Raw genomic sequence first — 72,089 nt, forward strand, 5'->3', positions numbered from 1 at the left:
AGCTGGTTGGAGGGTCCCACCCATAATGCTCCAAGCGTTCTCAGTTAGGGAGAGACCCGGCGACCATGCTGACCAAGGTAGCGATTGGCAAGGACGAAGACAGGCGGTAGAAACGTGTGCGGGCGAGCACTACTTCTGCTGAAATGTAAGACCAGGATGGCTTTCCATGAAGGGCAATAAAACGAGGCATAGAATATCGTCGAAGTACCACTGTGCTGTAATTGCGCCGCGGTTGAAGACCGAAGGAGTCCTGGTATGATATGAAATGGCACCTCAGACCATCACACCCGGTTCTATGACCGTACGGCGGTCGACAGTCGGATTGGTATCCGAAGGTTCACTGGGACGTCTGCAGACACGTGTTCGCTGGCCATCGGGGCTCATTTCGAATCGGGACTGATCACTAAAGATAATTCTAGACTGTTCAATTCAGGTGCACACTAACTTAAAAAAAATAAGGAACAGAATCTGTCTCGTAGAAGTTTACGTTCAAAAACAATAGCTGAATTAGCTCGAAGGCTCCCAGCGCCTCCGTGAAGATTACCAATGAATCAACGTTCCAGTTAGTAGTACTGTACCAAGGTCCTCAGTGAATGGCTGGATATTTTTTAAAAATCTGCCTTAGCTTAAGTCAAGGTGGGTAACCAATCGCTCGTCGCATTCGCCCCAAAATCCTCAACTAAAATAAAGGAAACTTTCACTTAAATGCAAGCAAGAATTGCCGACCGCTGTGGCCGAGCGGTTCTAGGCGCTTCAGTCTGGAACCGAGCTGCTGCTACGGTCGCAAGTTCGAATCCTGCTTCGGGCATGGATGTGTGTGATCTCCTTAGGTTAGTTAGGTTTAAGTAGTTCTAAGTCCAAGGGACTGATGGCCTCAGATTTTAAGTCCCATAGTACTCAGAGCCATTTGAGCCATTTTGAACCAAGCAAGAATTTGCGTAAACAGAGTTCACTACACTCACGGATAGAAGTTTATGAGAAAATTTTTATTTATTTCTTGTTTCTCTCACGGTGACAAGTTTATGAATGGCCTATACTGAATGTTATTACGCCAATACGCGTTTTTTTTTTTAAGTCAGTGTCTCGCAGACTCTAGAATCTCGCAACAGTTCTGCGACTCTCAATTTAAGCTACTGCTCAGTTGCGAAGTGGCAAAATTACAAGTCCCAAAAACCATTCGCTAAGTTTGTCAATGAAATTTCAAAATCTGCAGTCGTTCCTTGGCGAAATATCTTGAGAGTTCACAGTTCGAAAATATTTTTAAGTATTTGCTGGTGACACAAGCGTAAATTTTATGGGGCCTTGTTTAGACACTTAAAAAATCAATACTTTCGCGAAGCGACTATTTTGCTGCGCGTGCAAAATTCATTAGGACGGCTGCCTCCAAATACTGCAAGGACCAGACCGTTCACCTTCTAGCGCCGGCAAAATCAGACTGTCCGCACCAAGATGGCTGCTGGGTATTTATATCTTGACTTTGTAACATGAGTCAAAACATAACTTCCCTTCTTCCGGAGCATATAAAAACTAAACCGCTATACGCTTGTATTGCACGTCTACTTGCATGCAAATTTTCTCAGCTTTACGTTGTTGGTTTCTAATTCTGTCATGAAAAAAGTTGTTTGTTGTTACAGTGTCGTTACTAGACACAAAAAAACAATAACTATGTTCATACTTCCCTAAATATGTTTATTTTACAATACTGCCACGACTTTCAACATATTAGTTAATCTTATGGCTAAAATTCACAATTTTCCGACCGGAATACGCATCCCCGCCTTTACTTCAAAACTGGTAAGGTTTACAACAAATCTGTTTTGATTCTCTGATAGATATCTACGAGACCTATTCTTAGGCACTTCGATTTTAAAAAATCGACGGCGATGACGCCAAGTTTCTAATTAAGTTTATACTGTTCACATAGTATTTAACATCAAATAACTTAGAAACTCTACATGGCACTGAGGGGCCGTCTAAACCACCACACTCGTCATAATTTTCTCCTTCTACACTCCTGGAAATTGAAATAAGAACACCGTGAATTCATTGTCCCAGGAAGGGGAAACTTTATTGACACATTCCTGGGGTCAGATACATCACATGATCACACTGACAGAACCACGGGCACATAGACACAGGCAACAGAGCATGCACAATGTCGGCACTAGTACAGTGTATATCCACCATTCGCAGCAATGCAGGCTGCTATTCTCCCATGGAGACGATCGTAGAGATGCTGGATGTAGTCCTGTGGAACGGCTTGCCATGCCATTTCCACCTGGCGCCTCAGTTGGACCAGCGTTCGTGCTGGACGTGCAGACCGCGTGAGACGACGCTTCATCCAGTCCCAAACATGCTCAATGGAGGACAGATCCGGAGATCTTGCTGGCCAGGGTAGTTGACTTACACCTTCTAGAGCACGTTGGGTGGCACGGGATACATGCGGACGTGCATTGTCCTGTTGGAACAGCAAGTTCCCTTGCCGGTCTAGGAATGGTAGAACGATGGGTTCGATGACGGTTTGGATGTACCGTGCACTATTCAGTGTCCCCTCGACGATCACCAGTGGTGTACGGCCAGTGTAGGAGATCGCTCCCCACGCCATGATGCCGGGTGTTGTTTTTTTTTCACTCAAAAACAAGTTCAGAGATGTTCAATATGGCCCCCTCCAGACACTCGAGCAATATCAACCCGATACTCCAACTCGTTCCACACTCTCTGTAGCATATCAGGCGTAACAGTTTGGATAGCTGCTGTTATTTCTCGTTTCAAATCATCAATGGTGGCTGGGAGAGGTGGCCGAAACACCATATCTTTAACATACCCCCATAAGAAAAAATCGCAGGGGGTAAGATCAGGGCTTCTTGGAGGCCAGTGATGAAGTGCTCTGTCACGGGCTGCCTGGCGGCCGATCCATCGCCTCGGGTAGTTGACGTTAAGGTAGTTACGGACAGATAAGGTTTCATAACTAACCTTTTTCGTAGGACTCTCCATACAGTTGATTGTGGAATTTGCAGCTCTCTGCTAGCTCTGCGAGTCGATTTTCCTGGGCTGCGAACAAATGCTTGCTGGATGCGTGCTACATTTTCATCACTCGTTCTCGGCCGTCCAGAACTTTTCCCTTTGCACAAACACCCATTCTCTGTAAACTGTTTATACCAACGTTTAATACACCACCTATCAGGAGGTTTAACACCATACTTCGTTCGAAATGCACGCTGAACAACTGTCGTCGATTCACTTCTGCCGTACTCAATAACACAAAAAGCTTTCTGTTGAGCGGTCGCCATCTTAGCATCAACTGACGCTGACGCCTAGTCAACAGCGCCTCAAGCGAACAAATGTACAACTAAATGAAACTTTATAGCTCCCTTAATTCGCTGACAGATAGTGCTTAGCTCTGCCTTTTGTCGTTGCAGAGTTTTAAATTCCTAAAGTTGTGGTATTCTTTTTGAATCACCCTGTATAATGATGACAACGCCTTCCTTGCCCTCTATCCTGCCCTTCAACGGTCCCAGCTCTTCCTGCAAACCCACCTAAACCAATTTACCACTTTGTGCAACCAGTGGCTCCTTCGAATCAATCATTCCAAAACCCAGGTAATCATTGTAGGACGTACCACCACCTCCTTCCGGCTCTATGATTTCTGTATCACCATCTATGACTGCCCGAACCAACTTACCCCCACCCAGAAATACCTTGACCTCACTCTTGAGCGTCACCTCACCAGAACTCCCCATCTCCCTAATATTCAACACAAAGCTCACTACGGAATTCGGCTCCTGAAACTCCTGTCTGGTTGGAAATGGGGATTGCACCTTTCCACCATCCCTTGTACCTACAAATCCTTGATCCATCCCATCTTTTGTTATGCCAACGCTGCCTGGACCTCCATACCTCCTAAACTCTACTAAATTCTATAAGGCCCTCCAAATCCTTGAACCCTCTGTCTCACTTTCTGTATCCATTTCCCATCCCCCACGAGGATCCTCTATGATCTCATCCCCTTCACACCTCTCCTCCTTTTCCTTGAACACATCTGTATCCTCTACAGCACCTGCTGCCTCGATCCCCCTCACGCACTAGTGTCTCCTTTCCTCTCCACTACTCACTTGCTGCCACACCTTTACTGATCCCACCTTCTTTCCATCTCCACACCTTACACCTCCTCTCACAAAGTAACGTCCAACGTCTCCCTGTTGTGGATGACGTGCTTCGCTCTGATATTTATCCTTCCTTCCAACTCTGAACCTCCTCTTCTTCTACCCTCCTCTCTTGTGCTCCCCTTCCTTCCCCTTCCCTATCTGCTGTTTCCTCCCTCCTCCTCCCGTGCTTCTCACTTCTTGTTTCCTAGTCCTTGTGCTCCCTGCCCAAACCCTGCCCCTTGGTGTGCTACCGACTCCACCCTTTCCTGCCTCCTCCCCCCTCCTCCATCAAACCCACATTCTTTCTTCTCTCCCTCCTCTCCAACCGCCCCACCACCCCCCTTCCCCAACCCTTGGCAAGCCCTGAAAATTTAAATCCAGTTACTTTGTCGTGCTTTGCTGCTCGCTAACATAAGTGCTGCGTGTGTTCAGTGTCGTCGTCCCATACTATGAACGCCGTTTTTAATTGTGCTAATTCGTGATGCCAGTGTTTATGTCCTACATCTTCATCGAGTGCCATTTTAACTGTATATGGATTTTATGTAAACGTGCCTCGACAAATTACCCATTTCTTGTATATTTTATCTCTAGTTGTTTCCCCTTCACGTGCATAAATTTCATCCTTTATCACCATATTTTAAATGTGTACTGTTCTCCTGTGGTATTTTATGTAGTCTCTTGGCAGAAGAGCGGCGAACTGTACCGCTGCCAGCAGGACACGGTAGGACATGGGGAGGGAGTGGGGCAGGGGAGTGAAATTACAATAAAGGAAAAAACATTACTGTATCGAATCCTTAGCATGTAGGTTGGCAAAAGGTAACTCGTTTCGAGATATGAGAGTGCCACGAGTATGATTCATCTGTGGCTGCAATCATTAGAAGATATCTACATAGCATCCAACGCACGTAAATGGTTGAATGGAAAGACTTCATTCCAAATCACAGACAGCATAACTACTGGAAAGTGTAACACTATAGATCTGAAAAGCTGGTGTATTGGTCACAGGATCTGTACATTTATTACGAGCTCAATCTAGTGTAGCACTTGGTTTTGGTTGTTTGTCACATAGCATACCATCTACTACATCTGATCATTCTCCATCAACCACCATCCTCCCTCGAATATAGCTCAGTGGAAATATCACTTAACTTCTGAAAAGGCCTCGAGACAGAATATGTTACAAATACTGCTTGTTAACGTGAAAAATATCTAGCGGCGGAATGAGGGAGTTGCAAATATTGGCTTAATACCACGTTACTTAGCCGAATCACTCCATAAATTCGATGAGAAGGGTGATTTTATTACGAGCTTACACCGCCGGCGACATGCACCCGTCCTTTCGGTCTGTTAATACACACCCCAGCGATCACCATCTGCAGCGTGGTCCACTGATAGTAACCGGGCCAAATATCTCACGAAACAAGCATCGAACGAAAAAACTACAAAGAATTAAACTCGTCTATCTTGAAGGGGGAAACCAGATGGCGCTATGGTTGGCCCGCTGGATGGCGCTGTCATAGGTCAAACGGATATTAACTGCGTTAGTAAAAATAGGGACCCCAATTTTTATTACACATTCGTGTAGTACGTAAAGAAATATGAATGTTTTAGTTGGACCACTTTTTTCGCTTTGTGATAGATGACGCTGTAATAGTCACAAACGTATAAGTACGTGGTATCTAACTTTCCGCCAGTGCGGACGGTACTTGCTTCGTGATACATCACCCGTGTTAAAATGGACCGTTTACCAATTGCGGAAAAGGTCGATGTGGTGTTGATGTATGGCTATTGTGATCAAAATGACCAACGGGCGTGTGCTATGTATGCTGCTCGGTATCCTGGACGACATCATCCAAGTGTCCGGACCGTTCGCTGGATAGTTACGTTATTTAAGGAAACAGGAAGTGCTCAGCCACATGTGAAACGTCAACCACGACCTGCAACAAATGATGATGCCGAAGTAGGTGTTTTAGCTGCTGTCGCGGCTAATCCACACATCAGTAGCAGACAAATAGCGCGAGAATCGGGAATCTCAAAAACGTCGGATGAGAATGCTACATCAACATCGATTGGACCCGTACCATATTTCTATGCACCAGGAATTACATGGCGATGACTTTAAACGTCGTGTACAGTTCTGCCACTGGGCACAAGAGAAATTACGAGACGATGACAGATATTTTGCACGCGTTCTATTCAGCGACGAAGCGTCGTTCACCAACACCGAGTCCAGCAGATCAAATTTTCAGAAATGCCCTACAGGATTCCAAGGGATAGAATGGACTGAGCGTATGGCTACAGCAGGTACAGCAAGAGGGTGCACATTTTGCAGCTAATGAAAGAAACTTTAACGTAGAAAGTTAGAATGCAATGTTTGCAACGTAGCTTTGTACGGACAATGTCTTGGACCCTTCCACCACCAGAACTAAGCAATGGAACAAATCTGATTTACGCGTGTATATTTTATGTGTATTTTTATTCATGCAAACAAAAGAAAACAACCAGTAAGACTTTGGTTTCTTTTCTTTACCGCTATTTTAGAAAAATACCCCATTTTCAGAATGTGGTTCAAGTATTGACTACGAAAATAGGTGTTACGAAAAATGGATTGTGGTGGATATTTAATAATTGTTGCCACAAGATTTTTCACTTATAAGTATTTTTTATCTATCTAGGTGTGAGAAGTACTGTAACAAATTACATTTCAACGCTCTCATTTAAAAAGAAAGTTTTGCCCTATGAATGTTCAACAAGTGAGTAGCTGTAGACTCACTGGAAGATGTCTCCGTAGCGCTGGTGAGTCTCTCTGAGGCTGTGCACGGGTATTCGTTTAGCCGGCCGGAGTAGCCGAGCGGTTAAAAGCGCTACAGTCTGGAACCGCACGACCGCTACGGTCGCAGGTTCGAATCCTGCCTCGGGCATGGGTGTGTGTGATGTCCTTAGGTTAGTTAGGTTTAAGTAGTTCGAAGTTCTAGGGGACTTATGACCTCAGCAGTTGAGTCCCATAGTGCTCAGAGCCATTTTTTGCTGTGCACGAGTGCGGGGAGCCTGAAGGGGAGCTTCGCGTTGCCCAGCAGTGGCACGGTCGGAGGACCGGGGGCCGAGGTGCGCAGCCTGCTGACCCAGAGCCACGCGAGAACCGACGCCAGCGCCGCGGCCAGCGAGGTGGCCACGGCGCGAACGACGGTGCAGAGACACGCAGCCGTACTGCGGAACTGGTTGCCCAGCGCGCCTTTATTAACGTCGCACTTTGTGGGTTAGTCTGACCTTAGCACCGACACGGGATCTTCCCAGCACACGTGTGCGTGCATCCTTAATCTACATCTACATCTGTGTGAGTACTCTGCAAATTCCCAGTTAAGTGCCTGGCAGAGATTTCGTAGGACGACCTTCCAATCTCGGAGAGCGCGCGGGAAAGAGGGACACTTAAACCCTTCCGGGCGAGCTTTGAGTCTCTCCTTCATCAGGGCAATTTCCAACGCCTCCCCCTCCCGGATGACGAACTTCGCCGTGACATCTACCCTTCCTTCCAACTATAACCTGGCCTTGTTCCCCCCCCCCTCCCCAGGGCCCCCTTTTCCTCTTTCCTCCTTCTCCCAGAGCGGATTTTCCTCCGTCCCCCCTCCCCTGAGACCCTGCACCCCATACTTGCCTCTCTCCTTCCCACATCCCTCCCTACCTGGCCCTCTTCCGCGCGCCCCCCGCTCACCTCCCCCATCTCTTCCCCTCCCTCTCTTCTTCAGGTCTCCCTCATCTCCTAGCGCCTGGCAGATCCTCTGTATTCATCATCGTCAGTGTGCCACATCAGTGTTGTGTTTAGTGCTGTTTCTCGTGTGCGTCAAGAGGTGTGATTTTAATTGTGTCCTCCCTTGAGGTTCGCCGTCAGTGTTACGTTATGTGCTATGGCAGCCGTCGCTCCCTTTATGCTCCAGTCATACTGTGCCTTGTGTTCTTTTAACCGTCGCAGTGTGTGGCTTTTTGTGTGTGCTACTTTTAAACAGTTTTTTATCTCCATTTTACAGTCACCCCATTTTTTTGTCTATTGCCTTCCATGCTGTTCCCCCTTTTTTATATCTATGTTCACCTTATTCTCTCCTTTGCTGTTTTTAAATGTCTTCTATTGTTTTGTTCTGTCTTTCAGCTGAAGAGCAGCGCCTATGCTGCTGCCAGCCCGCCCCGATGGGGAATTGAAATACAATAAAGGAGGAAAAAAAAGCTTTGAGTCCTCTCTTTTTTTATTACGACGATAATTTCTCCTCTCTCACTATGATTTTTTTTTAAGAGTTGGAGCCCCTCGACGCCCACACCTGCGTGATGGCTAACTCAGAAGGTCTATTGCCATCTCTGCCTAAGGGTTAGTTTTCAGTAAAGCGAGGTCTCGCAGAATGTGGGTACTGCGATGTTTGCGAACGTCTGGTTGAGGTTAACCATTAACACGCGCTCATCTGGGGACAGATTGGGCCGAGAGTTCAACGAAGGGTAGCGATTTTAAGGGCGGAGGGAAAAAAAGCCAAGGCAAGAGACAAGGAAAAAAAAAACCTCTGCGGTAGTTGGGTCGGGTTGTAAGAGCAGCAGCGGTTTTCTTGCTGCCCGCGACAGGTCATGCAAGGGTAGGCTTCGTCAGTAGTGAGTATCCTTTGACGTTGAGCGGTGCTGCTAGTCGGCGGCTGCTGCTCGGTGCCGACGTTGGTTCCTCGGTCAGCGTCAGCATACCTGTAACTGTTAGGTTCATCATCGTTTTGTGTCCGATAGCTCATATATCGGATTCACAGTGTAGGGCAGTGTTGGCGGTTCGTTTGTCAGTTAGTGTGCGAGCTCGTCGTTTTCCCTGTTGTAGCCTGTTGGTCGGCTTTAATAGCATCTAGTACATCCAGTCAACGTTGCTGGTATGCAGGGGGTTGCCGATGTTGTCGCTTGTGGGTGCATGTTACCTTGCTATAGGTGTTTATGAGGCCGAAATGCACGTGTTTTAGCTCACACAGTCTGGCGTGAAGACGGAAGAACTATACTGACGTGAGGTCTGGAACATGACAAGGAATGAGAATTCAGAAAGCGGACGTAATTAGTTTCATACTTAACTTTAATCCATTAATGACGAACGTCGCTCTTGACGGTACATGATTCACAATATTATCTGTTCAGAATACATTCTTGAAGTAATTATAGTAACTGAATATGGCGCCTTGCTAGGTCGTAGCAAATGACGTAGCTGAAGGCTATGCTAAACTGTCGTCTCTGCAAATGAGAGCGTATGTAGACAGTGAACCATCGCTAGCAAAGTCGGCTGTACAACTGGGGCGAGTGCTAGGAAGTCTCTCTAGACTAGACTTGCCGTGTGGTGGCACTCGGTCTGCAATCACTGATAGTGGCGACACGCGGGTCCGACGTATACTAACGGACCGCGGCCGATTTAAAGGCTACCACCTAGCAAGTGTGGTGTCTGGCGGTGACACCACAGTTGTGATCATAGTTCCCCAGAGAAAGGATGAAAGGATTGTTCGAGTGTCTCGAGTTCCTGTATAGTCGTGTGGCGTGTTTTATAAATACTTATTTGAGGGTTTCAAGGCGGTGTTCATTGTGAAGATCCATGGTGCGTGTGTAGCGTGGAGCGTTGCTAATGATACGTAGTTCTGTATGGTTCGCAGGTGGCGCAGGTGTGTAGGAGCTACGTGTCCCCAGACGGGAGCCGCGTATGTCGTCAGATATATGTTTATTCTCACTATGGCGAGAAAGTTGTAAATTGAAATTTTATGCGGAGATCCTGAGGCAATGAAAAATGCCTTCGTCTTGAACAATGCCACCACAATTCGCGTATCATATCCGGGGCACTCTCTCCCCTATTTCGAGATGTACTAAACGAGCTGCACTTCTTCCAACTTTTACGATATCCTACGTCAATCCTGTCTGATGCGAATCATACACCACACAGCAATACTCCAGAAGAGGGTGGAGAAAAGTAGTGTAACCAGTCTCTTTAGTACACCTTACATTTTCTAAGTGTTCTGTCGTAAATTGCAGCCTTTTGTTTGCTTTGCCCCTAACATTATCTAAGGATGTTTCACAATTCGTGTTGCACACTTCTAGAGGTTGTAGGGGGCACTTAGTAGATCAAGTTTTACACAGGAATCCATGCTGGAAACGTCATCCAAAGACGCTACAGAGCGTAGAAGTTATAGCCGCCGGCGCCTGTAAATATATGTATACAGGGTGAGTCACGTAACATTACCGCTGGATATATTTCGTAAACCACATCAAATACTGACGAATCGATTCCACAGACTGAACGTGAGGAGAGGGGCTAGTGTAATTGGTTAATACAAACCATAAAAAAAGGCATGGGTGTATGTTTTTTAACACACACCTACGTTTTTTTAAATGGAACCCCGTTAGTTTTGTTAGCACATCTGAACATATAAACAAATACGTGATCAGTGCCATTCGTTGCATTGTAAAATGTTAATTACATCCGGAGATATTGTAACCTAAAGTTGACGCTTGAGTATCACTCCTCCGCTGTTCGATCGTGTGTATCGGAGAGCACCGAATTACATAGGGACCCAAAGGGAACGGTGATGGACCTTAGGTACAGAAGAGACTGGAACAGCACATTACGTCCACATGCTAACACCTTTTTATTGGTCTTTTTCACTGACGCACATGTACATTACCATGAGGGGTGAGATACACGTACACACGTGGTTTCCGTTTTCAATTACGGAGTGTGTCGCGACATGTCAGGCCAATAGATGTTCAATGTGGTGGCCATCATTTGCTGCACACAATTGCAATCTCTGGCGTAATGAATGTCGTACACGGCGCAGTACATCTGGTGTAATGTCGCCGCAGGCTGTCACAATACGTTGTTTCATATCCTCTGGGGTTGTAGCCACATCACGGTACACATTCTCCTTTAACGTACCCCACAGAAAGAAGTCCAGAGATGTACGACCAGGAGAACGGGCTGGCCAATTTATGCGTCCTCGACGTCCTATGAAACGCCCGTCGAACGTGTACCTCACCCCTCATGGTAATGTACATGTGCGTCAGTGAAAAAGACCGATAAAAAGGCGTTAGCATGTGGATGTAATGTGCTGTTCCAGTCTCTTCTGTACCTAAGGTCCATCACCGTTCCCTTTGGATCCCTACGTAATTCGGTGCTCTCCGATACACACGATCGAACAGCGGAGAAGTGGTACTCAAGCGTCAAATTTAGGTTACAATATCTCCGGATGTAAGTAACATTTTACAATGCAACAAACGGCACTGATTACGTATTTGTTTATATGTTCAGATGTGCTAACAAAACTAACGGGGTTCCATTTAAAAAAACGTAGGTATGTGTTAAAAAACATACTTCCGTGCATTTTTTTACGGTTTGTATTAACCAATTACACTAGCCCCTCTCCTCACGTTCGGTCTGTGGAATCGATTCGTCAGTATTTGATGTGGTTTACGAAATACATCCAGCGGTAATGTTAGGTGACTCACCCTGTACACATACACATGGATAGTGCTAATATTAATATTTCTGTAATTTTTAGTTCTACACATGCAGCTACATTTAGAGGTACAACATTTTTTTTTACCAGTTCTGAAACAGAAACTCGTCCATGGCATAGAAGGGGTTGTCCAAAAGAAATGATTTTAAGCTAGATTTAAAACTTGATGTACTACCTGCCAGACACTTTATGTTGTTGTTGAGCAAATGATCAAAGATTTTTGTTGCTGAATAATGTACTCTTTTTTGAGCAACTGACAGCTTCAATAACGGACAGGAAAGGTCATTTTTCCTTCTAGTCAGTAATCGATTCAATTGGACCAGAGGATCCAGTCCAGTCCAAGTAAACACAACCCACACCGTTGTGGAGCCACCACCAGCTTGCAACTTGTTGACGACTTGGGTCCATGGCGTCGTGGTGGCTGCGCCTCATGCGAATCAGGTTACCGTTTTCCAGTCGTCTAGGAGCAAACCGATACTACAGGGTGTTTCAAAAATGACCGGTATATTTGAAACGGCAATAAAAACTAAACGAGCAGCGATAGAAATACACCGTTTGTTACAATATGCTTGGGACAACAGTACATTTTCAGGCGGACAAACTTTCAAAATTACAGTAGTTACAATTTTCAACAACAGATGGCGCTGCAAGTGATGTGGAAGATATAGAAGACAACGCAGTCTGTGGGTGCGCCATTCTGTACGTCGTCTTTCTGCTGTAAGCGTGTGCTGTTCACAACGTGCAAGTGTGCTGTGGACAACATGGTTTATTCCTTAGAACAGAGGATTTTTCTGGTGTTGGAATTCCACCGCATAGAACACAGTGTTGTTGCAACAAGACGAAGTTTTCAACGGAGGTTTAATTTAACCAAAGGACCGAAAAGCGATACAATAAAGGATCTGTTTGAAAAATTTCAACGGCCTGGGAACGTGACGGATGAACGTGATGGAAAGGTAGGGCGACCGCGTACGGCAACCACAGAGGGCAACGCGCAGCTAGTGCAGCAGGTGATCCGACAGCGGCCTCGGGTTTCCATTCGCCGTGTTGCAGCTGCGGTCCAAATGACGCCAACGTCCACGTATCGTCTTGTGCGCCAGAGTTTACACCTCTATCCGTACAAAATTCAAACGCGGCAATCCCTCAGCGCCGCTATCATTGCTACACAAGAGACATTCGCTAACGATATAGTGCACAGGATTGATGACGGCGATATGCATGTGGGCAGCATTTGGTTTACTGACGAAGCTTATTTTTACCTGGACGGCTTCGACAATAAACAGAACTGGCGCATATGGGGAACCGAAAAGCCCCATGTTGCAGTCCCATCGTCCCTGCATCCTCAAAAAGTACTGGTCTTGGCCGCCATTTCTTCCAAAGGAATCATTGGCCCATTTTTCAGATCCGAAACGATTACTGCATCTCGCTATCTGGACATTCTTCGTGAATTTGTGGCGGTACAAACTGCCTTAGACGACACTGCGAACACCTCGTGGTTTATGCAAGATGGTGCCCGGCCACATCGCACGGCCGACGTCTTTAATTTCCTGAATGAATATTTCGATGATCGTGTGATTGCTTTGGGCTATCCGAAACATACAGGAGGCGGCGTGGATTGGCCTCCCTATTCGCCAGACATGAACCCCTGTGACTTCTTTCTGTGGGGACACTTGAAAGACCGGGTGTACCGCCAGAATCCAGAAACAATTGAACAGCTGAAGCAGTACATCTCATCTGCATGTGAAGCCATTCCGCCAGACACGTTGTCAAAGGTTTCGGGTAATTTCATTCAGAGACTACGCCATATTATTGCTACGCATGGTGGATATGTGGAAAATATCGTACTATAGAGTTTCCCAGACCGCAGCGCCATCTGTTGTTGAAAATTGTAACTACTGTAATTTCGAAAGTTTGTCTGCCTGCAAATGTACTGTTGTCCCAAGCATATTGCAACAAACGGTGTATTTCTATCGCTGCTCGTTTTGTTTGTATTGCCGTTTCAAATATACCGGTCATTTTTGAAACACCCTGTATCACGAGCCCAGGAAAGGTGCAGCACGCGATGTCGTGTTGCTAGTAAAGACACTCCCGTCGGTCGTCTGCACTATCCTAACGGATACGTTCCTCATGCTCCCCACACGATTTCTGGGGCTATTTCACGCAGTGTTGATTGTCTGGTAGCAGCGACAACTCTGCGGAAACGCCGCTGATATAGGTCGAAAAGTGATGGCCGTCAGTCACTGCATTGCCCATGGTGAGAGGTCACGTCTCAGATTTGGTGCTCTCGGCACACTCTTGACACTGTGGATCTCGGAATACTGCACTGCCCGACGATTTCCGAAATGGAACGTCCGGTACGACTAGTTCGAACTACCACTCTGCCTTCCGTCATGCGATCACAATCACGTCGGACACCTTTTCACATGAGTCAGCTGAGTGCAAATAATAGTTCCGTCAATGCACCGCCCTTTTATACTTTGTGTAAGCGATACTGCTGTCAGCTGTATATATCCACATCCCCATTCGATGACTTTTGTCACCTCAGTGTATACCTTGTCGAAGATTTCCTACCTGTTTGTCCTATATATTTCGATCCACACGTTGCTCACTGTATTTTGTAAACATCTGCCTATTCAGATTTACTTTTAGAGTTACCTGCTTGACGCAGAGGAATCTGGCACCGCCATTTGAAAAGGGAGTCGAGGGTTTTCACGTCCGAATAGTTTTTTTGGTGTACGAGGTGCATTCAAGTTCCAAGGCCTCCGATTTTTTTTCTCCGGACTAGAAAGAGATAGAAACATGCACATTGTTTCAAAATGAGGCCGTGTTCATTGTCAATACGCCCCAGAGATTGCAGCACCGTACGGCAGATGGAATTTTACCGCCAGCGACGAGAATGAGGACTGTTTTAAATACTTAAAATGGCGACGTTTTCCTTACTTGAACAGCGTTCAATCATTCGTTTTCTGAATTTGTGGGGTGTCAAACCACTTGAAATTCGTCGACAGTTGAAGGAGACATGTGGTGATAGAGTTATGGATGTGTCGAAAGTGCGTTCGTGGGTGTGACAGTTTAATGAAGGTAGAACATCGTGTGACAACAAACCGAAACAACCTTGGGCTCGCACAAGCCGGTCTGACGACATGATCGAGAAAGTGGAGAGAATTGTTTTGGGGGATCGCCGAATGTCTGTTGAACAGATCGCCTCCAGAGTTGGCATTTCTGTCGGTTCTGTGCACATAATCCTGCATGATGACCTGAAAATGCGAAAAGTGTCATCCAGGTGGGTGCCACGAATGCTGACGGATGACCACATGGCTGCCCGTGTGGCATGTTGCCAAGCAATGTTGACGCGCAACGACAGTATGAATGGGACTTTCTTTTCATCGGTTGTGACAACGGATGAGACGTGGATGCCATTTTTCAATCCAGAAGCAAAGCGCCAGTCAGCTCATTGGAAGCACACAGATTCACCGCCACCAAAAAAATTTCGGGTAACCGCCAGTGCTGAAAAAATGATGGTGTCCATGTTCTGGGACAGCGAGGGCGTAATCCTTACCCATTGCGTTCCAAAGGGCACTACAGTAACAGGTGAATCCTACGAAAATGTTTTGAAGAACAAATTTTTTCCTGTACTGCAGCAAAAACATCCGGGAAGGGCTGCGCGTGTGCTGTTTCACCAAGACAACGCACCCGCACATCGAGCTAACGTTACGCAACAGTTTCTTCGTGATAACAACTTTGAAGTGATTCCTCATGCTCCGTACTCACCTGACCTGGCTCCTAGTGACTTTTGGCTTTTTCCAACAATGAAAGACACTCTCCGTGGCCGCACATTCACCAGCCGTGCTGCTATTGCCTCAGCGATTTTCCAGTGGTCATAACAGACTCCTAAAGAAGCCTTCGCCGCTGCAATGGAATCATGGCGTCAGCGTTGTGAAAAATGTGTACGTCTGCAGGGCGATTACGTCGAGAAGTAACGCCAGTTTCATCGATTTCGGGTGAGTAGTTAATTAGAAAACAAATCGGAGGCCTTAGAACTTGAATGCACCTAGTATATTTTACCATGAATGCTTTTGAAGTGCATTTTATGAAGGATTAACTTAGACAGCCAGAAGATGGGAGCTGACTCCCGAAACTCTTTGCTGCCGATTACGTTCCTCATAATAGTGGTTGTATGATAAAATATTTATTACATTAACAAACGCTACCTCCTGTCCTTAAGCTGGAGAGTTTCAGTGATAGTTGGCGAATGACACAACAAGCCACAAATGCTTTCAAAACATTTTATTTTACTTCCATAATCGGTTTCGCGCTACATGTCCATCCCCGACGACTAGTATTTTAGTTATATGCTGCTGATGGAAACATCTATGTAACTCAAAATATTAGCCATCTGAAAATTGGCATGGTAGCCCGGAACCGGTTATGGCATTGAAATATAGCTAAGTTGCAGCATTCACCAACTATACAATAATTGTTTTAAATGTTCAGTAACGATTAAAACAATTCAGTTTACTAAGTGAAAGAGTAGTAGGTCGTTAAGTAGTGTTTATTGTTTGGCTGTGGATGCAGTTGGTTCTGTTGAGAAGTCCAAGATGGCATGTCGGTCAGTATGGAATACCTGGCATTCCACAAAACACACTCCGTCTGTGCAGGTGCTGAGAACGAAGATTAGACCTGGGACTTATTCAAATAGATGTAAAACAAATACCCTCTATTGCATAGAAACAGTTGTTTCATAGCTTTGATTTGAAGTTAATAAACGTAACAGATTTGTAATTATTATTTTTTTCTGTTACTAATGAGTAATTATTTAAAGATTTCAAACTAAGAGCAATCTCAGAATTGTATTTTGTACACATCAAATTGCGTTTTTTTTCTCTAAATGTACATCGTAATCTGCATTCTTACAATCACATGTAATAATTGGTTCCTTTTACCGACGGCGAGACTCAGACGATACAGTCCCTGAACAGTTCAAAGAAAATGTGACTGTCATTTGAGATACGTACCCTACTCACAGAGTTATGGTTGATGGTGACTTCAACGTATCCTCGATATGTTCGCCAAAATACATGTTTAAAGTCGATGGTAGACATAAAACGTCGTCCGAAGTCGTATTGAATGCTTTTTAGAAAATTATTTTGAACAACTGGTTAAGGAGCCTACTCGAAGTGTAAATGGTTGCGAAAACATACTTGACCTCTTAGCAATAAATAATGCAGACCAAATAAGGAGCATCATGACAGGCACATGTATTGGTGACCACAAGGTTGTTGTAGCTACACTAAATACTGTAACATAAAAACCTATCAAAAATAAATGCAAAATACATCTAGTTATAGAAGAAGATAAAAATTCGTTTGACGCCTTCCTAAGGGATAATATCCACTCCTTTCAATCTGACTATTTAAACCTAGAACAGACGTGGTTTACATTCAAAGAAATAATATCGACGGCAGTTGAGAGATGTATGTATCAGATAAATTAATAAGAAATGGTACTGATCATTTCACGAGTGTACCGTGAAGATCAGGAATTCGGTAAAACATCAAATCTCCGATATCGCTGCGGCTGGAAAAAGATCTTGCAAGGATGGGACCACGTACAACTGTAGAGAATCCTTCAACGTGACAGAAGTGCAACCCTCCGCAAACTGCTGCAGATTTCAATTCTGGGCCATCAACAAGTGTCAGCGTGCAAACCATTCAACGAAAGACCATCGATATGGGCTTCCGGAGCCGAAGGGCTACTTATGTACCCTTGATGTCTACACGACACAATGCTTTACGCCTCGCCTGGGCCCACCAACACCGACATTGGACTGCTGATGACTGGAAACATGTTGCGTGGTCGGACGAGTCTCGTTTCAAATTGTACCGAGCGGATTGACGTGTACGGGCATGGAGACAACCCCCTGAATACACGTACCTTGCACGTCAGCGGGGGACTGTACAAGCTGGTGAAGGTTCTGTGATGGTGTGGGGCGCGTGCAGTTGGAGTGACGTGGGGCCCCTGATACGTCTAGTTACAACTCTGACGGGTGGCACGTACGTAAGAATCTTGTCTGATCACGTGCATCCATTCATGTCCATTGCGCGTTCCGACGGACGTGGGCAATTCCAGCAGGACAATGCGATACCCTACACGTTCAGAGTGGCTCCAGGGACACTCTTCTGAGTTCAAACGCTTCCGCAAGCCATCACACTCCCCAAACATAAACATTATTGAGCGTATCTGGGATGCTTTACAAGTGCCGTTCAGAAGAGATCTCCACCCCTCGTAGTCTTACGGATTTACGAACAGCCCTGCTGTATTCATGGTGTCAGTTCCCTCCAGCACTACTTCAGACATCAGTCAAGTCCTTGCGTCATCGTGTTGTGGCACTTCTGCGTGCTCGCTGGGGACCTACACGAATTAGGCATGTGTACCAGTTTCTTTTGCTCTTCAGTGTATGTTCGCGTAGAAATATTTCGCAGTGTAGGAGGCGCTGGAACATCCATATACATTTTAAGACGTAGCATAGAAACAAGTCACCAAAGAGATCACTCAAAAATGGATCTACTAATAATAATAAGTGTATGTAATGCACTGAAGCGTAATTTGTTTCCAGTGTACAAAGTTTACGAAATTAGCTCATTCCTGTTACCATGATGTGACTGTGCAATTGTTTTATTCATTGAATAAAAGCTGTAACATGAAGTGAGTAACAGTCGGCTACCAATTTACAGCGCTTGATTCAATCCCCAGAGGATCCTACGATTCTTTTTCTGCAACTACCGCTTATTTCACCTTTGACAATGATTTACGCTTGCAAAAAATGCTAAGTCTTTTGGAGTCCATGTCCAGTTGAATGTCCCCTTATAAATGCCTGGATAAGGCACTTTAGAATAAGTCGAGGTTACACCACGTCCAATAGAGTGAAGGACCGTTGTGCTCCAACAAGCAGACGGCCTAAGGATGTCGCCATCTTGCCACTAGATTTGCAGTCACCTGTGACGACTAGAAAAGCCATCATTATGTCACAGAATAGCTGTGATATCAGATCTCACAGGGTGTACAATAGGCGTACGATGAATCATATGGCTAATTTTGAATGAGATGAGGCGAACATTCCGTCTTACAAGGGGGGGCTGCGACGTTGGGATCACGAAATTACTTCGAACTTTGTAGATCTTTAGTAGGCCATTAAAACAACATAATGTGCAAGTGGAAAGGTGCAGTACTCTGACAACACCAATAACATTGCAAGAGGAGTTTTACTTGTCTATTATGTAACTGCTGTATCTGTGCAAAGGTATCGGGCGTAAGAACTACTTGCGGTCGCTTGGTTACCCGCCACGGTAGCTCAGCGTGTTCGGTCGGAGGACTGACTATCCTCCGTGACAAAAAAGCTGAGTAAAGGCCTCAATGATGATCTCCAACGGGGTCACGTTAAGTACACCCGAATCTAATGCAACGAACAAAATGAACTAAAAAAAAAAGTGGTTAGCGTCTGCACAATGCCAGAGGGTCGTGGTCGAGGCGACGGTTCGAATCCCGCTAACACTTATTTTTTAATCTTTACTTTTTTCAGCACTGGTCTAATTATTTAACTTATATCGCATTTTTAAAGGTAATACAGGGTGATTAAAAAAGAATACCACAACTTTAAAAATGTGTATTTAATGAAAGAAACATAATATAACCTTCTGTTATACATCATTACAAAGAGTATTTAAAAAAGTTTTTTTTCACTCAAAAACAAGTTCACAGATGTTCAATATGGCCCCCTCCAGACACTCGAGCAATATCAACCCGATACTCCAACTCGTTCCACACTCTCTGTAGCATATCAGGCGTAACAGTTTGGATAGCTGCTGTTATTTCTCGTTTCAAATCATCAATGGTGGCTGGGAGAGATGGCCGAAACACCATATCCTTAACATACCCACATAAGAAAAAATCGCAGGGGGTAAGATCAGGGCTTCTTGGAGGCCAGTGATGAAGTGCTCTGTCACGGGCTGCCTGGCGGCCGATCCATCGCCTCGGGTAGTTGACGTTCAGGTAGTTACGGACAGATAAGTGCCAATGTGGTGGCGCTCCATCCTGCTGAAATATGAATTGTTGTGCTTCTTGTTTGAGCTGAGGGAACAGCCAATTCTCTAACATCTCCAGATACTGTAGTCCAGTTACAGTCGCACCTTCGAAGAAAAAGGGACCAAAAACTTTATTGGCTGAAATGGCACAGAAAACGTTCACCTTAGGCGAGTCACGTTCATACTGAGTTGTTTCCCGCGGATTCTCGAAGATTCACTTCTGCCGTACTCAATAACACAAAAAGCTTTCTGTTGAGCGGTCGCCATCTTAGCATCAACTGACGCTGACGCCTAGTCAACAGCGCCTCAAGCGAACAAATGTACAACTAAATGAAACTTTATAGCTCCCTCAATTCGCCGACAGATAGTGCTTAGCTCTGCCTTTCGTCGTTGCCTTTAAATTCCTAAAGTTGTGGTATTCTTTTTGAATCACCCTGTATAATCTTTCAACGTGAAGTGGATCCACAAATTTCACGTAAAACACGTAACCGTCTGAATCAAAATAACCGGTGTGGACCTGATCAGAGTTCACATGAATTGTGTAGACAAACCAATCGTGGATTTCTAGAGACATGGTCTGCCCGTGTCGCGTTGTTCTATCGAAACTGAAGCTCACAGTACCTTTTCATGGAACACACGTAGAAACCATGGCAGCCATAGCGGAGCGGCCGGCGCCGCTGCAAGTAGACGAGCACAGACAGACAGTAAGGCTGAGCGGAGGCGCTGCAACTCACTCGGCTGACAGAACAACACTAACGAGGAGAACCTTACACAAGCGACGCAGCGGCAAGTGAAATAAACAAGAACCTTCCCGCTCGGCGCTCGAAGCGGAACTGTTGGCTGTCTGTGAACGACTGACAACAAAAAAGCTGAGTAAAATGTTCAAATGTGTATGAATTTTTAAGGGACCAAAGTGCTTAGGTCATCGGTCCCTAGACTTACACACTACTTAAACTAACTTATGCTAGGAACAACACACACACATACCCATGCCCGAGGGAGGACTCGAACCTCCGGCGGGAGGGGCCGCGCAGTCCATGACATGACGCCTCAAACCGCGCGTCCAAAACTGAGTAAAGGACTCAACGATGAACTTCAGTGGGTGGCACGTAACGTCCATCCAGATCAAATGCAACGAACGAAATGAACTAAAAAGAATGTGGTTTGCGTTCGCACAATGCCAGAGGGTTGTGGCCGCGCGGGGTAGCCGAGCGGTCTAGGGCGCCTTGCCACGGTCCGGGCAGCTGCCCCCGTCGGCCGAGTCCTCCCTCGGCCATGGGTGTGTGTGTTGTCCATAGCATAAATTAGTTTAGGTTAGATTAAGGGGCTCCGGAACGCCCCATACTTGCAATGTTAAAATAACGCTTATAAATTACATCTTTCCTCACAAACTATTTGAGTTAGGAAGTTGAACTTTTTACAGATTATTTATTGGAATATGGGCTACAACTTAACACAGGGATTTTACAAAATTTTAGTTCAGTTATTAAAGATGATTTTTTTTCAATTCTAATGAAAATTCACAACATTTTTTTGCAATTTTTTATTTATATATTCCATAATATACAGTTTTTTGGAAAAAGGCTGTGTTAAATTATGCAGAAGGTACTGTGTAACATTTACTGAAAGTTTGAAACAAATATGTTTGGAAGATCCTTAGAAAACATGTAACTAGTATGAGAAAATAAAAGTTTTGGGAATCGAGAAACAAAGATTGGATTAACTTTTTAGTGCATTCCAGGTCCATAGGATGGATTATCTTCATCCTCTGCAAACTCCTCCTCCAGCTTCCTCTTGTTGCTCCTCCTGTTTACTCTTGCTTGTATTTCTAGACTCTTTACAGCCCTGTCTGCAGCCCGAAGGCGTTCCTTGTCTAAAGCAAGCATCGCTCGTACCATGTTAGAACCTATCTTCATTCCCATATTTCTAAATACCTTGCACCTTACAATGTTGCCATCATTGAAAGTCGCAACAGCATCATGCACACCAAAGTGAAGTGTTTCTATTCCAACAAATACATTCTTGGGGATTCTCGACCATATAACACTATTTACACTTTCATTGGGGTTTTGAGTTTTTCCGTGAATACACTTTTTCAACAGTTCAGTTATTATTATTATTATTATTATTATTATTATTATTATTATTAATTATTATTAATAATAATTATTAATAATTATTAATAATTGGTTAATAATAACACCATTTGACAGCAGTTTAACAGCGCCACTGTGGGTCACGCCCATGTAGAACACATTTCAAAAAAAATTAAAAAATAGTTGTAGTCTTCGGAATTGAATAAATTATATATCTATTAAAAGGTAATAGTCTGCAGATTCAGAAAACGCAAAAAAGTAAAAATTGAACTTTTCATGATTTTGAGCCTTTCCGGTGCCCCTTAAGTAGTGTGTAGGCTTAGGGACCGATGCCTCAGCAGTTTCGTTCCATAAGACCTTACCAAATGGTTCAAATGGCTCTGAGCACTATGGGACTTAACATCTGTGGTCATCAGTCCCCTAGAACTTGGAACTACTTAAACCTAACTAACCTAAGGACATCACACACATCCATGCCCGAGGCAGGATTGGAACCTGCGACCGTAGCGGTCACGCGGTTCCAGACTGAAGCTCCTAGAACCGCACGGCCACATCGGCCGGCAAGACCTTACCACAAATTTCCAATGTCCAGAGGGTCGTGGTCGACGCGACGGTTCGGATCCCGCTACGACTTATTTTTTAATCTATTTTTTTCGCCACTGGTCACATTACTTAATTTATATGTGATTTTAGAGGTAATATAATGAAGAAACTCACGTGCATTTTCATCAAGTTTTAGCGAGTTACATGTTACTTGATATTTACTATTTTTAATTAAATTTTCAGGGACGAGGGACAGGCTTGGAAAGCCCAAGTCAAACCTCGATAAATAATTATGCGAATGACGTTATTCACAATGAGTAATGTGGTAGTTCACAAAGTGTCAGATCACAAGAATAATGTACAATTACTCGTTGGATGTGCTCTGGACGTCACACGTTGCAGGATGGTATTTGTCAAAAAACATGGAAAACATAAATTGAAACTTCTTGATGCAATAATTTACCAGGAGCCGTATGTATTGTAGAAATTTATTCTATTTTATGAGCTTCTATGTGTTATCAGTTTCGGCAGTACATTGACGTCGCCTGGCCGCCAAGAGCTGTTGCAGGACGAATTGATTCACGGATCCAGTTATATGGCTCCTTCCGTGTGTAGTGATTTTACTGCTATGACGAGTGGGGCCTGAAGATGGCATCAATATAATGCCGAAACTGGTAGCACATAAACATTCATAAAATAGAATAAATTTCTACAATACATACGGCTGTTGGTAAATTATTGCATCAAGAAGTTCATGCCAGCCGTCGTCCCACGATCCATAATGGATCAACGAAGAATAAATTGAAAAGGCGTCTACTACATCAAATGATTGCAGGTTTCCCGTATTTACAAGGAATGATCAGAGTTTCTAAGGGATAACACACCTCGATGACATTTTGAAAATTAAATAATATGACCAGTTAAGAAAAAAAAATGGATTACTAATTAAGTCTGAACAGGAGTCGAACCGTCGCCTCACACACGTTCGTCTTATGATGCTTGATAGCTAATTACTTGACCACTATGAACTCTAAAGTCCAGCACCTAAGCACAGATATATAATCCACATCATAGACGCGTGAAACTTCTCTTGCGATTTTCCCGGAATTGCCAGAATGGTGCACATTACTGCTTGCACATTATGTTGTTTTAGTGGCCTACTAAGAGTTTACAAAACCCAAAATAAATCTGTGATCCCAACATCGTGGCGTCCCCTTGTTAGTGTTGAATTATGCAGCTTCTTGTTGAATGATTGCGGCGATTTTATGAATCTAGAGTTCTATGTTCCTTATACTGTCTGGCAGACAGCCAGTCCATCAGTAGCGATACTGCACACGAAAATTTGTTCTGGATGAACCGCATATTTTTTAAATTTGGTATATGCATCTAACGACAGAATTTCGGAGCCACTTAAAGTATAAATGCTGTGAAGATTATCGGTTTAGTCCTGATCTTGAGTGCATAGCCCTTTATTGCTGGGTGTAACGGATATAACAGCGTGTTAGCTTTGTTCCAGATGTAGTCATTGTGTACGATTACGAATGTGGCCAATCTTATGTCGGTCAAACAGTACACACTGTAGAACAACGCATGAAGCAGCTTGAAAGGTTTTATCGCCTACGCTCTGCCGAGTAATCTACATCTACATCTACATTTATACTCCGCAAGCCACCCAACGGTGTGTGGCGGAGGGCACTTTACGTGCTACTGTCATTACCTACCTTTCCTTTTCCAGTCGCGTATGGTTCGCGGGAAGAACGACTGTCTGAAAGCCTCCGTGCGCGCTCTAATCTCTCTAATTTTACATTCGTGATCTCCTCGGGAGGTATAAGTAGGGGGAAGCTATATATTCGATACCTCATCCAGAAACGCACCCTCTCGAAACCTGGTGAGCAAGCTACACCGCGATGCAGAGCGCCCCTCTTGCAGAGTCTGCCACTTGAGTTTGTTAAACATCTCCGTAACGCTATCACGGTTACCAAATAACCCTGTGACGAAACGCGCCGCTCTTCTTTGGATCTTCTCTATCTCCTCCGTCAACCCGATCTGGTACGGATCCCACACTGATGAGCAATACTCAAGTATAGGTCGAACGAGTGTTTTGTAAGCCACCTCCTTTGTTGATGGACTACATTTTCTAAGGACTCTCCCAATGAATCTCAACCTGGTACCCGCCTTACCAACAATTAATTTTATATGACCATTCCACTTCAAATCGTTCCGCACGCATACTGAAATGGCTCAAATGGTTCTGAGCACTATGGGACTTAACATCTGAGGTCATAAGTTCCCTAGACTTAGAACTACTTAAACCTAACTAACCTAAGGACATCACATACATCCATGCCCGAAGCAGGATTCAAACCTGCGACCGTAGCTGTCGCGCGGTTCCAGACTGTAGCGCCTAGAACCGCTCGGCCACTTCAGCCGGCGCAAGCTTTAGAAAACGCTTGTAACCTCTCCCTCACTTATCGACCTTAATGACAGTGAAAAATTAAACCGGGTGTACCTAATGGAAATTTGGGAAAAGCAATCGTCACCGAAGTTAATCTGTCGGTAAAGAGGGAGGAAAGGGTTAAATGTAAATGAAAAGGAAAAATGCAAATGAAACTGGTGGAAATTAATTTTGAAAAGGGGTAAAGTTAATAAAGAAAGTAAATGTGCGGCCGTTACGTTAACAATCAACTAGCGGTAATTAGATATTTGAGATTTGGGGGAAATTACAGTCGCCAGTCCTAAGGACAATTACTATAGTAACTGAAAAAGAAAGGTTATTACACATATAAATAGCACTGGAAGCGTGGCAACTGAAGGTTGACACGTGTAGTGTGAAAACTGAAAGTTTGTCAGAAGTAATAAATTTCGTTACACTCTGACTTAGTTTAGCAAAAGAATTAATAAAACCGAAAAATCGAAAGTTAATTTAGTGACTGAAGTTAATAGTGAGCTTTCTTTCCGAAGCACATCGAAATTCAGTAAAATACGGTTAGTCTTGGTCTACCTCAACAATCATTTCAAAAGCTACTTGAATCTATGCAATTTAGAAATAAGAGATTTAACTTTGAACTTGAATTAAATGATTCTGAACAATTAACAATAGTAAAATTTAGTACGTTTCAAGCTGAGCTGCAGTCACAGGTAAGCTAAAATACGGTAACAAAACTTGCACTCTTAATTTGTGCTCGTGTAATCTGAATATTGTAGCCAGCTATGAATACTTTAACTGAACTTTGAAATGAAAGTAGTGAAAAGCTATAATATTACTTTGAAATGAAAGTAGTGAAAAGCTATAATATTACTTTAATGCTGTGGCGTTCGAATTTCAATGACACTCGGGTTCATTCCGGAAAAGGAATGGACCCTGCTTGGTAATGCAATTGGGACAATGAGCAACAAACGTTCATGCTAAGTTGGTGTAATTTTGTGATGCAACAATTTTAAAAGTTTGAAAAGCTGAGGTCTGCCATACAGTTCTAAAACTTTACGTGCTTCCTGTCTTCCTTGTTGGTTGATTGAAGGTTTGAAGCCGTCGATCGAGGAGGCGGCGACAGTCACTCATTGTCGGCCGTCGCTGTTGCAGAAGCTGGATGTTGGCGCGCCTTCTTCTCGACGCGGTCACCAGACGAAACGGGCTCTTGATGTGCGCCAGCTAATGCTTCCCGTCCGCGACACCATGTCAGAAACTATCACCGCAAGTCGAGCGCAATTACGTGCTGCCAAACCCCGAAAGGGCTGCAACTCGCGGGAGCTTCACACAACACACCTGCTCCACTCGCTACTCCAGCCAGACTCCCCCTGCTCTGCCCACGCTCCACGCGACAGAGTTAACACTACCAAAGATCCTCAACACTTTGATTCTTCACACGACCTATCGATGTAATCGTTCGATAGCAGTTTTCCCTAGGCAAGACCCAGCGTAAAAATACAAATAATATTTACGAAACGACCAATTATACATCGACATAAATGCATATATATATATATATATATATATATATATATATATATATATACAAACAGTAAAACAATTAGAATATATAAAGAGACAGAAATGTCATATCTTGAGGTAACAAAACAAGGAAAAAAATATAGTACAATAGATGGAAACAGGAGGATATGCATTTCCGGCGTTACACGCTCGCTGGATCAGATTTGACGAAACCTCAGTCATGGCTCTCACAGCGTAATTAAAGAAGCGATCGAAGCGACTGATAGCACCCTTAGTGGAGACGTCGACCTAGAGCTCGGCGCGGCGTGGGATCCGGCGATCGCGAAGATACAGCAGGAACTTCGCACGCCGAGTTAACGTACGCCCATGTATGGCGATGCAGCGAGCGGCAGTGACGTCACGGCCGGCAGCAAGTGTATGTAAGGGGCGTACCAGCAGCTCACCGGCAACAGTATCACTTGACGACGGTGAAGGAGCGCTTGGTCGAAAACTCGTGGAATTTTAACCACTTGACGCGTCTAACAGTCCAATAACTTTTTTGCTCAGTGCATTCTGTTTTCTGAATGTACACTCCTGGAAATGGAAAAAAGAACACATTGACACCGGTGTGTCAGACCCACCATACTTGCTCCGGACACTGCGAGAGGGCTGTACAAGCAATGATCACACGCACGGCACAGCGGACACACCAGGAACCGCGGTGTTGGCCGTCGAATGGCGCTAGCTGCGCAGCATTTGTGCACCGCCGCCGTCAGTGTCAGCCACTTTGCCGTGGCATACGGAGCTCCATCGCAGTCTTTAACACTGGTAGCATGCCGCGACAGCGTGGACGTGAACCGTATGTGCAGTTGACGGACTTTGAGCGAGGGCGTATAGTGGGCATGCGGGAGGCCGGGTGGACGTACCGCCGAATTGCTCAACACGTGGGGCGTGAGGTCTCCACAGTACATCGATGTTGTCGCCAGTGGTCGGCGGAAGGTGCACGTGCCCGTCGACCTGCGACCGGACCGCAACGACGCACGGATGCACGCCAAGACCGTAGGATCCTACGCAGTGCCGTAGGGGACCGCACCGCCACTTCCCAGCAAATTAGGGACACTGTTGCTCCTGGGGTATCGGCGAGGACCATTCGCAACCGTCTCCATGAAGCTGGGCTACGGTCCCGCACACCGTTAGGCCGTCTTCCGCTCACGCCCCAACATCGTGCAGCCCGCCTCCAGTGGTGTCGCGACAGGCGTGAATGGAGGGACGAATGGAGACGTGTCGTCTTCAGCGATGAGAGTCGCTTCTGCCTTGGTGCCAATGATGGTCGTATGCGTGTTTGGCGCCGTGCAGGTGAGCGCCACAATCAGGACTGCATACGACCGAGGCACACAGGGCCAACACCCGGCATCATGGTGTGGGGAGCGATCTCCTACACTGGCCGTACACCACTGGTGATCGTCGAGGGGACACAGAATAGTGCACGGTACATCCAAACCGTCATCGAACCCATCGTTCTACCATTCCTAGACCGGCAAGGGAACTTGCTGTTCCAACAGGACAATGCACGTCCGCATGTATCCCGTGCCACCCAACGTGCTCTAGAAGGTGTAAGTCAACTACCCTGGCCAGCAAGATCTCCGGATCTGTCCCCCATTGAGCATGTTTGGGACTGGATGAAGCGTCGTCTCACGCGGTCTGCACGTCCAGCACGAACGCTGGTCCAACTGAGGCGCCAGGTGGAAATGGCATGGCAAGCCGTTCCACAGGACTACATCCAGCATCTCTACGATCGTCTCCATGGGAGAATAGCAGCCTGCATTGCTGCGAAAGGTGGATATACACTGTACTAGTGCCGACATTGTGCATGCTCTGTTGCCTGTGTCTATGTGCCTGTGGTTCTGTCAGTGTGATCATGTGATGTATCTGACCCCAGGAATGTGTCAATAAAGTTTCCCCTTCCTGGGACAATGAATTCACGGTGTTCTCATTTCAATTTCCAGGAGTGTAATTTGGAGTCAATAAGCATTTCCTGTTATTTTCTACAGGCTTTCCGAGGTAGCACTGTCCAGGTAGTAATGCTTTCTGTATCTTGTTTAACTCCTTTACTGGTGAACAGAATAGCTTTAGTTCAGTTGAATTTCATCGTAATTTTGTGCGCAGTGTGAATGGTTGCGAAGAATGGGACAACGTTACCAGAGCACTTTAGATAGTTTTAAACAGGCTTTATTCTGGTTCTGCATGTGGCCAGCCGTTCGTACTGTGCAATATCTGGCCACGAGGGGCCCTTGGGTGTGTGAGTTGCCAGTGTCGGACTGATGAAAAACATGAAGGAAAGCAGCACATGGTCAAACTTCCGGTCGAGCAAGTTTGACCACAACACCGTCACTTCTTCGTATCTGCACCTGTCCGTTGATTAGTACATTTAACCAGACTTTATAATCGCTGAAATAAAACTGTTGTGGGTTGGCAGATGAGCCAACACCGGTTTTGAGAGGAAGCCGAAAGGCACGCGTTTTAGCTCACGCAGGCTGGCGTGAGGTCTGGAACAGGTCAAGGAAATTAGACTTTAGCAAAAAACGTACGTAGCTGCTGGAATACTTCACTTTAATCCATAATTGGTGAACGTCGGTCTGACGGTACATGATTAACAAGATCAATAGCAACTGATAATGGCGCCTTGCTAGGTCGTAGCAAATGACGTAGCTGAAGGCTATGCTGACTATCGTCTCGGCAAATGAGAGCGTATTTTGTCAGTGAACCATCGCTAGCAAAGTCGGCTGTACAACTGGGGCGAGTGCTAGGAAGTCTCTCTAGACCTGCCGTGTGGCGGCGCTCGGTCTGCAATCACTGATAGTGGCGACACGCGGGTCCGACGTATACTAACGGACCGCGGCCGGTGTAAAGGCTACCACCTAGTAAGTGTGGTGTTTGGCTGTGACACCACAAAAACCATACAGCCTTTCGCCTCCTAAATGTTTTTGCAATAGGTGCATTTTGAGTCAACCATTCGGGAGGAGACTTTACCGTGAACTAACTGATTACCTTGAGTTGCCCGCTCACTGATCGATCCAGTCTTGGGCTCGATAGGAGAAGGAATGAAATCTCTCCATAGTGTCAAATTAAACCTCGTATAATTTACGAAATTATAAACTAGATTATTTCATAAATTCTGTATAATATTAATATAACAAAGAACTTGATTATACTCAATATTCCTTGTTTGAAATGAATTATTGGTTAAAGCTCCTGAGCAAGAAATATAAAGCTGCCCGTGAGAGAAAATTGGCCATATCAGAACACCTCCGTGGAACTTAATAGACTAACATCGTGAGTATAAGATAATACCTATACAAATACATATAACAAAGAGAAAGAAACCTGTGGTATCTCACTGTAAGATGTAAATTTGTTGAGCACGTCAAATCGTATATTAATGGGTAATCCAGCACAGGAACAAGCTCAGCATCGGTCGTAATGTCATCTGCCTTTTTTATTGCATTGGGGATGTAGATTTCAACTGACAATGCACATATCATCAGTGCGTTGCAAGTAGTCACGTAGACTGAACATAATTATAACGAAACGTATTCCAATCTAACTCGGGCATGTACAAGCATTAGTCTAAATTGCCTGTATTTGCCTGAGTTATACTGGAATACGTTTCGTTATAATTATGTTCAGTCTACGTGACTACTTGCAACGCACTGATGATACGTGCATTGTCAGTTGCAATCTAGATTTGCAATGCAATAAAAATGAGATCACATTAAGACTGATGATGACCCTGCTTCTCTTCTGGATTACATCACTGCCGTGGGGCACAATCATTTCCGTGGAATCGAAAATGATTTATGGGTAATACTGAGAAGTGGGAAATGGGGCGATCACGTAAAACCGGGGCTAGGGGAGGTGAAAGGAAATCCCTTGGAGGAAGACAGAGCGATTATTTCTCAAGTATTCATCCAATGTTTGTAATCCATATCAAGTAAGCGTGACAACAGACATCGAACGACTTCGTATATGCACTACTTTACATAGGTCTGCGACATAAAAATTGTTTCAGATTTATTAAGTGATTTTTATAGTGTTTTTAACGCTGATTTCGGGAAAAATAGTGAAAAAATTCCATCACGTACAGTTATTTCACAAACTGCTTGTCTAGTTTTAGCTCTTTACGATTTTTCAGCACTGTAGTGAGTTTGAATTTTGGTTTTTAAGATCTCCATAAACTGTTATTTAGACGTTTTTTACTAGATATACATAAAATAAAGAGTAATTAGGAGAAACCAGCAGTATTTTCATGTCAGTGCCTGTCTGCCGCGCTGCCCCTTCACGCGACATTATTATCAAGCAGTGAGCTTCTGCTGTTGTCCTTCAGTTCACAGTACCTCTTCACTCTGTGCTGTTCATGTGTTGTTGTTACTAGTGCTCTTGTGAAGTTGTTTTATCGTCAATGGACAATGGCTACCAGAGGATGTACAAACTAGCCAGATTGCTTCTGCTACATTTGTGGTAACTATACCGTTAAAAAGCAAGAAATAAAAGTTTCCAATTTTGTTGAAGAAGTATATTTTGCCTATTTTGGTATAAAGTTAGACGATAAAGATAAGCCTTGGCCCTTCAAAAAGTTTGTTCAGTGTGTGTTGAAAAACTGAGGCAATGGTTTCAACGTAAAAAGCGGTCCTTACGTTTTGGAATACGAATGGTTTGGAGCGAGCCCAAAAATCATAGTGATGATTCCTATTTTTGTTCTTGCAAAGTACGAGGTTTCAATTTGAAAAACAGAAAGGATATTTCTTACCCTAACATTCAATCAGCCATTCGCCGTGTTCCTCATGGACCTAAAGTACCAGTACCCTCTCCTCCAGATTCTTTGGATGATATAGATGATCACGAGCCATTGGCTCAGCAAAGAGATAGTGAAGAAGACAGATTGCTACGATCCTGGCACAATCGATCCCATTCCATTCACACAATCTGAAATGAAGGATTTAGTTAGAGATCTAGGCCTTTCTAAAGAATCGGCAGATGTTTTAGGATCTAGATTGGAAGGTAAACATATGTTGACTCCAGATTTATCCTTTTCTTGGTGTCGATCGAGGGAAAAGGAGTTTGTATCTTTCTTCTCCTTACCTGGTGTTTTGCAGTGATGTTCCTCGACTTACGGCACATTTCAAAATAGAATATGCTCCTGTTGAGTCGAGACTTTTTATTGATTCTTCAAAAAGAAGCCTTAAAATAATACTTCTACACAATGACAATAAGTATGCTTCTGTACCAGACGGACACTCGGTTCACTTAAAAGAATGTTACGAAAACCTTGAACTGGTTTTAAGCAAACTCTGCTATTCAGACCACAAATGGACACTATGTGGTGATTTAAAAATGATTTCAATGCTGTTTGGTCGACAAAGTGGTTATACAAAGTTCCCTTGCTTTCTCTGTTAATGGGACAGTAGAGAAAGAGAGCAACACTACATAAAAAAAGCTTGGCCACTGAGAAAAACCTTACAGGTAGGGGTTAAAAATGTCGAGAGGAAAAGCCTTGTGGATCCCAAAAAGGTTATACTTCCACCACATCACATTAAGTTGGGGCTGACGAGACAATTTGTTAAGCCACTGCCCAAAGGAGGAGAGTGTTTCAGATATCTTTGTGGACAGTTTGCTGGTTTATCAGAGGCAAAGCTAAAGGAAGGAATTTTTTTCGGACCAGACATTGGAAAACTCATGACAGATCCCAACTTTGTGGACAAAATGGAAAAAAAAGAAGAGGCAGCACGGACATCTTTTGAAGTAGTTGTTACCGGTTACCTAGGAAACAAAAGAGATCCGAACTACAAGACAATCGTCGCAGACATGCTCGACAACTTAAAGAAACTGATCGGTAACATGAGCATTAAAGTTCATTTTCTCCTCTCAAATCTTGACTACTTCCCTGTAAACCTTGGTGATGTAAGTGAAGAGCAGGGCGAAAGACTCCACCAAGACATCAAAGAAGATATCAAGGAAGATGGAACGTAAACATGATACCGGACTACTGCTGGATGATAAAAAGAGATGATCCTCAGCGAGTCCACAGCCGGAAAAGTAATAAAAGAAGCTTCGACAGAAAGCGAAGGGGTATCATAAGGATTTATGAGCTTAAAGAGAAATGGAAGCGTACTGGAATGATTTATAAATAAAAGAAAATTTTATAACGTTGGAAAAAATGAGATAAATTGCTTAAATTTTGTTATTATACCCAAAAATACTCCCTTTTCTGTGAGAAAACCTGAAGTGATAGAAAAAATGGATTGCATTTTTGAAATCAGCGCTGAAAAGTACATAAAATTAAGTTATCAAATTTCAAACAACTTTCAAAAAATATTTTTTTTCAGACCTGTGTTATCATGTTATCAGATCGTAATAGGTCGGTTTACCCATACGAAAGTCTAACACAATTGATCGGGGGACGTAAGTAGGAACCAGTGAATTAAAGACAACGCAGCTCTCGCGAAACGCTGTTGGGTAAATTTTGAGAAAGAATATTCGCGGAAGACTGTGTGACCACATTGGGGCAAGTACAGAAGCATAGAGACAGTCAATTGCCCCTCGCTGATTAGGCGAATGGAACTGGAAAGAAAATCGATATTTTTCATAAGAAGCATCATCTGCCATGCATTCTACAGTGGATTGTGAAGTGTATTTGGAGGCGTAGACATTGGTGTCGTATGTGTCGCGGGTTTTGCTGTTAGTAAAACTTATTGATCGTGATCTAGAACGCAGGTCACATTGGGAATTGAAATGTCTTAAAGTTAAAATCAGTGTTCGTCGGAGCGAGTCGTATTCTTGGAAGAAAGAGTATTTCAGTACCTCTCTTCCCTGTTAAGATTGACACTTCAAATAAACTGCTAACGTGTTCTTCATAAGCAGCTGTGTGCCACTGCAAAGCTTTGGCTGGTAGAAGTTCCTGTAGCAAAATAATAGGAGAGCCCAGTTCAAGGGAAGGACGACGTGGTGGCTACGGAGATGAATATGTGATCATCAAGATCACCGATTACACTCAATCAAGCGGCAATATCATTTATTGTTTTTATTATTGTTATTGAGCTTCAACAATGGCTCTGCCTTGAAATATCTGTCTAGATCGTGGTTGTTTTGGAATACAGTGGGACATAAGGCATCAGTGAAATCTGCACGGACGTGGATTTGACTGTGTTGTCTCGGTTTTTGTTTGCATGAAAATCCATTTCCATCAGCACTCACTCTCCCAGGAATGGAATTTCGTCAGGACTGTTACCAATCAGCCTAGCAAAGTCCCTATATAACAAGACAATGGTATATACTTCTGGGAAGTACATAAATGTATGTACAAAATTTGGTGCAAATTAAACAAGGCATTTCAGAGTTATGCTCTCATATCACCACTTTCACATCGCCATGCACGCCCATAAGGGTCCACAAGGGGAGAATTATTGCAACAATAAATTTTATATATGCAAATTTTGGTGTCTGTACTAGCGGTACACATGAAAAGCACGCGCCACAATACCATAGCGCTCCGCTTGAGATGCAGAAGCGAAATGTCGTATTCATTGATAACAAGGAGTTGGCTGAGTCGCTATGTTTTGACTCCTCTGGAGGCGTGCTTCGGTAGAATAAAGTGAGGCAAGATTGCGTGCTTAAGGTTTAAATAGTAATAAACCGAAGAAAGCTACACAAATTACAATTATACACTCCTGGAAATGGAAAAAAGAACACATTGACACCGGTGTGTCAGACCCACCATACTTGCTCCGGACACTGCGAGAGGGCTGTACAAGCAATGATCACACGCACGGCACAGTGGACACACCAGGAACCGCAGTGTTGGCCGTCGAATGGCGCTAGCTGCGCAGCATTTGTGCACCGCCGCGGTCAGTGTCAGCCAGTTTGCCGTGGCATACGGAGCTCCATCGCAGTCTTTAACACTGGTAGCATGCCGCGACAGCGTGGACGTGAACAGTATGTGCAGTTGACGGACTTTGAGCGAGGGCGTATAGTGGGCATGCGGGAGGCCGGGTGGACGTACCGTCGAATTGCTCAACACGTGGGGCGTGAGGTCTCCACAGTACATCGATGTTGTCGCCAGTGGTCGGCGGAAGGTGCACGTGCCCGTCGACCTGGGACCGGACCGCAGCGACACACGGATGCACGCCAAGACCGTAGGATCCTACGCAGTGCCGTAGGGGACCGCACCGCCACTTCCCAGCAAATTAGGGACACTGTTGCTCCTGGGGTATCGGCGAGGACCATTCGCAACCGTCTCCATGAAGCTGGGCTACGGTCCCGCACACCGTTAGGCCGTCTTCCGCTCACGCCCCAACATCGTGCAGCCCGCCTCCAGTGGTGTCGCGACAGGCGTGAATGGAGGGACGAATGGAGACGTGTCGTCTTCAGCGATGAGAGTCGCTTCTGCCTCGGTGCCAATGATGGTCGTATGCGTGTTTGGCGCCGTGTAGGTGAGCGCCACAATCAGGACTGCATACGACCGAGGCACACAGGGCCAACACCCGGCATCATGGTGTGGGGAGCGAACTCCTACACTGGCCGTACACCACTGGTGATCGTCGAGGGGACACTGAATAGTGCACGGTACATCCAAACCGTCATCGAACCCATCGTTCTACCATTCCTAGACCGGCAAGGGAACTTGCTGTTCCAACAGGACAATGCACGTCCGCATGTATCCCGTGCCACCCAACGTGCTCTAGAAGGTGTAAGTCAACTACCCTGGCCAGCAAGATCTCCGGATCTGTCCCCCATTGAGCATGTTTGGGACTGGATGAAGCGTCGTCTCACGCGGTCTGCACGTCCAGCACGAACGCTGGTCCAACTGAGGCGCCAGGTGGAAATGGCATGGCAAGCCGTTCCACAGGACTACATCCAGCATCTCTACGATCGTCTCCATGGGAGAATAGCAGCCTGCATTGCTGCGAAAGGTGGATATACACTGTACTAGTGCCGACATTGTGCATGCTCTGTTGCCTGTGTCTATGTACCTGTGGTTCTGTCAGTGTGATCATGTGATGTATCTGACCCCAGGAATGTGTCAATAAAGTTTCCCCTTCCTGGGACAATGAATTCACGTGTTTGTATTTCAATTTCCAGGAGTGTATTTTAACTGGCACTCCATCCTACTTTTGCCTTTTATAGAACCGAGTCCGAAAGTCATACATACTATTTAAACTGTTATTCGCACTTAATAAAAAAAGTAATGCAAATGTGCAGTCTTACCCGACCGTAAGGTCGGTGTTGGCTCATGCGTCTACATATTGGGAGTCCGTTATAAAGGAAGCGGCCGAGATTCGCTTAAACAACAACAATTTCAACAAAGACAGGGATACACACTCAGCAGGGCATGGAGACGGGCATTGGACATCGAAAGGAAGCAAAGACATATGCACGACGCGGGAGCGGCAGTTTCAAACATGGCGCCTGCCCCTGGCGCTACCTGACGTCACCGGTGCTGCCACTGGCAACAGCTCCGCCAGCTGCCCGGGTCGAACTTAGCACGCGCACCACATTGGATCGATCTGATTGCCTGCTGATGATGTCATCTTGCCTATATAAGCGAGAAACCGTAGCAGCCCCGGCATCTCCGGCAGTACTCCGCAAGGATACCGCCCTTCGATTGTGCCATTCCAGCACTAATCGAAGCGCTAGGTTTTCAGGTGCCAGCCAGCCAGCCAGCCGAGCAGCAGCAGCGGTCCCGGCCAGCAGCAGCGGTCCAGCCAGGAGCAGCCAGCCAGCCCTCCAGCAGCAGCAGCAGCAGCAGCAGCAGCGGCCCCGGCCCCGGCAGCAGCAGCAGCAGCTGCGGCATTCCTGCCACCCGTCTTCGGCGTTAGCACCAGCGCCAGCAGCGTGGGACTCTGGTCTTCGTCCATCTTCATCCGTCTTCGTCTTCGTCTGACCCCAGTTTTTTTTCCTTTCTTTTTCGTCCTGTGCATTTTTGTTTATCCCTGTCGTCATGTCAGCCCCCACCACCACCACCACCACTTTCCTCCAACCCCACCACACCGTCCACACTTCGCCCTACCTCCTTCACCGCTCCGATAATCCCCTCCCGATTGCGCGTGGTGGAGTTGCCATTGGTCACCACTGCCAGATCCCCGTTCGGCTCCAACCTCTCCTTCCCGACCCCACCAAACACCTGATCCTTAGTCTCTTCTTCCCCGGCCTTACCGTTACCTCCGCCACCATCTATGTAAGCCCTAACGCCCCTATTCCCTTCGACTTCCTCCCCCACACTGACCATACCTTCTCCTCCTACGTGATCGCCGCCGACCTCAACATCCATAGTCGTTCCGCCGCCCAGTTACGGCGGTGGCATCGGTTCCTCTCCTCTCTTCAAGGCGACCTCCTCCCCATCCCCCAGCACACCCGTCCTGAATCCAACTCCACTCCCGATGTTATCCTCCCCTCCCCCAACCTCCTTGGCCGCATAACGGTGGATGTCCTGGAGCCTATTGGTAGCGACCATCTCCCTGTCCTCCTCACCGTTTCAGACGGTCGTCGCCCCCACCCCGACCCTCGTAATGACCCTCCCCCTAAGTACGTCCATGGCTATTCCCATGCCAACTGGAATGCCTACCGGGATACGCTCTCCACCCTGGTTGATAGCCACCCTTTCACCTACCACCACCCTGACGATGTAACCCATGCCGCCTCCTTTCTCCAGCACACCTTGTCTGAGGCCATGGAGACCCACGTCCCTACTGTCACCGTCCACTCCCACCGTCCTACCTTACCCTCGCAGGCCGTCCTCCTCCTCCGTGAATCCCGCCGTCTCTACCGTGCCTTCCTCCACATGCGACCCGGACACACTACAACGCCACTGGCAACTCCAGAGACACATTCGTAATTTGCTCGCGGCTAAGAAACGCCGGGACTGGCGACAGACACGCACCTGTTTAAATGCTACCCTATCTATCAACTCGTCCAAGTTCTGCTCAGTCTTCCGTCGTCTTACCAGAACTAAACCCTGCCCCTACTATCCTCTTCTTCATGATGATCACCCCTTCCTTGACACCCCTAGTAAGGCCAATCACTTTGCCTCCTACCTCTCTGATGTGTTTTCCATCCCCGATGATCCCCAGTTCGATTACTCCCTCTTCCCGGATGTCCGCAATCCAACTGACACCTCTGTCCCTCCCCTCGCACCTGGTTTCCAGTACATGGACAACATTGCACACACGGAACTCAATGCCCCTATCACTACACACGATCTCATTGCTACACTCCGCACAAAACGCAACACCGCTCCTGGTCACGATCGTGTCACCTACCATCACCTTCGTGAAGCTCCTGTCTCTTTCCTCTCCACTCTGGCCAGGCTCTACAATGTCGTCCTGTCCACCGGTTACTACCCCGACCTGTGGAAAACCTCCCGTATCCTGATGTTCCTCAAACCTGGCAAACCGCCGTCCGCCGTCTCCTCCTACCGTCCCATCAGCCTTACCTCGGTCTTCAGCAAGGTCCTGGAATCTATCCTCACCAGATGCATCCACCAGCAACTCCGCCAGCACCGCCTCCTTCCTGTTACCCAGTGTGGCTTTCGGCCGTCCTTCTCTTCCGACGATCTTCTCCTTCACCTCACTCATCTCCTTTCCGACCAGCTTAATTCCCGTCGCTCCACAATCTTCCTCTCCCTGGACCTCGAACGAGCTTATGACCGCATATGGTATTCTGGTCTCCTCTTCAAGCTCCAAACCTTCGCCCTTCCCATTAACTACGTCCGTCTGATCGGCTCCTTTCTCTCCCACCGTCCTTCCTACGTCACCATCCATAACACAGATTCCTACACCTTTTTCCCCTCCGCCGGTGTGCCCCAAGGCACCGTTCTCTCCCCCCTTCTGTACCTTTTGTATACGGCGGACATGCCGCCGCCGTCACCCCCACCCCCCCGTCCACCTTCTCCTGTTTGCCGATGACACCGCCTTCCTTGCCCTTGCCCCCACCCTGCAGCGCTCCCAACACCTTCTTAAATCCCATCTTGACCGGTACACCACCTGGTGCAACCAGTGGTTGCTCAAGGTCAATCCCTCCAAAACCCAGGCGATCATTGTAGGCAAAACCAACCCTTCCATCCGCCTCCTTGTTTTCTATCTAACCATCTATGGCCATCCTATCGCCCTCATTCCCACCCTTAAGTACCTTGGCGTCACCCTCGACCGTCGTCTCTCCTGGACTCCCCATCTCCAGACAATCTAAGCCAAGGCACACTCCCGACTCCATCTCCTCAAGCTCCTTTCCGGCCGTACGTGGGATCTGGACCCCTCCACCATCCTCCACACCTATAAATCCCTCATCCGCCCTATCCTTTGTTACGCCCATCCGGCCTGGATCTCCGCCTCCCCTACCTTTTATAAATCCCTCCAAATCCTTGAACGCCATGCTCGCCGCCTCGCCTATCGCATCCGTCTCCCCTCCCCCACGCAGATCCTGTACGGTCTCATCCCCTTCCCCCACCTCCTCCTTTTCCTTGAAAGGATACGGATCCTGTACACCTCCCGCAAACTCGATCCTCCTAACCCATCCTCTCCCACCCCCGCCCGCTGCCGCGCCTGTATTCCCACGTCCCAGCCGGTCTCCATCTCTCCACCCTCCTTACCCTCTCCCAAGGTGGCTTCCGCCTGCTCCCCCGCCCCGATGATGTCCTCCTCACCTCCACCTACTCCTCCTATCAACTTTGATCCTCCCCCCACACTTCCTTTGTCCTTTCCTCCCTCCCTTCTCTCCCTTCTCTTTCCTTTTCCCCCAATCCCTCTTCCTCCACCCCTCTTACCCTGGGCTTCCCCTCCCCCTTCCTCCCTTCCCCCTCTCTCCCCTGCCCATGGCATCTCTGCTCTCCCCTCTCCCTCTCCCACCCCCCCTCCTCCTCTCTTGGCAGGTCCCCGAACTCGTACACGCTCAGTGGATTTTCGTGTGGCGGAGATCATCGCCATCAGTGTCTCGTGTGTGTGCCTTCGTTTTGTGTTTCGTGTTCTTTCGCCGTCACGCCTCCACTGTTCACGTGTGCCGTCGCAGTCATCCGTGTTATGTGCGCCGTGTCAACATGTGTTAGTGTTTTTTCTTGTCCAGTGTGAATGGCTTCATGTTTATTGTTTTTTGTATCTACATTTTGCCCGCTGTTTTTATTGTATTGTCTGTGTCACCTATATGTCATATTATTGTACCACTTAAGGTTGAAGAGCAGTGTAATATGCTGCTGACAGCCCGCCTGTATGAGGTGATTCAAATTACAATAAAGAAAAAAAAGTAGCAGCCCCGGCACTCAGTGAACTCCTGACGACAATGGAGGAGATGGCCATCGAAAGCTCGAGGATTCTATTCGAATTGACGTGGCTGGAAAACCGAGAACGTTTTATTCAGGTCTCTTGTCTATTCCGAATTCAGTAGCATTCATGTGTCTTATTGCGGGGTGGTGTTTTCGAGTTGATTCTTCTCGGTAGTTCCTTGATATTTTTTAGCACATCGTTCCGATGCATAACCAGCGCTTTTGATAAGTTTTATGGTTTTATGACAGTGCTGTAATGTCTCACTTGTAATTATAAGAGAGGCTTGGTTTCTTGTACGAGGGGCTTTCGATAAGTAATGCAACATATTCTTTTCTCGGCCAATGTCGGTTGCAAAAATTCGGAATTTGTTGTCGAACCTCGTGGAATATTGCCGCTTCAGCTCCTGTAGTTTCATGAAGTACCGATGGTTGGCGCCGCTACGCGTAACCTGCAAAACGGCATCTGCAACGGAGACGCATTCCAAACACAGAGCTATAATTGAGATTCTTTCGACGGAAAACCAGAGCATCGTAGATATTCATTGGTGCTTACAGGGTGTCTACGGAGACCTGGCAGTGAACAAAAGCACGGTGAGTCGTTGGGCGAGGTGTGTGTCTTCATCCCAACAAACCTGTCTGATCTCCCACATGCAGGTGTTCGTCGCCACAAAAATGCAAACGAACTTCTCCTTCTCTGTGACAGCGTATGGCACCACACAAGCCCACGCACACGAGATGAACTCATAAAACGTCATTGGACTTTTCTTCCTCATCCACCGTACAGCCCAGATCTCGCATCTTTCGACTTCCACCTGTTTGGCGCAATGAAGTGCGTAGATGTTGGGAAGGTTATTGATGTAGCAAGACCTTGGCCGTGACGTCGGACGGTAGAGTTGTACCATGGCATACAGGCTCTCCCAGTAAGGTGGCGTAAGGCCGTCTCATCGAACGGAGATTATATTGGAAAACAAAGGGGCTTTGTAACCACAAGAGTGGGAATAATATGATGTACTGGAATCGTGAATGAAACCAACCAGTTTTTAGAAAACAAAGTGTTGCATTCCTTGTTGAATGCGCCTCATAGATGTATCTAGTCTTATAGAATGCTCTAGACCAGGGTTTCCCAACCTTTTCAGCTGGCGGACCCCTTCTTCAGTCGAAAATCAATGGCGGGCCCCTAGTCAGTCAAGAGCACAGTAACTTCAAATTTCAGAGCTAAACCCATGGGAACTGAAAGCTTCTTAATGCAGGTGCCATGTTCCCAATGCCCCCGCCCCCCTCCGAAGTATCAATAGTCTTTGGTTTAGAGATGAATGAAAACAACTTGAAATTAACGATCCAATTTTAATTGTCACTGTATCCAGACACTTACTAGTGGATTTACTCCCTTTGTTCAACACACTATAGCCTGATTAAAATTACTTGGTAATTGAAATTTCACACGATGGAGCTTTCTTCCGCCAAGAGCAATCAACGTCAAGACCAAACTGTTCGCTGTTGACAAGCTGTTGCTTATGGTCTGTTCATTTCCACTATTTGGCTACTATTGTGTAAGGAGCATGCATATTTCGTAACAGTCGTGTGTGTGTGTGTGTGTGTGTGTGTGTGTGTGTGGTTTTTCGTGAAATCCGAAGAAAAATGTTCAAATGTATGTAAAGTCTTCCTTTGGTCGTCCTCCCTCCTCATTCATTTCAACTGGAAACTTCCCTTGTTGTGAAGGCGATGGAGAAACTGCAGCCTTCTTCAAAGATCCTGACTTCAGCCACCGATCCACGTTAGAAGTAATAAACTGGTCAAAAATCGACTTATGAAACAGGTAGTGCACTGACAAGGCAAGTTTAACATTTAATGATGCCTGGGGCCGCATACGTGCCAGCGAGCGCTGTGATTGGTCGACAAAGCTCGCTCCGCGCATGCGTAAAAGGTTTCTGCGCATCTAGCGCCGTGAGCCGGCGCACAAACGACCCCTGTATTGTAGCTAAACAGTCGATCAGAGAAGCCGCATTCTCCGGCACTAAACTGTGTATATGTTCTCACTTAAGAACCGCAAAGGCTGCTTGGGGATACGACTTGAAGTAAAAGTACACATGTTTTTCACACGAAAAAAAAAACAGTGATGAATTTGATTTTCACATTTTTATTCAATAATTTTACTCATTATTTTACACGATTTGGTGAAAGATGGCCTCGGACCCCCTAGAAAGAGCCGGCGGACCCCTAAGGGCTCCGCGGACCACAGGTTGGGAAGCCCTGCTCTAGATATATCTTGATTTCTCTGTTCGTGAGTTTGTGTCTCTATCCCAGTTGGTTTATAATCTTCCCAAGATACGTGGATTAGTAAACTCTCTCGATCTCCCCATATTTTGTCGTAGTCTTTTGTGGTACGTCTTCTTTTGCTGATAAGTTTTCTATTTTCTCGAAGGGGATATCTGAAAAGATCCTTTCAGCCTTCTCTTTCAGGATCTAGATTTGCTTTACTACAATTTGTGTTACCTGCAAGTTTTCCGAGATCATCGGCAAATGCCAGACAGTTAGTATGTAGTCGTTTCACTTTCCTTCTTAGCTTGACTGGTTTATAAATTACCTGTATCCTCAGCTCTTTCACCTACCCTCTGAAAATTTTGTCTAATAGTATGCTGAAGAGCCGCGCGGGATTAGCCGAGCGGTCTTCGGCGCTGCAGTCATGGACTGTGCGCCTGGTCCCGGCGGAGGTTCGATTCCTCCCTCGGGCATGGGTGTGTGTGTTTGTCCTTAGGATAATTTAGGTTAAGTAGTGTGTAAGCGTAGGGACTTATGACCTTAGCAGTTAAGTCCCATAAGATTTCACACACATTTGAACGTTTGAACATATGCCGAAGACTAGTGGCGAAATACCATCGCCCTGTCTCAATCCTTTTCTATTTTCGAAGAACTTTAAAAACTCTTGCATTGAATTAAGTTTGAATTTGGTAATGATCACTTATAACACTCCTAACTGCTACTGCTATACCATAACCTCGAAACTGGAGGCAGCTTGCAAACAGAATTATTTTGTTAGAGTAATAATGGTATAAAGCAACAGAACAGTATTACCCTCTGAGAGGAATTTTGCTAGGTTGACCGTGTTGTACCTAACGGAAATGGCTTATCGGAAATGAAAGTTAGAATTACGTAAATATTTGAACAGTAACAAACAAAATTTTGCCTATCTGCACTGTTCAACGGATAAAGAAAACGGTCGCCAGCCTAACTAGACAAGAGAATGATTAACATTCTCGTTCAAGAAAATAGTTATTAGTAACTTTAATGGATAAACACAACCTATACTTTTGTCACACGCGAGTGCAGTGAACTCTGACACATACATATGTTTACGGTAAGATTGAAACTAACAGCTAGAGCAGCAGAAACTATTTGCAAAATTATAAGAGATACCGAAACACACTATTACTTTCAGGGCTTAAAGAAATTATGGCTTTTATAATTAGTGGTCTTTCCGTTACTTGTTACCGAGCATTAACACAATAGACACTGTGGATCCTTTTATACTATTAATATGCACTTCTAATACACAAGAGAGACAAACACTTAGCAAACATGAGTATATAACGTTTCACAACTGCAGCTTTCCACTTTTACTACAGTGAGACACAAAATTAACATATATGTAAGATACTGACTCACCTTCTGTGATTTACAACAGGCAGTAATGAGATCATTTACTAAGCAAAACTTTATAAGCCTCAGTTTTAAGAACTTTTAATTTGAAGTTGGCAACAACACATTAATAAGCAGTTTTACTAGGAAAATTATTTTCAGCAAGCATCATTAACTTTAACTCACTCTCTTGCCACATTAACTTTAACTTTCTCTTTACTATGTTCAAGAGGCATTAATTAGAATAAAACTGGTCTTTAATGTTCTTTCAGTAGGGACACTCGGTAATCACTTTAGTCCAAACGGAGAGGAACCTGAGAGGTGTTATGATAAGGAAAAAATCGAGGTAGGTACTTAAATTCAGATATAAATTACTTTATATTTGAGCACACTAACACATCCATTAAGCTGATCCTTCACTGTACATCGTTGTAGTATTCCGATGCAATGATTGCGCAATGTGGTGGCAACTGCATGTTGGTAGGTGGAATTGCAGGTAGAATTGCTAGACTCTGTCGTTTCTTGGTGGCGATGATGGATACAAATTCCAGAATAGTTCCAGCTATTTATCCACCCATCCGAGGCATTGGAAAGTAGCAGAAAAAGCCTCTCTCGGAACCAGCACAATATGCATCTTTTACATGGCAGTGCACAGTTTGATAGCTCATCCCCGACTCGTAGCTCGTCCCCGACTGGCTCTTGTTCCACCTTTCCTACCTAGGCCAACCACAATTTGCGCGGGCTACACAGTTCCGTTCCCGAGGGGAACGACTACACCTTTTACATACAATTAACTAAGAACCCTAAGTGAGGATCAGCAGTTTACATAACAGCAACCAAACACATTAAATAAAACAGAACATTTTCACATATTGACATTTCTACCAAAAATTATTCACACAAAATTACAATTATATGTAGTAAGTTTTGTTCCCTCCAAATGGGACAAAGAATTTAAATGACAGATATACTACATTGCATAGAATCAACTCAAGACATCAAAGTTCTTACAAAGAAAGGAGTATACAATTTTATGTTATCGATTCAAACATATTTACAGAAGATCAACAATGTAACATTAAACAAAACAAAAGCAAAATAAATCAGTAGAGTATTAGAGCTATGGTGTTACACACTGTCTTCTCGTTGCGGCCCATCTCTTCCAGTTCATGGATCAATGATGGCATGTCTATAAAGTAGTACGCCTTTTTAAAATCTGTAATCTACATCTACGTGATTACTCTGCTATTCATAATTAAGTGCCTGGCAGAGGGTTGAATGAACCACGAATGGTGCACATGGTCTTTCTGCTTCTCATCATTTGGTATCTCGGAACTGTCTTTAAACTGAGTATCTGTTGAGCGCAGAATCTTCTAGGTCTGAAACCTGCTTTATATTCTACCTCGTTTTTTTGTTGGAACTGTGTCCTATATAGCATTCACTATAATGGAATTTTGTATGTGACGGCAGTAAAGGTATCCTTCCGTGATTCTTGACATTGATGAGATCCTCTTTCTCATGTAGAGGGTGTATAACTGTCCAGTTCCAGTTTTCTGGTGTTACTTCAGTCTCTGATATGTCTTGTATCACCAACATCATCGTGAAAAGTTTATAGCCCCAGGCTGTGTCTGTTTGGAACGTAAAACTCGCCATCTAGTGCTCCCACTATCTTTCTGTGTTCACTTCTGCCCTAGCTTAATTTTGCAACACAGTTCTCCTCATCTTTCAGCCTTGTGTTACTCTGTCTTCCTCTTGGTCGTTTCCTTTGCATCTCCATTTCCTGTATCTTCTTCGGAATGCTTTTGTTTTCTGTTCTCTTTAAGTGCCCGTACTGTATTAGCCGTGATGTTCCTGTCCTGCTCTGGAAGGGTTCCTCTTTCACTATATTCCTCTCCCCTTCATACTTCACCCTTTCTCTCCTACTACTGCGGAACTTCACATGTCTGTAATCTGCTTGCATCTCTTTTCTTCATTACCCACGTTTCAGATATATAGTTCAGTGTTGGGATATAATAACTTCTTCGCTTTTTTGTGAGACGTATTTGTTCTAAACCAGGCTCCTAACATTTCCCAGGAATGCTTCTGCTTTTCTGCCTTGTTCACTGATCTCTTTCTCATTTCCTCTATTTCCATCCATCACACTTTCTAAAAACTTGGCACTTTATATCTTCTACTTTTGTTCACCTCCAATCCCTATTCCGCTTGTCGGTCCATCTTTCTTCGCAGTTGTAACCAGGATCTCACAGTTGTTTACATTAAATTTCGTTCCATGCTGTTTCACAGTTTCTTCCCAAGCAACCAGGTCTTCCTGACTCTCCTCCTCGCTCTTTCCCCAGATCATCAAGTCTTCTGCGAACACTGATGGTTTCATCTCGTCTTCTCCAGTTTTTTCTGCCATCTTCGTCATTATCTTATCCAAGAGCACAACGAAGAGGAGAAGTGGCAGTGCACTGTCCTGTTTCACACCACTTGTGTCGGTCCTTTCATTTCCTTTTCGCATGACCCAGACTTCCACAGTACCTACTCTCATCTTTGTTTGTTGTCTCTTTTTCCTCTCCCTTCTGTTCTAGTGCCTCCTCGACTTTTATTCTACAGACCTTATAAAAATCCTTTTCTGTATCAAGAAAGGGAATCAGAAGGTCTTACCTAAATTTATAATGGTGCTTCTGGAGCTGCCTCACTGCGATATGAGATCAACAGTTGACCTCCCAGGTCTGAAGCCATGCTGTTTCTCTCTGTTTGTTCTGGATCATTTTTCGCATTCTGCTCTCCAGGGTCTTGTACGAAACTTGTTATTTTTCGATTGTATTTGCCCCAGTTTCTTTTAACAATTCAACTACGATTCCTTCTTCTCCTGCCCTTCTACCATTTCTCAGTTTCATGAGTTGTCTGTAGACTCCCAGTTCATATGGTACTTTTGGCGTATCGTTTCTCTTGAAAGGCTCTCTGCAGGTTCAGTAGTTCACTGACATACTGCGGCAATGTCTCGCAGTGCTCTGTGTTGTTCAGTGTGACTTCGCCATCGTTTTTCCTGAAACACAGATTTTATGGTTGTATCTTGTGATTGTGACTTTAAATGCCTTGTAGAGGTCTCTATTGTTATAGTTTCGGAACCCTCGTCTATTCCGTTTATTGGATAATTTACGTATTCTCTGGTGACTTCCTGATGTTTCTTGTCGTTTGCTTTCCAGCCTGTACGTCCGTTGTCAGATAGACTTCTGTTTTGTCGGTGTCCAATTGTTGCCTGTTATTCTCCTGTTTTCAGTTGCTTTATTCCGTGTGTTCTACCACCACGGATGTTGTAGTGTCACTGCCAGACACCACTCTTGCTCGGTGGTAGCCTTTAAATCGGCCGCGGTCCGTTAGTATACGTCGGACCCGCGTGTCGCCACTGTCAGTGATTGCAGACCGAGCGCCGCCACACGGCAGGTCTAGAGAGACGTCCTAGCACTCGTCCCAGTTGTACAGCCGACTTTGCTAGCGAAGCTACACTGACAAAATACGCTCTCATTTGCCGAGACGATAGTTAGCATAGCCTTCAACTACGTCATTTGCTACGACCTAGCAAGGCGCCAGTTATCATTTGCTATTTATCATGTGATGCCTGTACCGTCAGACCGATGTACACCAATTGTGGATTAAAGTTAAGTATTCTACCAGTTACCTCCTGTTTTGCTAGTCTTATTTCTCTGAACTGTTCCAGACCTCACGCCAGCCTGCGTGACCGTAAAGGCGTGCATTTTGGCCTCCTCTAGCAACATGGTGTTGGCTATTCTGCCAACACATCAGATGTCTCGTCGTTTCTAATAGAGGAGTTTCCTCTTCCTCTTTACTGATTACCTTCTCTCTGATTTCTTCCTAGGTCGTGGCTGTCACTTCTTACCATTACTCCTTGATGCTTGATTATTTCGATTTTGTCATTTTAACTTATTAGCGTAGTCTTCTTATTCATTATATTTGGTGTCAAATTGATTTAGATTCTGGTGAACGAAGTCTGTATCCCCCCTCCTTCTGATTTATACATTCATGATTTATCTGTGTTCCTTGTGTGTAATTGCTATATGGTCGATTTGGCATTCTTCCAACGATTTGGCTGGTGATCTCCGCATCTTGATTTTCGTGATCTCTTTCTTGAAGTAAATTAACATTATCATCATATTTTGATGGTAACATAGCTCGATCAATCTCTGGCCATTCCTGTTAGAAAATGTATGTTCTGAGAATTGTCTTATCATTCATCTGAATGTTTTTTCATTGCCTAATTGTTGATATTACATAATAAAATTTTAACCTTTCCTTTACGGTTTTTTCTCATTTTTTTCTGTTTTGTCCCAGTAGTTATCAACTTCTCCTTTGTCTCTCTTGTTGTCTTGGTATTCAGGTGCATGTGCCTTGATTTTCGTGTAAGACTTATTACCACGTTTGAGCCTCATCGCGATAACTCTATTGCTCATTGGTTTCACTTCTGTTAGTGATTGGAGGAGGCGCTCCTTGACTGCAAATGTCATTCCCAGGAGCTCAGCTACTTTACTTATTTCCCGATCTGGTTTGCTCTAGAACAGTCTATCGTTCGTCTGTAACGTTGTCTGTTACGCGAGTCTCTTCCATTACAAATTCTGGAATCTTTTGTTTGTCCAGAATCTTTTCAAATTCAAGCAGTTTACCTGGTCTAAGTAGTGTGCTGATGTTCAGTGTTCCTTTTTATTATCTTCACTTTGGTGGAAACTTTACTAGAGGTCTCTGACCCCCTCTGTTACCGCAGTAGGCCGAACTAACCAGAATTCAATAGTTCAGTTGCTTGCTATGGTGGGCACCGGTCGATTGGTTGCCACCTGGGGTATTGACAGTATTCCTTTCACGATGCATGTCTGCACTTCATTCTTGAGTCCAGCTTTCACTGGATGAATAGAACTTCAGAGCTTTCTTTGCAGACGGACCAACTTTCAACGGTTCGTGAAAATTCAAACACCTACAACCAAGGTCTCTCATCTATCGTTGCGAAAAATGTGTCACAGTACAAGGTTGATGTACAGAGAAGGGACCACCACCAAGTTTCATGATCGTAGCTTAATTTTTTTCTGGGTGATGTGGTTTATCATTGCCCCACGTACATACCATATCTAGTATCCAGGGTATTTCCAACCAAAATTCACCTCTAAGGTCACAGAAACGGTCGAATCCGTTCCCCCTACGTCCCCAGCTCGACGTTGTGCTTTGTCTCTAATAACTTCATCGTTGACGGGACATTATATGCTAATCATACTTGTTTACCGCTCATGTGTCATTATCATTGAATCCCTTTAGACTTGTCTTTCATTTCTGGATTTCCTACTTACAGTATTCAACACCATTATTTGACATTCGCAGCATCTTATGTTCGGATCCAGAAATGTCCTAATCTTCTTTTGATTCCGTTGTGGGTGCACTATTTGCTCTGCCAGCAAGCAACCGCAAAAAAGTCAAGTTGCCCTTCATCCCATCCAGGGTGATCAGTATTGTTGACCTGGTCACATTTAGTCTTTCCACATTTTGTAGTTCAGTCCAGATTTCTTCTTTCCCTGACGTTGTTGATATTTCTGCCGAAGTTGACAATCACAAAAAACTTGAGAAACATAGGCGGCTGTTTTAACATCCTTTAGTGTCACTGCATAAATGTGACATTACTGGTAGTATAAATCCTCGCATTTACATACAGTGCATTAAAAATATGTGAGTAGTTTTGATAAATACTCTCCACAGTCGTGTCGGATTTGCGTATTTTTAGCCACCTACATCTCAGGAGCATCCAAGCAAACCCGAAACTTGCTGGAATGGAGTGGTTTACGTGCTTCAATGTCCTTCAGTATTTCAGATGACGGGAGAATGTGTGCAGCGACATCAGAGGGGTATTTCTGGAAATGCCAGACTAACATATCAAATGAATTCACAATTGCGAATAAGGACTACAACCAGCTGCAGAATGGAATAACTAAGAACTTGCGCCGGACCCCAACCCGGATTTGCCCTCTTATCGCGATCTCTCGCCTCACTATTTGGCTGTTAGTGCAGGACTCACGGCCAGACTCAATCTTCGATATGTTGTCAACCACGCGTCCACGACCTGTACTCGTACATCCATTATGTGCAGGGTTATTACAAATGATTGAAGCGAAATGATTGAGATATTTTCACAATGCTTTGCACACACATACAAAAACTCAAAAAGTTTTTTTAGGCATTCACAAATGTTCGATATGTGCCCCTTTAGTGATACGGCAGACATCAAGCCGATAATCAAGTTCCTCCCACACTCGGCGCAGCATGTCCCCATCAATGAGTTGGAAAGCATCGTTGATGCGAGCTCGCAGTTCTGGCACGTTTCTTGGTAGAGGAGGTTTAAACACTGAATCTTTCACATAACCCCACAGAAGGAAATCGAATGGGGTTAAGTCGGGAGAGCGTGGAGGCCATGACATGAATTGCTGATCGTGATCTCCACCACGACCGATCCATCGGTTTTCCAATCTCCTGTTTAAGGGGCTCCGGAAACGCTAAAAATCATGAAAAGTTCAATTTTTACTTTTTTGCGTTTTCTGAATCTGCAGACTATTACCTCTTAATAGATATATAATTTATTCAATTCCGAAGACTACAACTATTTTTAAACTTTTTTTTGAAATGTGTTCTACATGTGCGTTGACCCACTGTGGCGCTGTTAAACTGCTGTCAAATGGTGTTATTATTAACGTCCGTGTTCATCAGGTACATTTTAGTGATGTGAGATAAAGTATGTGTCGTGGCTAACCTGTGATGGTTCAATATATATCGCTGGTGTGATTGTCGATTGTTTCATGTTTATTTACTCTGTCGTTATCTCGAAAATATTCGTAATTAATTCTGTTTCTTGAGTCTCTGTTTTGTTGAAGTATAATAATGAGTAAAAGTAAAGTTATTAGAAATCCTCTGAAGGCTTTTAAGAAAAGGAGAAATGTTGGGAAGCCAAAGGTATGTGTTATTACTGTAAACAATAAAGACGATAACCAAGTGAGTGAACCTAACCTCTCAAGTACACCTGCCCATAGCAGTCAAAGTGGGAAAGAAAATACTTCACAGAAGAAGCATGGTTCAATGAGTGAAAACTATGAATGTTTTATGGGCGAATCGGATGTGAATGAAATATTTCAAAAATGGTTCAAATGGCTCTGAGCACTATGGGACTCAACATCTTAGGTCATAAGTCCCCTAGAACTTAGAACTACTTAAACCTAACTAACCTAAGGACACCACACACACCCATGCCCGAGGCAGGATTCGAACCTGCGACCGTAGCAGCCCCGCGGTTCTGGACTGCAGCGCCAGAACCGCTAGACCACCGCGGCCGGCAATGAAATATGTGATATGTCGGTTCTCAAAGGAATTTTTTCTAACTGTGTAAGATGTATTCATTGTAGTGAAGTTGGTCTGGAACTCTCCATAATAAAGCACATAGGACTTGCTAGTGAAACACAACTGAAATGTGATAAGTGTTCATACATGACCACCTTTTGCAGCAACATTGTAAGGTGCAAGGTATTTAGAAATATGGGAATGAAGATAGGTTCTAACATGGTACGAGCGATGCTTGCTTTAGACAAGGAACGCCTTCGGGCTGCAGACAGGGCTGTAAAGAGTCTAGAAATACAAGCAAGAGTAAACAGGAGGAGGAACAAGAGGAAGCTGGAGGAGGAGTTTGCAGAGGATGAAGATAATCCATCCTATGGACCTGGAATGCACTAAAAAGTTAATCCAATCTTTGTCGCTCGATTCCCAAAACTTTTATTTTCTCATACTAATTACATGTTTTCTAAGGATCTTCCAAACATATTTGTTTCAAACTTTCAGAAAATGTTACACAGTACCTTCTGCATAATTTAACACAGCCTTTTTCCAAAAAACTGTATATTTTTGAATATATAAATAAAAAATTGCAAAAAAATGTTGTGAATTTTCATTACAATGGAAAAATATCATCTTTAATAACTGAACTAAAATTTTGTAAAATCCCTGTGTTAAGTTGTAGCCCATATTCCAATAAATAATCTGTAAAAAGTTCAACTTCCTTCCTCAAATACTTTGTGAGGAAAGATGTAATTTATAAACGTTATTTTAACATTGCAAGTATAGGGCGTTCCGGAGCCCCTTAAGAAATGCCGAACATCATGATGGAAGTGCGGTGGAGCACCATCCTGTGGTACGTTTATCTCCCTGGTTGCTTTATTCGTTGACTTCCGCGGGCTACGCGTGAAACTTGCCCGCACACGTTCAACCGTTTCTTCGCTCACTGCAGGCCGACCCGTTGATTTCCCCTTACAGAGGCATCCAGAAGCTTTAAACTGCGCATACCGTCGCCGAATGGAGTTAGCAGGTGGTGGATCTTTGTTGAACTTCGTCCTGAAGTGTCGTTGCACTGTTATGACTGACTGATGTGAGTGCATTTCAAGCACGACATACGCTTTCTCGGCTCCTGTCGCCATTTTGTCTCACTGCGCTCTCGAGCGCTCTGGCGGCAGAAACCTGAAGTGCGGCTTCAGCCGAACAAAACTTTATGAGTTTTTCTACGTATGTGTAGTGTGTCGTGACCATATGTCAATGAATGGAGCTACAGTGAATTTATGAAATCGCTTCAATCATTTGTAATAGCCCTGTATATGTAAATCATTCTCGGTCTTCTTGCCGCGTCAATTCGGGATAAAATCTCGAGCTTTCGATGATTACCTCCATCGTCATCGTCAGGAGCTGACTGTCTTCACTGCTGCTGTGGCAGCCTTTCTTTAGACCGTGGACGGCTTATGATTGGTCGGCTTGTGATTGGTCTGCGATTACGTGCTGCTGTCTCAGACGGTGTGACTGTGTGCGCCGGTGGCGCCACCGCTTCCATTGGGACGTAAACCTTGGAAGGAACGCCTCTGCAGCTTCTCTGCATCGAGCGCTCGTTTCCATGCACAGCTCAGATGGTATCCGCTATCGCGGTTAAAGTTCTTTTGGCTCATTCTTCTACATCTACATCTACATCCATACTCCGCAAGCCACCTGACGGTGTGTGGCGGAGGGTACCTTGAGTATCTCTATCGGTTCTCCCTTCTGTTCCAGTCTCGTATTGTTCGTGGAAAGAAGGATTGTCGGTATGCCTCTGTGTGGGCTCTAATCTCTCTGATTTTATCCACATGGTCTCTTCGCGAGATATATGTAGGAGGGAGCAATATACTGCTTGACTCTTCGGTGAAGGTACGTTCTCGAAACTTTGAAAAAGCCCGTACCGAGCTACTGAGCGTCTCTCCTGCAGAGTCTTCCACTGGAGTTTATCTATCATCTCCGTAACGCTTTCGCGATTACTAAATGATCCTGTAACGAAGCGCGCTGCTCTCCATTGGATCTTCTCTATATCTTCTATCAACCCTATCTGGTACGGATCCCACACTGCTGAGCAGTATTCAAGCAGTGGGCGAACAAGCGTACTGTAAACTACTTCCTTTGTTTTCGGATTGCATTTCCTTAGGATTCTTCCAATGAATCTCAGTCTGGCATCTGCTTTACCGACGATCAACATTATATGATCATTCCATTTTAAATCACTCCTAATGCGTACTCCCAGATAATTTATGGTATTAACTGCTTCCAGTTGCTGACCTGCTATTTTGTAGCTAAATGATAAAGGATCTATCTTTCTGTGTATTCGCAGCACATTACACTTGTCTACATTGAGATTCAATTGCCATGCCCTGCACCATGCGTCAATTCGCTGCAGATCCTCCTGCAGATTCTTATTTCAACAGCCTCCTTAATAACAGAATCCCAGTATGTGGAGGCATGGGACTGCAGTTTTGTTTCATCGGACAATATTTTATGCTTGTTCATGAGGGTGTGCTCCGCAATTGCCGATTTCTCCAGTTCTCTATTTTCAATATAGCGTTGGTGTTCTGCACAGCGGTCGGAAACGGTAGGAATGGTCTCACGTATATAATTACTTCCACACTCACAGGGGATATTATAAACTCCAGGGACCCTGAGGCTGAGATTGTCCTTAACAGGGCACATCATCTCCTTAATTTTCTTAGCGGAACAAAAAAATCGGTCTTACACCCCCTCTACGCAGGACTCTTCCTATTTTGCTGGAAATAGCGCCACAAAAAGGAAGACCTGCAATCGGTGTTCCATCCTGTGAGTGTGCAGCATTTTCACGTTAAAAAAGGCTACCACAGCAGCCGTGAAGACAGTCAGTAGCTCCTGACGACGGCGATGGAGGATATCGTCGAAAGCTTGAGATTTTATTCCGAACTGACGTGGCAAGAAAACCGAGAATGTTTTACATATAAGTGCCGTCGCGAAAGACTTCGCTCCCATCCATTACGTGTATTCCCGTACAGGTCAGACGTTGCACTTGAAAGTCGCTTGTCCGGCATCGTCAGATAAATACGATATTGCAGTACCTGTATTATTTGATTACGACGCATGCATGTCCAACGGAACTTTGCATCGTAATCAGAATAACACAGTCTATCGTATAGACTAACATGGGCTCCTGAAGATGGGCAGCAGTCTTGTGGGGGCAACAAGCTAGCTGAGTGGCTGGTCTTGCCCTGTAACATCAGTCAAAATGGCCTTCCTATGTTGGTATTGCGAATGGGTGAAAGCAAGAAGAAACTCCAACCATTTATTTCCCAAGAACACGTAGCTCGATAGTGACGACGGCATCCTCTTTAGTAAATCATTCCAGAAGTAAAATAGCGCCCACTCAGATCTCGAACTGAAGGATGCGGTAATGGGGAAAAACGAAACTGGCGTTCTTCGGATCACAGTGTGGAATCTTAGATCTCTTACTTGATTGGGTAGTTTGGAGAATTTTAAAAAATAGAAATGCATACGTTGAAGTTAAATACAGTGGGACATAATGAAACGCGATGGAAGGAAGGACAAGATTTATGTCAGTTGACAGTAGGGTCATTAACATTAAATCAAGAAGTGGTAATGCAGGAGTAAAACTAATAACAAATAACAAATTAGGAATGTAGGTGAGTTACTATGAATAGCATAGAAAACACATCATAACCAATACAGAACAATGACGACGCCTTCTGTATCAGTAATCAACTTTTATTATAAAAGTAAGTGTGCATACGGCTAAAACATAGAAACGATTCATGGTACGACGAAGGGAGTTATACGGTGCGTGTAACCTCCCCCTCACTTATCGCCCTTAATGACAGTGAAAAATTAAACCACGTATACCTAATGGAAATTTGGGAAAAGCAATCGTCAACGAGGTTAATTTGTCGGTAAAGAGGGAGGAAAGGGTTACATCTAAATGAAAGGAAAAATGCTAATGAAAATGCTGGAAATTAATTTTGAAATAGGGGTAAAGTTAATAAAGAAAGTAAATGTGCGGCCCTTACGTTAACAATCAACTAGCGGTAATTAGATATTTGAGATTTGGGGGAAATTACGGTCGCCAGTCCTAAGGACAATTATTATAGTAACTGGAAAAGAAAGATTATTACACATATAATTAGCACTAGAAGTGTGGCAACTGAAGGTTGACAAGTGTAGTGCGAAAACTGAAAGTTTGTCAGAAGTAATAAATTTCGCTACACTCTGACTTAATTTAGCAAAAGAAGTAATAAAACCGGAAAATCGAAAGTTAATTTAGTGACTGAAGTTAATAGTGAGCTTTCTTTCGGAAGCAGATCGAAATTCAGTAAAATACGGTTAGTCTTGGACTACCTCAACAATCATTTCAAAAGCTACTTGAATCTACGCAATTTAGATATAAGAGATTTAACTTTGAACTTGAATTAAATGATTCTGAACAATTAACAATAGTAAAATTTAGTACCAAGCTGAGCTGCAGTCACAGGTAAGCTAAAATACGGTAACAAAACTCGCACTCTTAATTCGTGCTTGTGTAATCTAAATGAATACTTTAACTGAACTTTGAAATTAAAGCAGTGAAATGCTATAATATTACTTTAATGCTGGCGTTTGAATTTCAACGACACTCGGGTTCATTCCGGAAAAGGAAGGGATCCTGCTTGGTAATGCAACTGGGACAATGAGCAACAAAGGTTCATGCTAAGTAGCTGTAATTTTGTGATGCAACAATTTTAAAAGTTGGAAAAGCTGAGGTCTGCCATATAGTTCTAAAACTTTACGTGCTTCCAGTCTTCCTTGTTGGTTGATTGAAGGTTTGAACTCGTCTATCGAGGATGTGGCGACAGTCACTCACTGTCGGCCGTCGCTGTTGCAGAAGCTGGAAGTTGGCGCGCCTTCTTCTCGACACGGTCACCAGACGAAACGGGCTCTTGATGTGCGCCAGATAATGCTTCCCGTCCGCGACACCATGTCAGAAACTATCATCGCAAGTCGAGCGCAATTACATGCTGCCAAACCCCGAAAGCGCGGCAACTCGCGGGAGCGTCACACAACACACCTGCTCCACTCGCTACTCCAGCCAGACTCCCTCTGCCCGCGCTCCACGCGGCAAAGTTAACACTACCAAAGATCCTACACACTTTTATTCTTCACATGACCTATCGATGTAATCGTTCGATAGCAGTTTTCCCTAGGCAAGACCCAGCGTAAAAATACAAATAATATTTACGAAACAAACCAATTATACATCGACATAAATGTATAAATATATATATATATATACAAATAGTAAAACAATTACAATATGTAAAGACACAGAAATGTCATATCTTGAGGTAACAAAGCAAGGAGAAAAAATTATAGTACAATGGATGGAATAGGAGGATATACATTTCCAGCATTACACGTGCCCACATTGTCTGAGGATGTTCGTGTAACATAAACAGACTCAGAAAATGTCCCAAAAAAGAAACAGTGCAAATGCATATGCTCAAAACATCAACAAAATTTAGCATTCGTCTAATTAACCATAAATCAATATTTAGACCATAATAATTGAGTGGAGACACTCCTAATCTTATTCCACTCTGTCATCTTGCACAAAATAAAACAGGTTGACAACATATTAAAATTCATAGAAAACAGAAAATCGTTTAGCTATTCCAAAATCGTCGAAATTCGTAACACTATCCAGAAATGAAATACTATTTACAAAATTAATCAGAGTACATGGTCATAAAAACAGGTAGATCAAAATACGCAAATTAATTATTAATTGCATAGAATACACATTTTATATAAGCTTTTCATAATTAATACTCTCGCCATGAGAGTCCACTTAATGCTAAACAAGAAAATAATATTCAGCAGATCGAAAAAACATAAATATTGACAGCAGAATTCTTTCACATCAGCTGTCCGGGAAGAAAAACAACTCCGCCTTCCGTACTCTCAAGTACAAAGAATGCCGACAGCGGCACAAGAGCTGACAGCGACACAAGAGCCGACAGCGGCTCCGCCTTGCCAGTATTGTTGCGCCCGCCTGTGCGGCATGCTTGATCTCACTCGCCCTTGTAACGGCGTTTCCAGAACGTCCGTTTCACTGAATTCTTTCGGAAAAACTCACTCCCGAGTAATCTCAAGGAGTCCATAAACACTATCACAGTGGATAACTCAACACTGTCCATCATCACACGCATGTACTAGCCTGAAACTTAAAACAGCGTCTAAGTACATCGGCAATGACTAGTAAATCACATATTTATGAAATCTTACAGCTATTTACAAAATCATATTTACATTCCTTAATCTACTGTGACTCAGCTGAAAACTTAAACTAGCAGCTTGGATTTTTCAGTTGATTAGATTATGATTAAAATGATTAAAAATAAATTGATTAATCAAAATTAATTACTTATTAATTACAACTTCTTTAATGACCTCTCGGTCAGGCAAAAGCATTGCAACATGACACATCCTTAAATCTTACACTCTATATTTACATACTGTACAAATTACCCTTCTGTGGTATTAATCAATCATAGGTTGGTACAATTTCAAGTCTACAATGTTCCGTATACCTAATAGTTTTCCAGAGCTTGGATACGCTGCGCAATAAGCATTTGTGTGAGGTATACCAATGACTTTACATGGTCCATTATAAACAAACTTAAATTTAGAGATTTCATGGTCTATCTCGCTCGATTTCTCATGTGCTTTTACAAGTACTAAGTCTCCGATAGCAAACTTAGCAAAACGTGCTTTAGCGTCATGACGATGTATGCCAGCATCGACTTTTAGCTTCATTACTTCTCGCAAACGATCTTTTTTCACACCAATACTAATGTCAATCCGTGGAGGGAATTTGATTATCTCTTCCAATTCACTTTCTACACTTTTGTCAATGCCGAGATTCCTCACGTTACGGCAGTTCAAATTCATTCCTACATCAATGTCATCCGGCCAGTTAACAATGTGTATAGGCTGGTATTGCCTATGCACACCGTCTCCTGCCTCATCAAAACCAACTACCATTGTTTTATCTAGTGACATACATGTCAAAGTTTTGCTTTCGCAATTAATCACTGCACGGTACTTTAATAGCCAATCTAACCCGATAACTACTTCCGTAGTTAAGCCTGGCACGACGAAAAACTCTTGCTTAAATCGTGACCCACATATCTCGAAGTTAACAAAAATCTGTTTTGTGATCGGTTTACTGGCCTTCCCAGTAGCACCGACAATTTTCACTCCTGTTACTGGCATAACTACGATGCCAGGTCTGTCTTTCAGTAACTTAAATATTTTTCCAGATACAGCACTCAATTCGGCAGTGTCAATCAACACGTTCAGTTGTAGGCCGTGCATATTAGCAGACACTACTATCTGTCTACACTTGTCCTCGACTGTTTCTTTATTTTCCCACAGTAAATCCTCGTCTATATCCAGGTCATTCCAGAAAAAACCATCCGGCTTTGATCCTAAATCCGGCTTATCTGGCGGCCTTTTCAGCCTCTGTTCACATACAGTTTTAATTTCAACACGTTTGTCCTGAGGCTTAGTCTGTAGCTTCGCCTCCAATACCGAAACCTTTTCCTGTAACTCGTCAACTAGTGAGTGTTGCTTTGCTATCATTTCACTAATTGTCACCTTCGTTGATTTCACTTTGGTCAGATTGATCTCATCTGCCAATCTACCTGGAGGAATGTGCCCAGTAGTATCTGCAGTTACTTCCTCTAGATCTGCGCAACCGACACTGCTACCGTCTGACCGTATAACGTCAGCTCTAACCTCATACACGCTGTAATCTATGTGCATTTCTACCAATCGTGTCAGGCTATCACTAAAATTTTCGTAATCTTTTTCTTTAATACTCTCGCAATGTTCAAACTGGAGGTTTGCGCCGGATGGGTCGGCTACTTCTACCACTACGACTTTCGGTAAGGTCTGCCGGTTAGGGCCAGAACTTTCCGTTACTACTTCAACATCTACCTCCTGCGGGACGAAACACGACGAATCTTTCTCGTGCTCCCCATTAACATCAACTGTTTCTGGTAAAGTCTGCCGGTTAGGGCCAGAACTTTCTATCACTTCACAAACACTATCTTCCTGCGGGACGTGATGCGGCAAATCCTGCACGCGCTCCCCATAAACACTTCTCCCATACAGACCCCTATTATCTCTTAGTTCGTCGTATAAGTGACCAAACTGCCTTAACCAGACCTCATCCCTCTCTGCATCCCCTCGCTCGATGACGGACGTTTTATCCGACATCTGATCTTCTCTCAACACTTGCGAATCATTATAATGTTGCTTAAAATCCGTCTTGATTGCAAAAAATATTTTTTTTAATTATTCATATGACCGGTTTCGGTTCATTCAGAACCATCTTCAGATCTGATATTTCAGTTACAGGAGTAACCCGTCCAAATCCAGCAACTTTCACATGCTACGTCACAAAAAAAATTTTTTTTTTGCAATCAAGACGGATTTTAAGCAACATTATAAAATCACTGATTGCTGTTATCCCATAAGACATTATGTCTGTTTTTGCAAAACTTGCGAATCATTCTTAAACTCAATCTCCAGTTCCGCTGTGCGTATTACAGCTGCCACTTGATAATCGATTTCCGGAACACTACTTAAATTGTTCTCACTGACAGTGAATGTACTTCCTACTGCCGTGTATACAGCTGATCTACTACTTGTGGGCGCACTCCTTTCTCCTAACACTGGCACACTCTCCCGCCGTTGATTATTCCACACGGAATTTTCATAACGACGACACGTGGGTTTTCTCCTGTTATTGGGACGCCAAAATTTCTCCACGCCCGGTCGGCCCCTCACCGGCGCGGCTAATGGTTTCCCTGTCTCGTCCCAGTAGATACGCTCCCCGGATGCTGCTGAGGCGGCTGATCACACCCTCTGGCGTTATTACTATTCTGCGAAGCCCGTATCACGCTAGTATGATACTGGTTTCCGTAATTCCTGTTATTTGCATTGTACCGATTGTTATTACGGTCCGAACCATTATTGTTATTGCTGCCATTGTTGCAGTATGCATTGTTCCCATGGTTATCGTTGTTGTGGTTGCTGTGGTACCCGTTGTTGTTACCACGGCCTCTACCACTGTCGCGATTATTGCACCAATTGTCCTTGTCCTCCACTCATTCCAGGAAATCATTTATTGTCCTGTAATTGCTTCCTACGTAGCGTTTTGTATCATCTGGAAGCTTTTTGTAGAGTTCCCAGACTATTTCGGATTCCGTGCGGCGATCACGCAAATATTCCAACTTGCGGATCCAGTCCTCACAAAACTCCTTCATCAAACCACGGGAATTCGAATCGAAAGGCCTCGATACGACAAATTCGCGCCAGACACTTTGCTGTTTTTGCTCTGACCAGTATTCAGCCAGAAACAAATTTTTAAACTCGTCAAAAGTCTGGTTCGTAATGTTGAGGTTTAAACCCCAACGCTTGGCATCACCAGCCAGCACATCAATAACCGCATTAATTTTTCTCTCATTAGTCCATGATCTGGGTAAAACTCTTTCACAATTCTTAATGAAATCCGTCGCGTGTATACCGCATTTTTCCAAGGGGTCGAACCGCTCCTCTTTCGTCAACTATTCCGAACTATGTGCATAGATTGGCACATAGCTCTGTTTTTCGTCAAGTTTCTTTTCTAATTCCGACACTCTCGTAATTACTTGGCAAGTGGTTGTCGCAAGCTTTTCTACTTCCCTTTTTTTCTCTTCGCAGGTATTAGCCTGCCTGCTTCGTCACTTTGGTATCTACTTCGGATACTAAAGCCTTTAAATTTTCCACCTTCTTTTGATCCTCTTTTTTCACTAATTGAATTTGTTCCGTCACCTTATTCTCGATGATCGGAGCAACTGATTCTCCTACACTTTTCTCGATTCTGCTAATTTAGGAATAAAAACGAGTATTTATGCTCGCAATTTCCGCCTGAACGCCTATCATTTCCTGTTTAAGATTACCGATTTCGGTATTAATTACAACAATATCCTCTTTGATTTTATCAACTTTTGTCTTAACTCCAACATTGTTGTTAACAACGATAATAGCTTTGTTCTGATTGTCTAGCATCCGTTCAATTTTTTCAGACTGAGCTTCTTGCTTGGCAGCCTGAGCTTCTTGCTTGGCAGCCTGAGCTTCTTGCTTAGCCGATTGACTCTTGATTTCGTTAATCAAAACATCCAATAAATCAGTTAAATTCCCGGAAACTTCCGGTTTTACTTCCGTAGCGGCTTCCTCTTTAATTGCCCCCCCGTATTCGTCATCAAGGAATTCAGATTTGATTTTCACTTCCGATTCCGAAACATTTTCTAAAGTTTGGAATTCCATTTCTGCTCTTTGTTGCGTTTCATCGGTCGCGTCTTTCATGCTAGCCGCCTGCCCCTGAACAATGGGTACCGCGGTGCACGTTGGCCACTGTTCGACCAATTCTTCCGTATCCAAGTCTACCAAATTTTGGCAATTGTTGCCTTCACTCATTTTAATAATTTTCAATATAAATGCCAAATCTCAAATATAATTAGGATTACTCCCACTACTTATTCTCGCTTACGTAACGGCCTGTACGTAACCAGTACTTTGTTATGAGATTTGCACAATGCAAAATTTGTGTCCAGAACAACCTCAAATCCGAAGATTGTCCTGTCACCAGGTCGCCACGTGTAACCTCCCCCTCAGTTATCGACCTTAATGACAGTGAAAAATTAAACCGCGTGTACCTAATGGAAATTTGGGAAAAGCAATCGTCACCGAGGTTAATTTGTCGATAAAGAGGAAGGAAAGGGTTACATCTAAATGAAAGGAAAAATGCTAAATAAACTGGTGGAAATTAATTTTGAAATAGGGGCAAAGTTAATAAAGAAAGTAAATGTGCGGCCGTTACGTTAACAATCAACTAGCAGTAATTAGATATTTGAGATTTGGGGGAAATTACGGTCGCCAGTCCTAAGGACAATTACTATAGTAACTGAAAAAGAAAGATTATTACACATATAATTAGCACTAGAAGCGTGGCAACTGAAGGTTGACAAGTGTAGCGCGAAAACTGAATGTTTGTCAGAAGTAATAAATTTCGCTACACTCTGACTTAATTTAGCAAAAGAATTAATAAAACAGGAAAATCGAAAGTTAATTTAGTGACTGAAGTTAATAGTAAGCTTTCTTTCTGAAGCACATCGAAATTCAGTAAAATACGGTTAGTCTTGGACTACCTCAACAATCATTTCAATAGCTACTTGAATCTACGCAATTTAGATATAAGAGATTTAACTTTGAACTTGAATTAAATGATTCTGAACAATTAACAATAGTAAAATTTAGTACCAAGCTGAGCTGCAGTCACAGGTAAGCTAAAATACGGTAACAAAACTCGCACTCTTAATTCGTGCTTGTGTAATCTAAATGAATACTTTAACTGAACTTTGAAATTAAAGCAGTGAAATGCTATAATATTACTTTAATGCTGGCGTTTGAATTTCAACGACACTCGGGTTCATTCTGGAAAAGGAAGGGACCCTGCTTGGTAATGCAATTGGGACAATGAGCAACAAAGGTTCATGTAAGTAGCTGTAATTTTGTGATGCAACGATTTTAAAAGTTGGAAAAGGTGAGGTCTGCCATACAGTTCTAAAACTTTACGTGCTTCCAGTCTTCCTTGTTGGTTGATTGAAGGTTTGAAGCCGTCGATCGAGGATGTGGCGACAGTCACTCACTGTCGGCCGTCGCTGTTGCAGAAGCTGGATGTTGGCGCGCCTTCTTCTCGACACGGTCACCAGACGAAACGGGCTCTTGATGTGCGCCAGATAATGCTTCCCGTCCGCGACACCATGTCAGAAACTATCATCGCAAGTCGAGCGCAATTACATGCTGCCAAACCCCGAAAGCGCGGCAACTCGCGGGAGCGTCACACAACACACCTGCTCCACTCGCTACTCCAGCCAGACTCCCTCTGCCCGCGCTCCACGCGGCAAAGTTAACACTACCAAAGATCCTATACACTTTGATTCTTCACACGACCTATCGATGTAATCGTTCGATAGCAGTTTTCCCTAAGCAAGACCCAGCGTAAAAATACAAATAATATTTACGAAACAAACCAATTATACATCGACATAAATGCATAAATATATATATATATGTATATATATATAAATAGTAAAACAATTACAATATGTAAAGACACAGAAATGTCATATCTTGAGGTAACAAAGCAAGGAGAAAAAATTATAGTACAATGGATGGAAATAGGAGGATATACATTTCCGGCGTTACATGCGGTAGCCCTCTACCCCTCATCCATGAAGAAGGTTCCTGTTTTTACCTGAAGGGCCTGCTTTTGAAGATATAAGGGCTAGGAAGTTTCGGCCTCTAGAATTTTTTAATACTTTCAAGAAAATTCGAGAGTATTCGAGAACATTCCAGAACATTTGAGAGAATTCCACAACATTCCAGAATGTTCCAGAACGTTCACAATGATTCGAGATGTTCGTAAATAGTCTGCAACATTCGGGGAGATTCCAGAATATTCGGGACCATCCCAGAACACCCAAAATCATTGTGGAATATTCCAGAACGTTCTCGAATGTTGTGGAATGTTCTGGAACATTGTGGACCATTCGAAGCGTTTTGCTATGTTCTGGAATTCGCCACTGGGCGGGAAGGGGGGAGGGCTGCTCATTGGTAGGAGTATGTAGAGCAAGACCCATCGTGGGTTCCAATGTCAGTGTCTTATCAGTGACTCAAGGAGGAATCAAAAAAGTAGTGCAGAGGGTGAATAAAAACAAACAGTGAAGTGTGCGTAGTCAAAGTGATAGAGTGACGGAATGTAAATCGAAAATAAAGTGTGAAAAGTGTGCAAAATGTAGTTAGCGTATTTGTTAATAAAAAGTTGATTTGATTTGTATTTTAAACAAATCCTAAAGGTAAAAGAGGGAGAGATCTTGCCAGTTCTGAAGCAAAACGGCGAAAACAAAAAGAACAGTGAAAACACGAAACAACGAAATGAACGGATTGAAGAACAGAATTGCGACACAATCTTATAAATAAAAGAGTGCCGACTCAAGCCAGCATTTAAAATATCACCCTATGAGAAGCGTGTACGAGGACAAGTAAACAACACAACCTAATAAATGAAGCATTCCACTACGACCTAACGAAAGAATATAACTAACATAAAATCGTCGTAATCGTAAAAATGGATAACATCTATCAATTTTGCAAAGCGAAAAAATTCAATAGAGAAACATCAGCATTCTGTTACATGAATGGAAAAATTTCTGGACTACTACCACTGGAAGCACCTACGCAGGAATTTTTACATTACATGACCGGGAAACTCCAGAATCAAAACACTTTCTTCAAAATGTAAAAGCCTAGAACACCTGCTTCCAAAGGACTTCTTTCGGTATTACTTCGATCAACACTAACAGAGATGAAATCGATTATGTTTTTTTCCAAGGACCAATATATCACATTATGTTGATTATGTTTTTTTCCAAGGACCAATATATCACAACATGGGATCATTACTACCACTACCCAACGAAGACCATACATTTCTGCAAGTATAGTTCATCGGAAATGAAGAAACCGAAATTTATCAACGATGCACAAATATCAGTAGATTGAGACGAGAAGTAGTCCAAGACGTACAGAGGATCTTATAGAAATACAATCAACTGATTCACATATGTAAAACAGCACTAGGCCGAATGATTTCTGACCACTGTAAAGTTATAATTCGAGCCGACAAAAGACCACCTGGAAAACTCGAAAATCGATTGAATGCACCTCAGAGAGACGAAGTCTCCATCGTAATTGTGTACAATGGAAACACAGGCCGTGACATAATTGTACAACGAAGAAGAGAAGGATTACAAAGCCCTGCACAGACACACCATTCATATTATGCCCTCCAGCATCCATTGACATTTTTGCCCGGAAAGGACGGATATCATTTTAATCTGAAACAAATCCAACCTGAAACAGGCGTAGAAACCAACAAAAAAGTCACTTCCAAGGAGTTCTATGCTTACCGCTCAATGATCAGAGTCAATAAACATACAGTGACATTCTCAGCATTCGCCGTTTTTTCCAACAATACATAGTACATATGTACGCAAAAATAGAAGCGGAACGGATGTTTTACATAAGACTAAATCAGAAGAAACAACACAGGGAAGAATACATCCACATTCGAGATGCAATCATAATTGACGGAATCACTGACGACATTGGAACAATGGTAATCTTACCCTCATCATTCATAGGAAGTCCGAGATACGTGCACGACACACTCTACATGCCATGACCCGCATAAGATTAGATTAGATTAGATATACTTTCATTCCAATTGATTTGTAGTGAGGAGGTCCTCCAGGATGTGGAACATGTCAGAAAAACAACAATACAGGACAAATATTTACAACTAAAACAAGTAAGCTAATGTACCATTCCACAGGTCCCAAGTGGAATGATCGTCATTTTTTAATGAACACTAATAGTAATTTTACAAATACTAATGCACTGAATTTAAAATAAAAAAGTTTTTTATTTATTTATAAGGTAATAAACATGTAATACAACTACTGTAATACTTATTTACAAAGAACACATTACTGCACTGAAATTGTGCACAAGTTATGTTGTACTTATATACAAATCAGTTGGTTTTATTAAGAAATTCATCATTGGAGTAGAAGGAGTTGGCCACCAATAAATCCTTTAGGCTTCTCTTAAACTGAATTTCATTGGTTGTTAAGCTTTTTATGCCTGCTGGCAAGTTATTGAAAATGTGTGTGAATAAAGCACACCTTTTTGTACAAGACTAAGTGACTTTAAATCCTTGTGAAGATTATTCTTATTTCTAGTATTGATTCCATTAATTGAGCTGTTGGTTTGAAAAAATGATATATTTTTAATGACAAATTTCATTAAGGAATAAATATATTGGGAAGCAGTAGTTAGTATCCCTAGTTCCCTAAACAGGCTTCTGCAGGATGTTCTTGAGTTCACACCACATATAACTCTTACTGCACGTTTTTGTGCCCGGAAAACTTTAGCTTGGCTTGATGAATCACCCCAAAAAATAATCCCATATGACATTATGGAATGAAAGTAAGCATAGCGTGCCAGCTTTTTCATTTTTATATCCCCTATGTCTGACAAAATTCGCATTGCAAACAGAGATTTGTTAAGACGCTTCAGCAGTTCTGTGGTGTGCTCCTCCCAGTTGAATTTATTATCAAGCTGTAATCCCAAGAATTTAACACTGTCCACTTCTTCTATCTTCTTGTCATCATATGTTAGACATATACTCTTGGGATACCCCTTACAAGTTCTGAACTGCATGTAGTGTGTTTTTTTCAAAGTTTACTGACAAAGAATTGGCTAGGAAGCAGTGATTAATGTCCACAAATATTTTATTGGCTGATCTTTCTAAGACTACACTTGATTTGCTATTTATTGCAATGTTTGTATCATCGGCAAACAAAACAAACTTGGCATCTGGTAATGTTACTGATGAAAGGTCATTGATATACACAAGAAAAAGTAAGGGCCCCAAAATGGAACCTTGTGGGACCCCACATGTAATTAGTTCCCAGTTGGATGATACCTGATAGCTTGATACATGTCTCTTTCCTAATAACACCCTTTGTTTCCTGCCAGAGATATAAGATTTGAACCATTTTGCAGCATTTCCCATTACACTATAATATTCTAGTTTACTTTAAAGGATATTGTGATTTACACAGTCAAATGCCTTTGACAGATCACAAAATATACCAGTTGCCTGCAATTTTTTGTTTAATGAATTAAGCACATTTTCACTGTAAGTATAGATAGCCTTCTCAATATCAGGACCTTTTAGAAATCCAAACTGTGACTTCGACAGTATGTTATTTGAGATAAGATGGTTGTACAGACGACTGTACATTACTTCTTCAAAAATTTTTGAGAATGCTGGCAACAGTGAAATTGGACAGAAATTTGATGCTATTTCTTTATCTCCCTTCTTAAACAGTGGCTTAACTTCAGCATATTTCAGCCACTCAGGAACCATTCCACTTATAAGCGACTGGTTACACAGATAGCTTAATATGTTACTTAGCTCAGAATCATATTCTTTAATTAACTTTGTTGATATTTCATCATACCCACTAGATTTTTTTGATTTTAAAGATTTTATGATGGACATTATTTCTGTTGGGGTAGTGAGGGTCAAATTAATATTGTGGATGTTACTTGATATGTCTGGTCTAAGGTAATCCATAGCAGCATCTTCCAAACCTGACAACCCCATCTTTTCAGTAACAGTTATAAAATGTTTGTTAAAAAGTTCTGCAACACTATACACATCTGTCACCAATGTATCATTTACTCTTCATGTCTGGTTCTACCGGTCTCCTCCTTCACTATATCCCATATTGTCTTTATTTTGTTATCTGATATGACTATCTTTTCCTTGTAATATATTTGCTTTGACATCCGTATTACAGTCTTTAATATTTTGCAGTATTTCTTATAATGTGCTATGGCATCAACATTGGAAATGTTTTGGATTGACAGATACAGTTTTCTTTTTGTTTTACAAGATACCCCTATTCCTTGAGTAATCCATGGCTTCTTTGTAGACTCTGCTCTAACCTTGGTAAGTTTTGGGGGAAAGCAGTGTTCGAATAAGGTAAGCACTTTATTAGCAAAAATGGTATATTCTTCATTCATGCCATGAGCAATGTAAACATCAGTCCAGTGAATGTCTCTGAGGAGTGTCCTAAAATAATCAATTTTTGGCAGTTTGGACAGGGATGGGGCATATGACATTGGTGGTGACCTGGACAAGACAGCTTCCATGACTCATGGCATCAACGAACAGTTTATTGAGCTGTTCTGGCGCCATGATCGGCCACACAATGACGGAGCTGTGAGGGGAATCAATGTGAGGTTAGGGATGGCTCTGAGGGCAGCTAACTGGTGCCTGTCGAAACTATCAACAGATGGGGTTTCACTGGGCATGACCTACACCTAAACAGAACTGGGAAGGGAAGATTGGTACAGCTGATTCATGAAGTGTGGGGGGTGATCCCAGGCCACACATGGTCAAATACCTGTTGTCATGGGTAGGAAAACTAAGTCTTTTTTAGGATAAATGCAGACAACAGGTCCCCCTGCCTAAGTAATATTTTCAGCACTTTAAAAAATGCTGAAACAATCACTCACAAGACAGATTTTAACACTCCAAAATCACACATTCCAGATGTCACAAATAAAAACAATTGGAAAGAAGGGCAAGGGGCATTTCACAGACTTAACAATCCTCGATCAAAACATGCAATCAATAAAAAATAAAATACAACTATTATAAGTTGAACTCCAATCTTTGATCTGCACAGTAGCTTGTGTTACTGAGCACTGGTGTAAAGAGACTGAAATCCAACATTTAGTGTTATCATCATATGAAAGGGCAGATTCTTACTGCAGAACTGCTTCAAGGGTGGAGGATCATGCATTTATATCAGAAAAGAAACACAGTTCAAATCAAGACATGACCTCAGTACATTAAATGAAGACAAACACTGAAATATGAGCTATTGAATTAACGGGGCTTGATATCACCAAGAAATTAATCATTTTTTATGTGTATAGATCCCCCAGTTATAGTGTGAACAATGTTCTCAATAAATTAACAGAAGTTCCAGATAAAATGTCAAGACCGAAGGTCAACATAATCCTGTGTGGGGACGTTAGCATCAACACTAATATCATAAATGAATCCAGAAGCACCATCATAAATATCCCTAAAAGTTTTGGAATGTCCCTATTGGTCAATAGTGCAACAAGGGGTACTACAATGACTGCATCAGAAAATGACCATGTGGCCACAAATATGGACAGGAAAAAATGTGATGTAGCTGTAAAAGACCTTGGACTATCAGGCCATAACTGTCAAATAACAACAGTAAAATCAGGTAGCGAATCATTCCCTAAACTAAAAGCCTACAAACGACATTATCAGTAATCAAAATAAAAGATTTTTCAAAGGAACTAGCAAAACAAGGCTGGGATTAAGTGTATAAGGAAACTAATGTGAATATGAAATTCTCTAAATTCTCCACAATATTCAAATTTAACTTTGAAGAGGCATCTCACAAAAACAGGTGGATAACAGCAGGTATTAAGAAGTCCTCCGAAGCACTTAAATACCTCAATTCCATGAAAAATGTGTTGCAGTGATCCAGAATTCTTAAATTTCTATCATAGATACAAAAAGATCTATAGGAAGGTGCTGATTGCTGCAAAAAAGTCATTTAATGACAAAATAATATATAATGAAGAGAATAAAAGGAAAGCAGTCTGGGATGTTATAAAAAAGGAAATGGGGAGAGGCAAAGAAATGCAGAAGAACATACTGCTAAGGGAGTGGGATAAGGTAACAGATGATTCACAACACTTAGCAATCTATGTAAATGAGCATTTTTCAAGTACTGCAGAGAAGTTACAGCAAAAATTCCCCAAAACAAATGTAACACCTGTAAAGAATGTTGCACTAAACTGTTACTTCCAACCACAGAGAATGAAGTCAATAAAACTGTTCAAAAACTAAAAAATAAAGTCAGTAGGCTTAGATGAAGTACCAATGTGTGTACTGAAACCATGCATAGAGATTATACAAGGCCTCTTAACAAATACACTCCTGGAAATTGAAATAAGAACACAGTGAATTCATTGTCCCAGGAAGGGGAAACTTTATTGACACATTCCTGGGGTCAGATACATCACATGATCACACTGACAGAACCACAGGCACATAGACACAGGCAACAGAGCATGCACAATGTCGGCACTAGTACAGCGTATATCCACCTTTCGCAGCAATGCAGGCTGCTATTCTCCCATGGAGACGATCGTAGAGATGCTGGATGTAGTCGTGTGGAACGGCTTGCCATGCCATTTCCACCTGGCGCCTCAGTTGGACCAGCGTTCGTGCTGGACGTGCGGACCGCGTGAGACGACGCTTCATCCAGTCCCAAACATGCTCAATGGGGGACAGATCCGGAGATCTTGCTGGCCAGGGTAGTTGACTTACACCTTCTACAGCACGTTGGGTGGCACGGGATACATGCGGACGTGCATTGTCCTGTTGGAACAGCAAGTTCCCTTGCCGGTCTAGGAATGGTAGAACGATGGGTTCGATGACGGTTTGGATGTACCGTGCACTATTCAGTGTCCCCTCGACGATCACCAGTGGCGTACGGCCAGTGTAGGAGATCGCTCCCCACACCATGATGCCGGGTGTTGGCCCTGTGTGCCTCGGTCGTATGCAGTCCTGATTGTGGCGCTCACCTGCACGGCGCCAAACACGCATACGACCATCATTGGCACCAAGGCAGAAGCGACTCTCATCGCTGAAGACGACACGTCTCCATTCGTCCCTCCATTCACGCCTGTCGCGACACCACTGGAGTCGGGCTGCACGATGTTGGGGCGTGAGCGGAAGACGGCCTAACGGTGTGCGGGACCGTAGCCCAGCTTCATGGAGACGGTTGCGAATGGTCCTCGCCGATACCCCAGGAGCAACAGTGTCCCTAATTTGCTGGGAAGTGGCGGTGTGGTCCCCTACGGCACTGCGTAGGATCCTACGGTCTTGGCGTGCATCCGTGCGTCGCTGCGGTCCGGTCCCAGGTCGACGGGCACGTGCACCTTCCGCCGACCACTGGCGACAACATCGATGTACTGTGGAGACCTCACGCCCCACGTGTTGAGCAATTCGGCGGTACGTCCACCCGGCCTCCTGCATGCCCACTATACGCCCTCGCTCAAAGTCCGTCAACTGCACATACGGTTCACGTCCACGCTGTCGCGGCATGCTACCAGTGTTAAAGACTGCGATGGAGCTCCGTATGCCACGGCAAACTGGCTGACACTGACGGCGGCGGTGCACAAATGCTGCGCAGCTAGCGCCATTCGACGGCCAACACCGCGGTTCCTGGTGTGTCCGCTGTGCCGTGCGTGTGATCATTGCTTGTACAGCCCTCTCGCAGTGTCCGGAGCAAGTACAGTGGGTCTGACACACCGGTGTCAATGTGTTCTTTTTTCCATTTCCAGGAGTGTATAATAAATGGTTCCTTCACATCAGGGACATTTCCAGAGCAGTTAAAACAGGCAAGAGTTGTACCTTTGCTTAAGAAATGTAATGCAGAGGACATAGAAAATTACTGGCCCATTTCCTTGGTGTCACCATTCTCAAAAATAATAAAAGCAATTATGAAAGACAGATTAATGACTTACATGAATAAATACAATCTTTTAAGCAAATCACAGTTTGGTTTCCGAAATGGCAAGAATACAGAGTCAGCCATAGTAGAATTCACAATGGTTGTACTTGATGCTACTGACAAAGATGAGTGTGTCACAGGCATATTTTTCGATCTTTCTAAGGCCTTTGATACAATTGACCACAAAATTTATTTAAATTAGAAGCATCGGGAATAAGAGGGCAGCTAATGACTGGTTTCGATCACACCTAGCAGATACGGTACAAAGAGTAGAGATAACACATACTTCAAACAGATCTAAACATCTAAAAAATCACTCGATCACACCTAGCAGATACGGTACAAAGAGTAGAGGTAACACATACTTCAAACAGATCTAAACATCTAGAAAATCACTCGATCACACCTAGCAGATACGGTACAAAGAGTAGAGATAACACATACTTCAAACAGATCTAAACATCTAGAAAATCACTCATCAGAACCAAATACATTAATATAGGGGTTTCGCAAGGTAGCATATTAGGACCAATACTATTCCTGATATACATCAATGGCATTCCCAATAGTGTTACTCATGGTGAAAAAATCTCTTTGATGATGACAGCAATGTTATAGTCACTGGGAAAACAAGAGAACTCCTTGCAGAGAAAGCAAATGAAGCTCTCAAGGAAGGTTACAATTGGCCATTGAGCGATAAAGTGGCATTGAACATAAAGAAAATTAATGCCATGAATTTCAGTTTGAAGAGAAAAAATGACTGTTAAATTAAATGTAGATGGCACCTCTGTAGACTGTGTAACAAATGCAAAATTTCTAGGCGTGTATATTGATTCTCAGTTGAAGTGGTGTGAACCCACAAAGGTACTTGCAAATGTTGTCAACACGTTATGCCCTTAGAATCCTATCATCAGTGTGTAACAAGCAGTGTCTTTTAGTTACAAAATATTTATATGTACGCTCAGTTCTTAGCTATGGCATTCTTTTTTGGGGAACAAATGCACAAAATACGAACACAATTTTCAAACTCCAGAAAAGAGCCATAAGAAGCGTAACCAAAAATGGTAGTCAAGCTCACTGTAAAGATCTGTTCAAAACACTGGAGATTTTAACTGCTCCATGTGAATACATTTACCATTCAGTTGTACACATCAAAAATAACATTG

This window comes from Schistocerca cancellata, chromosome 3 (genome assembly GCF_023864275.1).
Source record: "Schistocerca cancellata isolate TAMUIC-IGC-003103 chromosome 3, iqSchCanc2.1, whole genome shotgun sequence".
Taxonomy (NCBI): Eukaryota; Metazoa; Arthropoda; class Insecta; order Orthoptera; family Acrididae; genus Schistocerca; species Schistocerca cancellata.